Source organism: Felis catus, chromosome B1, assembly GCF_018350175.1.
Source record: "Felis catus isolate Fca126 chromosome B1, F.catus_Fca126_mat1.0, whole genome shotgun sequence".
NCBI classification, from domain to species: Eukaryota; Metazoa; Chordata; class Mammalia; order Carnivora; family Felidae; genus Felis; species Felis catus.
In genome coordinates, this window is record NC_058371.1 from 76,266,929 (window position 1) to 76,339,017 (window position 72,089).

General features: G+C 39.1%; 2 protein-coding genes, 2 non-coding genes and 1 pseudogene across 5 annotated transcripts; 1 reads left to right on the plus strand and 4 right to left on the minus strand.

Moving 5' to 3' along the window:
• Positions 1 to 11,058: 11,058 nt before the first annotated feature.
• On the minus strand, positions 11,059 to 15,441 carry RPS3A (ribosomal protein S3A). 2 transcript variants are annotated; one of them, XM_003984944.4, is made up of 6 exons: positions 15,285 to 15,441; positions 14,365 to 14,468; positions 13,801 to 13,988; positions 12,086 to 12,294; positions 11,400 to 11,509; positions 11,059 to 11,231 (listed from the first exon to the last, which is right to left on the minus strand). In XM_003984944.4, the coding sequence occupies exons 1-6, from the start codon at positions 15,344 to 15,346 to the stop codon at positions 11,110 to 11,112; spliced, it is 795 nt and encodes a 264-aa protein (XP_003984993.1). In that variant the 5' UTR covers positions 15,347 to 15,441; the 3' UTR covers positions 11,059 to 11,109. The 2 variants fall into 2 exon arrangements, with proteins under 2 accessions (XP_003984993.1, XP_044911715.1); XM_045055780.1 differs by lacking the exon at positions 15,285 to 15,441 and adding an exon at positions 14,648 to 14,691.
• Positions 11,716 to 11,789, minus strand: LOC111560343. Its single transcript, XR_002742088.1, has one exon. It is a non-coding gene; the product is annotated as a small nucleolar RNA SNORD73 (small nucleolar RNA).
• Positions 13,041 to 13,117, minus strand: LOC111560342. Its single transcript, XR_002742087.2, has one exon. It is a non-coding gene; the product is annotated as a small nucleolar RNA SNORD73 (small nucleolar RNA).
• A 58-nt stretch (positions 15,442 to 15,499) lies between the features above and the next one.
• Positions 15,500 to 41,025, plus strand: LOC123384912 (annotated as a pseudogene).
• On the minus strand, positions 22,228 to 23,118 carry LOC101080451 (high mobility group nucleosome-binding domain-containing protein 4-like). Its single transcript, XM_045056729.1, has 2 exons — positions 22,949 to 23,118; positions 22,228 to 22,645 (listed from the first exon to the last, which is right to left on the minus strand). Exons 1-2 carry the CDS (start codon positions 23,116 to 23,118, stop codon positions 22,375 to 22,377), a joined length of 441 nt encoding a protein of 146 aa, XP_044912664.1. The 3' UTR covers positions 22,228 to 22,374.
• Positions 41,026 to 72,089: the final 31,064 nt, after the last annotated feature.

Here is a 72,089-nt window from a genome sequence, read left to right on the forward strand (position 1 = left end):
TTTGAGAGAGTGTGCAGAAGCAGGGGTGGGGCAGAAAGAGAAAGAGAGAGAGAATCCCAAGCAGGGTTTGCACTGTCAGCACAGAGCCCGATACAGGGCTCAAGCTCCCAAACCATGAGATCATGACCTGAGCTCAAATCAAGAGTCAGGCATTTCACTAACTGAGCCACCCAGGTGCTCCAGATTTAGTATAACTCTTATGGGCCCTATGATTTGGGGAGTGGTAAATGAGCACTGGCTTTAAGTCACCAGCTGCATAAACCCCTAACAAGAAAGTCAGCCACTCCTTTGAAGTTTTAAAGCCAGGCAGTGAATTCTCATTTCTAGCTGTGAAAATCCCAGATGGCATCTTCTTCCAATATACAGCTGTTTTGTCTACATTGAAAATCTGTTTAGTGTAGCCACCTTCATGAATTACCTTAGCTGGATCTTCTAGATAACTTGCTGTGGCTCTAGACTTTTCTTCTACAGCTTCCTCACCTCTCTCATCCCTCATAGAATTGAGGACAGGTAGGGTCTTGCTCTGGATTAGGCTTTGGTTTAAGAGAATGTTGTAGCCAGTTTGATCTTCTATCCATATCAGCAATGAGGCTGTTTCACTTTCTTATCATTCGTGTGTTCACTGGAGTAGTAGCACTTCTCATCTCCTGTAAGAACTTTACCTTTGAATTCACAATTTAACTATCTTTTGTGCAAGAGGCGTGGCTTTTGGCCCATCTCAGCTTTCAACATGCCTTCCTCATTAAGCTTAATTATTTCTAGCTTTTGACTTAAAGTGAGGGATGTGTGACCCTTCCTTTCACTTGAGCACTTAGAGGCCATTGCACATCATTAACTGGCCTAATTTCAATATTGTGTCTCAGGAAAACAATTACAAGAGTAACATCAAAGACCACTGATCACAGATCAACATTATAAATATAATAATAATGAAAAAATTTGAAATATTAGAAGAATTACCAAAATGTGGCACAGGGACGCAAACTGAGCAAATGCTGTTGGAAAAATGACCGCAATAGGCTTGCTTGATGCAGGGTTGCTACAAACTTTCAGTTCGTAAAAAACTCTGTATCTGCTAAACGCAATGAAGTGCAATAAAATGAGGTATGCCTGGGGTCCCTGGGTGGCTCAGTCGGTTGAACATCTGACTTCAGCTCATGTCATGATTTCATGGTTTGTGAGTTCGAGCCCCACATTGGGCTCGCTGCTGTTAGCCTGTCAGTGCAGAGCCCACTTTGGATCCTCAGTCCTCCCCTCTCTCTCTGCCCCTCCCCTGCCTGCGCTCTTCCAAAATAAATAAATAAATATTTGTTTTAAATGAGGTATGCCTGTACTAAGGAGACAGTGGTGTCTTCTCTTTAGACCTATGAAATGCCAAAGCTATTGAAAAATACATATACAGTGATGAAAAAAAATTACCCTATTCATTTGTATATGCAGAGTCCTCTAGGGGAAGATGAATATTGGTGAGCAGACAGAGACCTGCATCTTTGCTGGTCGGAGGGGCCTAGTTGGGCTATGAGAAGGCCTAGTTGTCCACTGCAATGAGAATTTGGGGAAAAGGTCAGAGAGCAACAGAATGTAGAGCACTGAAGCGTCATGCATCTAGAAGACTAACTACCAGGTGGGATGATTGCCCCTATAAAAGTGTGTCTGGCTGTTCCTGCTAGATGGGGCTGGATGGCTGCTACAACATCTTCTATTTAATGGTCACAAAGAGAGGGTTCTTTGTAAAGAGAACAAGGGCAATGATGAAACCAAAGAAGCTGAGTACCCCTGGAAAGATGAGAATCAGAATTACGCTCACAAATAGGCCCGCTGAGCAGACCCCACATACTGATGTCCCCTACAAAGCCAGCAGCCAAATCACTCAAGCTGGTGTCCAACTGCAGAAAGTAAGATTTTCTTTAGGATTTGGCAGTAAGGAACACTGCCATCAGTCCATGGATGGCAGTAATACTAACCATAACCACTGGAATGTTGAACATAAGATCAGATCTAGCCATGTGGCCGTACCTAGGGCCAAAGTCCTGAATACCAGGGCAGCCAAGAAGCCCATGAGAAAGATAAAAGAAGCATATTTAGGTTTGGTTCCAGACCTAAGTAGATATGAAGGGGTGAGTTCATAGTGTAGAAAGCATATCGCAGAGTGGGACAGACACTAAATGGCAGCAAGTTCATGATGTAGCTGGCTAGATGCATATTTTTCTTTAATTGGAGCATAGTTTACATAAAATGTGTAGATACTAAGTGTACAATTCTGTGAGTTTTGGCAATTCTATACACTCATATCCATCAATAAATGCATAGAACATTTCCAGCACTGTAGAAAGTTTCTTGTCCCCTTTCCCAGTCAGTCATCACATCCTACTCTCCTCCCCTGCAGAGTCCATCACTGTTCTGATCTCTACCACCAAGATTTGTTTTGCTTGTTCTAGGATGTCATAAAAATGAAATAATGTAATATCTGCTCTTCTGGATTCTTTTGCTCAACATGATGATTTTGAGACTCTTCCACGTTGTGTGTAACAGTAGTCTGTTCCCTTTTATTCCTCAGTAGTATTTCATCATAAGAAAACATGATAATTTGTTTATCCATCTTCCTGTTGATTTTTTCCAGCTTTTAGCTATTATGAATAAAACTGGTATGCATATTTCCCCCTAAGCTTTATTGAGATACAGTTGACTAGTACTAACATTCTTAAGTCGTTTTGTACACATAGGATTTTATCTCTCTTGGATAAATATCTAGGAGTAAATTTGTTAAGTAGTGAAGTAGATAAATGTGTAATTTTATTAAAAAGTTGCTTCTTTCCAAAGCATTGTACCACTTTATACACTATTAGCAATGTTTAAGAATTCCAGTTCCTTCACTCCTTACCAGCATTTGGTTTTAACAGTCTGTTGGTATTGTCATTTTCCACCACTATAGTGAGTTATATCTTCTTTTGACACAAAACAGTTACAGTTCTGCAAACAGACTTAGAGCTAATGACACCTGCAGTGATTTCTCAACTTTGACTTCATGAATGGTCTTAGCATATGGAAGCTTACTACCCTTGCTTTCACACTTTCATTGCTTATCACAGCATTATATCCAACAGAGGATTAATCATCGATTAAATTGGTGTGAGTGGATATTTAATACTATTAAGGAATTTTTATTGAAATTTAGAAGTATGTTAATAGGATTGTGATTGTTTTCTTTTTCTTTTTTTTATTTTGAGAGAAAGAGAAAGCACAAGAGTGTGCAAGAGAGAGCCTGAATTGGGGAGGGGCAGAGAGAGAGAGAGAGAGAGAGAGAGAGAGAGAGAAAATCCCAAGCAGGCTCAACACTGACAGCGCAGAGCCCAATGCTGGGCTCAAGCCCATGAACCATGAGATCATGACCTGAGCTGAAATCAAGAGTTGAACACTTAAATGAATGAGTCACCCAGGTGCCCCAGGAAATAAAGCATTCAAATTAACTGATGGCATTTGGGCAAAACTTGCAATGAAGAAAAAAAATTAATTTATAAAATATTTTCTGAATTTGTGTGTATGCACCTGTGTGCCTCTCTGGCTCAGTCCGGGTGTACTAGTGTATATTCTGCTGCTAAACCTGAGGTTGATGTGTACATACTTGTGCTGTAATAAATGCTTGTAAAGTTTCAAAGAATATTCTGTCCAGGTCACTGCTACTTTTAGAGTAGACTCCCCTGCCATTTGCCACCAGTGGGTGGGCCAGGATTTAACACAAATTTCTCTACCCTTTGATGTCCAATATTTTCACTCCAATAGATGTCCTGTTGGTGAATCAGAACCTTTAGTATCTATAGGCCCTGACTGGTTTTTATCATACTCCCAACAGGGGTGTTTGATAAACTCCAATGAAATTCAGGGGCCTGCTCACCAAGTATTTTGGGGGGACTGTGTGGGTGGATCTAGAATGTTTAATCCCTGTAGTAACCAAGGCAGGTCTCTTTGACCTGCCACAAAAGGGGGCCCAACTCCTTGCTGGATGCTTTGAGTATTGGAGACCGTATGTGCTTCAGTAAATGGGCCTTCCTGTTCAAGTAAAAATTGCAGCAGCTTTAAGCATCTTCATTTTGCATGAAGTGAGTTGGGTAGTTGGGGTCACAGAATATGGCAATCCCCAGGACAGGGTCATCTCCTCTGGGCTGCCTCCTATCCTAGGTGATAATCAGGACAAAAGTTCTGGATGAAAGTGGGTATGGTTAGAGAAAAGATGAAATTATAAGTATCTCTGCTGGCACCTGAAGAGAAAACATTTTAGATCCTAGAAGGGAGGGAAAGACAGAAATTAACGTACTCTTTGTTTCATTCTCAGTCTTGGCGCTATTGATGTTCTAGGCTGGATAATTAGTGTTGTGAGGTGCTGCTTTGTGCATTGTGGGCTGTTTGGCAGTATCACTTGCCTCTACCCACTAGATGCCATTAACACCTTCCCCCCAGGTGTGACAAAAATGTCTGTGGACATTGCCAAATGTCCCCCGGAGATGAAATTGACCCCAGTTGAGAACTACTAACCTTGATCCAAAACTGCTACCTAAATCATGTGGCAGTTGCATCCAGCATGTCTGATCTTCTACTGGGTTTGTCATCTGTGTCCATGTTCTATGAAAAGAAGAAAACTCATAAAATGAGATGTGATTGGTTCTCAACTAGTTTTGCTATGCCTGGTGACAGCAGCAGCAGCTCCACACGTGAATGTGTTGTACAGACTCACCCATCAACACAACCTTAATTCAATCTGGCTGATCACATGCTTTTGATGTCTGAATGGCTTTGGGTAATACCAAAAATGGCAACTGGAGCTACAACTGTTTGGTGACACTGTCCATGTGACTTGATCAAACCAATGTGATGATAATCCAAATCAGGTTTAACAACAAATTCTGAGGTGAAGTGACCTGTGCCCCTTTGATTGTATTTCTGGATGGGGGAACAAAAATAAGTCATGAGTTGGCTCTCCCCTGGGGACAGGTGTTGCTTTTTTGCTCATCTACTGCCCATGTAATTATTGACAATGACACCTAAGTTTAAACTCTCTTGCATGGTTCATAATGCATAATGGCCTGGCCTTTGAATACATTATGGCTGCCTCAAATAAGAGCAACTACTACCCCCTTGGACTTATTCACAATTGGCTGAGTATGGAACCCTGGAAAGAATGACTGAGGTAAATACCACAGGTTGGCCTCATGCATTGCTTTGAATCTTGTTGACAATATGTGCTGTGAGATTCTAACCTGGTGACTAGTCAGAGTGGTTGATGGAGGAGCATATTCATGTGAAAATTGAAGTTTGGCTAAGAACATGTCAATTGTTACTCACTGAGGAGTGCATTGTGAGAGGCAGTCTGCCACAGAGTCCAAGTGTCCCTGCATGTTGTTGGGTATGCCAAGAATACAACTCTCTGCCTGCTCCTTACCTGACACATTTCTCAGGTTGGTGTTTGCACCTTGCAACCTTGAGGGATGATGTAATGTCTCCCCCTGGAAAAAGAGCAGACTTGCTTCCACTTAGTTATCCAAGTGCTGAATTTTTAGTGTTCCTCTTCTGTAATGCAACCCACTGTATGATGGATCCTTTGCATTACCTCTGTGGGATTTGAGGAGCATGGGAAACTGTCGCAAATGAACATGAAGCTTCGGCTATTGATATGCTGTGAGTAATAAAGTCCTTTTATTTCTGACTCAGGAGTCTCATATCTTTTGCCAGTATCCATGAAACTGTGGCAGACTAACTTTTTAAAAAGTTTGTAAGTTGGGTAAAATGTCAAACACTGCACAGATCCTGACACTTTCTCCTCCCCAATTATTTTGAAGCAGATCTCAAATATCAAATATAAATATCTCAGCATATATTTCTAAAATGATTCTTTAAAAAGAAAACAAGGGCACCTGGGGGGCTCAGTCAGTTAAGCATCTTAACTGAAGCATCTTCATTTCGGCCCAGGTCATGGTCTCCCGGCTTATGGCTGATTTGAAATGAGATTTTATGTAATGCATCTTCGAAGGTGTCTTGAAGGTGTTATGAAACACGTATAAACCCAGCAGTGGTATGGTGATATGAAACACATATAAACGTGGAAGTCTGCATTGTGCTGCACCTTAGTGTGAAGTGGTGAGTGTGCTGTGTGTGGTCTGTCACTACTCAGCTCTGCCCCTGTAGGGCAAAAGGCAGCGACTGACAATACGTAAAGCTGAATGAGTGTACTGTGTTCCAGTAAAACTTTGTGTATACTGAAATTTGAATTTCATATAATTTTCACATGTGATGAAGCATTTTTTTTATCCATATGAAAATGGAAAAGCCATTCTCACCTTGTAGGCCATCAAAAAACAGACATTGGCCAGATTTAGCCCATGGGCAGTAATTAGCTGACAAAATCACCCAGAAATACATCCCAAGGAGTTTATCACATGAATAGTTAGGGACCATAACGGCTGCCAGGAAATCACAGGCAAGGAAGTCCCCGATAAAGGGCACCAAATCAAGGGGATAGAACAAATGCTAAAAACTTTATGAAAACTACCCCCAAATAGAATTGAAGTTATATATTCACAGAGTGTACTGCATACCTGAGACTATTCAATCAGAACAACTACTACCAAGACACATTTTATAAACTTAATGGATTTAAAAAACGAAAATATTCTTTGGGCTTCTAGCCAAAACCAGGAAGTGACTTACAAGGGAAAGAAACTAGATTATCATCTGATTTTCCTTAGCAATCTTTATGCCAGAGGAAAATGTAGTAGTATATTTAAGATGCTCAAAGAGTCAAGGATGTTATATTATCCACTTTGACCGTTAGGTTGTTTTTTGTTTGTTTTTTTATATTTTTAATGTTTTTATTTTTTAAAGAGAGAGAGACACAGAATCCGAAGGGTATTATATCCCATAAAAGTGACTTTCAGGTATAAAGCACCCTGACAAATTGTACTAAACATGCAAGAACTCAGAAAGTACTGCCATGAGAACTTAGGAAGTGACCAGAGAACAAGTATCAAACAAAGTAACTATACAGCTATCAACCTAAGGACTGGAAGTGGGTATCAATGACATAGTTGTAGCAGTGAGACTACATAAGGCCTAAGAGGGAGAATAGAAGTAATGGCCATGTGCTCAATGTTAACAGCACAACCATAAAAATTCAGTGGGCTGTATGTCAAAATTTTTTTAAAACTTCTCAGTGATTATACTGGTAGTGGTGAGACTACTGTGCATGCAATGTGGGATAAATAATGATGGCATATTCTATTGTACCATTGTGACACTGAGAATCTCCATGCCTTTTCTAGCTTTTAGAGGGCATTCGCTTCCCTTGGCCCATGGTCCTCTTCATCAAAGCTAGTAATATTGGGCAGAATCTTCACATGGCATTATCCCAATCTCTTCTTTCTCATTTTTCCACATTTAAGAACCTGTGTGGGGCACCTGGGTGGCTCATTTGGCTAAGCGTCCTGACTTCAGCTCAGTCATGATCTCGTGGCTGTGAGTCGTTTAACCAACTGAGCCACCCCAGTGCCCCTTCAGTAACCTGTTTTTGAAGACTGCTGTATCCCTGGTTTTAACAGTTTTTGTTTTCCTATGAAAGACCAAAGTAAAATTGTTCCAATTAGAATCAAGTAGAGAAAAGCAAAGTGTGAATACTTAAAATCTATGTATTAAATGTATAAGGTACTTATGGGGCACCTGGGTGGCTCAGTCGGTTGAGCATCTGACTTGATTTCAGCTCAGGTAGTGATCCCAGGGTAGTGGGATCAAGCCCCAAGTCTCCACACTGAGCATGGAGCCTGCTTAGGATTCTCTCTCCCCCTCCCCCTGTCCTCCCCCACAATCTAAAATAGTAATAAAAAATATAAGATACTTAAATGGGAAACAGAATTATCGTTTACAGTTTTTTACTGGATGGATGTTATCCACCTTCAAGTTGGCCTAGAAGATAACTTGATTAAACCCACCATCAAACAGTCCAAACCATTTAAAGTTCAATCACAAGGGTACCTGGGTGGCTCAGCCGGTTAAGCGTCCAACTTCGACTCAGGTCATGATCTCACAGTTCATGAGTTCAAGCCCCACGTTGGGCTCTATGCTGTTCACACAGAGCCAGCTTTGGATCCTCTGTCCCCCTCTCAAAAATCAACATTCTTAGAAAATTCAACCATACATTCTTTTTGGAACCATTTTCAAATGAACCCTTCTAAGAACTATGCCAAGCCCTATTCAGAGATGTAGCAAATTGGAGCTTAACTGTTGACTGTATCATTAAATGATGTCCAACAAGACAAAAAATACCATTTATCTCAATTCCTGGACCCTACCCTCAATATCCACTCTTTTGACCTAACTGTCCACCTTGGAAAGGAAGCCCCTGTCATTTGAGATCCAAATGTTTAACTAATGTAATGTTTTTTACTGAAAGCATTTACTTCTTCACTATGGGATATTAATAGGGAATATCATTCATTCCTTTATTCAACAAGTATTGAACTTCTAGGCACTGGAGGTTTAGCAGTGAACAAGACCCCCCCCCCCCCAAACAAGCAGTCTTCCTGGAATATTCTAGTAGACATAAGTAAAAGGGAAACTATACCTAATTCATCCAGGAATAGTGAGGACAGTCTAGCTAGAAGAGTTAGAGACATTGTAGTAAGAGGTCAGAGGCAAGATCACATGGGCCTTGAGTCATCTAAATTCCACAAGAGGGGGAACCTCAGGAGACTAGGTAGTTAACAATCCAGGTAGTAATGGTGGCTTGCTTAAAAGTGATTGTAATGGAGATGGTAAGAAATGGGGAGATTCTCTATTTTGAATAAACTGAAATGATCAAGGATGACCAGAGGATTTTGGCCTTCAATATAGGAGTGTTTTGGTTACACTGTGATCTGGAATATCTTTTATTTTTTTTTTAATGTTTACTTTTGAGAGAGAGGGAGTGGGGGAAAGGCAGAGAGCAAGGGAGACACAGAATCTGAAGCAGGCTCCAGGCTCTCAGCTGTCAGCACAGAGCCTGATGCTGGGCTTGAACTCACAAACCTCAAGATCATGACCTGAGTTGAAGTCAAGCCTAACTGAGCTGCCCAGGCACCCCTGAAATAACCATTTTAGACATATCCAATGTGAAAGGCCTATTTTACATCCAAAGATATCAAGTAAGCAGTTGATAGACAAAACCTGCAACTCAAAGAAAGGTGTAGGCTAGAAATAAACTGGAAGTCAGTTTGAGATACTGAATACTAGGGGCGCCTGGGTGGCGCAGTCGGTTAAGCGTCCGACTTCAGCCAGGTCACGATCTCGCGGTCCGTGAGTTCGAGCCCCGCGTCAGGCTCTGGGCTGATGGCTCAGAGCCTGGAGCCTGCTTCAGATTCTGTGTCTCCCTCTCTCTGCCCCTCCCCCGTTCGTGCTCTGTCTCTCTCTGTCCCAAAAATAAACGTTGAAAAAAAGAATTTTTTTTTAAAAATAAAATACAGAGATACTGAATACTAGGGAGAGTATGGCTAAATGTCCAAGGACCAAGCCTTAGACCTCCTCTGAAGTCTGATGAACTAGTAAGAGTAGCCACTAACATAGGAAATCTGAGGTAAGATTCTGGAAGAAAATCAACTGTCAAATGTCACTAAAAGCAAATAAAATGTGGGTCATGAATGGACCATTTGGACTAAAAGTCACTGGTAATCTTGACAGCAACAGCTTTTGGGGGTGTCCAATTGCATTATTCACAAGCAAAATTAGAGGGGGACACCTGGGTGGCTGTTGGTTAAGCACCCGGACTTTTGATTCCAGCACAGGTCATGATCTCTTTGGTTCCTGGGATTGAGCCCTGTGTCATGCCCTGCACTGAAAGCCTTGGGATTCTCTCCTTCTCCCCCACTCATACACGCACACTCTCATTTTTTAAAAAATAAAAAAAGTAGTGTTACAAAGAATGTGGTTAAACATCAAACTGCTTATCACTCCCAAAAATATATATGGTTAAGTTCTCTGAGCTTTGCTATAAGGGAGTAGGGTGTTATCTGGAAGGGCAAACTTCAGTATGTATGCTGATGGAAGGGATTGGTTAAGCAAACATTGAGAAACATGAAAACAGCTACAGCTATGAGCTTGATTAGACAAGAAGGCAAAAACCTGTTTATATATACATAGACGGTAGGGTGGAAGTAACGGGAATTTGTGAAATTCTCTTCTCACCCAGTTTAAACATTCTTCAGGATTTTAAGGTCTTGAGCTGATCAAGAATGAAAAGTTGGGAGGTGAAAAGGACTAGAACAGAATGGGTAAATGACTAAATACTGGATAGTGGACAGCATCAAATGCCCACTGATTCACAGGTGATCAATAACCAATTTCTCTAGTCAAATTCAACTTCGTAGTAAAGGTGAACAGTGTGCTATTTTACTATTGGGAAATGAGCACTTGCATAAAAAAAAAAAAAACTAAACAAAATTAACAGGCTCTTCTCATTGCTCAGTGTAGCAGAGTGGTTCTCCAAGTGTGGTCCCCAGCCATCACCTGAAAACTTGTTTAAAATACAAGTTTTCAGGGACACCTGGGTGGCTCAATTGGTAGAGTGCCCAAGTGGACTTTAGCTCGGGTCATGATCCCAGGGTCCTGGGATCAAGCACCACCATCAGGCTCTGGGCTGAGCATAGTGCCTGCTTGGGATTCTCTCTCTGCCCCTCTCCCCTGCTTGCATGTATGCTCTAAAATAAAAAAAAACATTTAGAAAAAGCAAGTTTTCAGGTCTCATCCTACAACTACTGAATAAGAAATTCTGGGGGCAGGGCCCTACCATATTTTAACAAGCCTTTTAGATGGTTCAAGAACCATTTAAAAACACAGGCCATACAGAAAAAAGATTTCATTAACCATCCATAGCACTACCATCCAGATCACTACAGCTTGAAATAGATGACTACCCTTTCACAGCTATTTAGTAACTAAGAGCAATAGATAAAATCCATGAACGCTTCAGAAGAGTTCACATCACTATCAGTTCAAAACATCTGATTCACCAAGTGTATATTACTCAAAAATAATGATCAGAAATTAAACATCACAAATAAGATTTTTTATTTGTCACCATTAAATGTCTGAATTTTAAACAGATTCTTGGACTGGTGGCTCATATCCATCAGCTCGCTCAACTTTAGCACCGGTCTCATCCCCAGTAGCTTTTCCAGAACTGCTACCTTCACCATGAAGCTCCATGAGCTTTCCCACTAAAAGAAAGAAAGAAAATGTTATAGCATACCACTGTCTTAAAACAATAGTCCTCAAAACTATAGAACCACAATGGGGGGGGGGGGGGAGCCATCATCTGGCCTCAAAAAACAAGACACCAATGTACTCTGTTCACACAATTTCTTTCTTTACGTATTTTCACTTACATTCAAACTTGGGCTTCTTCAGCATTTTTACTTTTCTAACGAAGACATCATGAAGTGGATAAATAGACTGACAAGCCTTCTCTATGTCTTTTCCGATGCTGTCTGGAATCCTGCAAAACAGTAATGACAGAAAAGAATAAACCTATACATTATTATACCCACCTCATTTAATCCACTTAAATCCTCTTGTAAGAGTCTATTATTGCCCGTTTACAGGTGGACTTTAAATGATCCAAATTATACAGCTATTTAAATGCAAAGTTAGTATTTGAGCCTTCTGCTTTTTTTGTTCCACCCTCTTAGCCAACTGCATGGGAACATCAGAAAAATGTTTTAACAGTTTTATCAGTGAACATCATCTGGGACCGAAACATTTTGTCATCATCTATTCCCATACATCATTGACTGCAAAGTTTTGTCTATTCAGTTTATTTTCTAATTAAGGCAACGGCATTTCTTTTGCTTCAAGTCTCACCATCTGCCATGAGACTGCTTGATCCATAAGGATGAAGAAACCAAATCACATTTACTTAGCACTTAGATTTCATTTCAAGGGATTTAGCTAGACAGTTTCACAGACAGGATTAAAACACAGGTTTGACTCTACCTAGTCTCATATGCTTTCCTTCATCTGAGGGATAACCAGAGATTCAGGGTTATGTTGTATAATGAAAAGAAACACTTACAATTTATTGACAACTTCTTTCAAGTCATTTGTCTGCACCTCTCGGGTCATGATTTCCATCATCTTTTTCCGAATTTGGCGGACCTGTTGGTGCTGAGCATAAGAGGTCTTCCGAATCTGATTGTTGCGTTTTTTAGTAAAACCGACACAAAAGAGACGAAGCAAATACCCATCGGTAGTTTTGACATCAACGTGAGCTTCAATCATGGTCTAGAGAAAAAAAGATATTGTACCAAGTTCAATTTAAAGCCCTCAATTTCTAATACAAAAAAACTAGAGGATCAAGTACTTATTTTATAATATGAAGTATAACATAAACTACATGCCTAATTTACGGAATTAACTTCCCTGAAGTAAACTTACTAACAGTTACTCCAAATGTTACTATCCTTCGTATCTAATTAAATACTAAGTCCTCCCAACTCTCCTTCTCATCCCCATGTAACACTTCTATCCCCATCTCAACAGCACCCAGCACTCCCATACCTTTTATGTATGCAATGCCAGCCTTTTAACAGCCTACCCTTCCCACCCATCAGCCCTTCCCACCCAGTGGAACAAGATGAGAAGATGAGAAAGATGAGAAAATAGATGAGAAAGATGAGAAAATAGGTTTGAAGACACTCTACAATATGGACATCTACACTTACTCCTCCTTTTTAAAAAAATGTGTTTGAATAGGTTAAATATTAACACTAAATATCTGTATTTTTAAATGTCCTTCCTGTCCCAAACTAGAGCCATGCTGAGGATTAGATATTCAATTTCACAACTAAAATGTAATTAAAAATCCGTTAACTATTCATATCACTCCACAAAGTTAAAAAACGAAAACTACCTTAGGTAGCAACAAAAATTGAATTACCTCCTTGCAATTTGTAAATTAGTTTAATAATACACTTCTAGCAAAAATACCTTAAACTATCTCCAGAAATTCAACCATAAAATCCTTGGGGAATGTCAGAAATAAACCTAACAGTATAATCAGTGTATCAGTATCATTTGGGACCAAAACATTTTGTCATCATTCATTCCCATAAACAAAATGTCCCAAAACTGAATGGTTAGCCAGACACATCTGAACCAACGTAGTTATTTCCTGTAATAACAATACTGACCAGATGGTTTGTGTCAAGCTCTTTGCTTAAGCATGTTTCAGTGGCTTTTATTTCACCTTAACTCCAAGAAGTGATACTCTTACCTACATTTTAGATAAAGAAATCAAGGTTTGGCAAAGCTTTAAGTTGCTTGCCAAAGACAACACAGCTGGGAAATGGAGCAAAGACTCCAACCTCACACCAGAGGCTCTGCCACTCTTATCATGCTACATTACAAGAGAAACAAATGCACCAATGAACCTTTTCACTATAAAATTCACTAGATTTTGAGTTTCAAAGATATGCCAAAGACAGACAAAATTGAAAACCTGCACCTAGACATACCCCAACCAACAATCCACGCAGCAGAAAAACTAACTCTGATAACCCAGTACTAAACCTTGAGAATAAATCTTGAACTCCATTTAAACAAGAAGATGGCTTGCTCACAGCTTTGCTCAAATTCAGGAGTGCCACTTCCAGAGTCAGAACTCAGTAAAGACAAGAAAACATCAAGAATTTAAAATGAAACTTACTTCAATTTCATAGTCATTATAACATCACATCCTTGGCCACGCATACCACAGCACCAAGCACTCTGAGGAATTTTTGTTCTCACCTGCCATTTTTTGACCATGGAGCACATTTTGTCCCGGGTAAGATCCATGCCATGGAAATTAGTCAGGCAGTTTTTGCCCTGAACATCTTCAGTAATTAGCTTGAATTTCCTAAATGCAACTTCATCATTCTGCAAATCAGCCAGGCTTACTTCAAACACACGACCCTTAAGGCCATCAGATGCGATTTCTATAAAACAAAAATTGTCGTATCATTAACGTTAGGAACCACATAAAGTCAAGCCAACGAAGAAATGTTCATGCATAAAATTGAACTGAGAAATCAGAAAATTTATGGTACGTTACAAAAACCCTAACTTTTGTTAACCAAATCCATTTGAACACCAATGACCTGACTATGCTCATTAGAAGCTCAAACTACCCAGGCACGTTTTCTTAATGATTCTAAAAGCACCACCTTTCTTCTACAAGTGTCGCACCAAACACAAGCACCAACAGTGGCCAAAGCTGCAACCAAGAACTGACATTTCCTTAAGTTCTCCCACCACAGGACCACCAGCAGACCTTAAGTAAAGAAAAATACAAAACGAGCATAAAATACTCACTGGTTCCTTGAGTTCTCGTGACTAGTGTTTTTCCAATATTTCTTATATTAAACATTGCTGGTGCCTTTACATCATACCAATCTTTCTTTGAAAATGGATCAACCCTGTAATTTAAAAAACATTTACATTAAGTCTTACCGTAAATCACGTTAATTCTTACTAAGTTTTTATTTTTAAACCGATTCCTCATTCTAAGGATTGTAAAAGGCTAATAACTAGCACGTAAGCAACTGGAGTATGTAAGACTCTAGTTCTCAGTGAGGTGAGGGGCGCACATACAAACCTATCTCTTCCCCACGATGTCTGCTTCATTGTACACACACCGGACACCTTGAAAAAGCTATGCCATAAACATACACACTCCCCACCATCGGTTTTTCCACTACATAAGCAGCACTGCTTCAGAATAACATGCAGGTCTCTTGAAACACTGCCTCTGAATAACATGCACGTCTCCTGAACTTCACTGGTGCATGAAAACTCCTACTGGTAACTCAGAATCTTCAGGGACTCACGAGAGCTCTTAGGAACTCCAAGGTCCCACCTGCCCCAAAGAGAGGAAGGGGCGCGCGGTCCTGGGCAAACGAGAATGACTTCCTCAACTCATATAAGTAGCATCGCTTTCCCGTGGAGTTTACAAAGCCAGGGAGCACGCAATACCGAACACGCCAGTCCCGAGTAGCGACGCCAATTTGGCTCACAGGAGTGCGCACAAGACCACCAAGGCTAAAGGAAAGGAACCTGCCCGCGGCGACACAGAAAACCCAGATCCACAAGGCCACCGTGCGAAGGTTCCCAACCAGGCACGGCGCGCAATCCAACTGGCATCCTCGCCATCCGGCACACGCCGCCATCCAGAACCCGCCCGCCGACACCAGAAGAACGCCAAAAAGCTGGGGGCCAAAACAGAAGCCACTTACACTTTCTTCTTGGCTCCCTTTTTGCCGCCTTTCGTAAGGCGCTTGTTCTTGCCTACCGCCATGGCGCTGCTCAGGGAGCCAAAAGGGCGGAAGTGTAACTCGCGCGAGAACTTAGGCGTACGGGGCTAGGCGTGCCATCTACGTGACCTTCGATATTGCGTTTTTCCGGCCCCTAGAGTATCGCGACAACAGAAAGAGGAACTCCTCAGATTGCAGCTGCGACAGCGTCCTCTAGTGTGTGGAGACCGCACAGCACGAGCGGCGTCGGTTCTGCGCTGGGGAGGCGCGGGCGCTGGCGGCCTGAGGTGCACCGTGGGGTTGCCGGTGGTTTCCGTGGCTCTGGAGCCCGGAAGTAAGTGGAAGGAAACAGCCTCTCCATATTGTTAAAAGCGAACTTACCAGTTCACCTGGTTTTTTTGGAGGGTATGGGACTTGGAATCAGACAGCAGATCCAGTTTCAAATGCTAGTTTCAATATTTAGCCTGGTGACTTGTCTACCTTCAGTTTCCTCGTATTTAAAAGGACATAGTAATGTAGTCTGCCTCACAAGATTGTAAGTAGGATTAAATAAGTATAACTTTGGAGCTATGATAGGAAAAGATAGGATTCAGTAAGCAGAACGGAAGAGGAAGAGGCTAAGGCTTGACGGTCCCCGGGTGGGGAAAAAGACATTTTAAAACATTTCTTCCAGCAATGTACGACCTGGAGCAAACTCCCTCAGGAATAAAGTTCCTCTTGAGAATGTAGCAGACACCACCCACTCCCCCTCAGGTACCCCTCAGGAATTTGACAAAAGACCTGACTAAAACTGCGTAGTAGACCTGAAAACCAAGGTGTGGCCATAGACCACCCCTGGCTTAATGGAAAAGAACCGATCAAAAAGGAATGACTAGGTATTCAGATTTGTCAGGCCAATAAGAGTAGCGAACCTGGGAAGAGACGAGGGGTAAGGAAAGAGGGCCAGGATCAAAACCCTATAGAACAAAGGCCCTTGCCTGTAGTCCCGGGCACTCGCTTTGAAATGCCCGTCTTAAACTTTTGCCTGCTGCTCATTTTATTTTGTGTCCACCCTTCGAGGCGATGAGACCGTGAATCCCAGGTATTGAGGTTAAAAATCCTGCAACGTAGGTGCTAGTAATGTTACGCATGTTGATATGGGGTGCTGGTTGGTGGGGAATGTCATTGGCGAACATCAAGTTACACACGTATACTTTTCTATAGGTTTATTATACATGGATAGGAGGTTACTATGATTGTTTCCCTGAGGAAGTATGGTTCCTCGTGTCCCCAGATATTTTAAGTTTTCAAGAAAAGCTGGAAATTGACAAGATTTTCCATTTTTGCAACTGATGCAAAAAACAAAACACAACACCTTTTTTTTTTTTTTTTTTTAATTGTAGGGGTTTAGCAAAATACATCCGGGTTAGATGTGGCCCGAAAGCTTCCAAGTGTGCAGCCCCCTGGAAGCCTGGCCCATACAAGCTTGGTACTCAGCCAGAGGTATGTTGACATCTCTTAACGTCCCCTCTGACAAAAACTGCTGTGACCTTGAGGTACCTGGACGGCTCAGTCTGTTGAGCATCAGACTCTTGATATCTGCTCAGGTCATGATCTCACAGTCATGGGATGGAACCCCTCATCCATGCTTGGGATTCTCTCTCTCCCTCTTTCTCTGCCCCTCCGCTGCTTGCATTCTCTCTCAAAATAAATAAACATTTTTTAAAAATTCTCTCCCTCTGCCCCTTCTCTACTTTCTCTCTAAAAAAATAGAAGCAGAAAGAATTTATAAAGTTCCCTAGACTAAACAGCTTTCTCCTCCATTCATTCCTTTTCCCTCAGCAGCAAGCAAATACTTGGGCCTTTTCAAAACAGCTCAGCTTCACTTCTTTCAGTAAGAGATTGAATTCCCAAACAAACAGGCTTTCCTTCAGCCCTGCTCCCAGAAGACGTAGCACTACCTAACTTCTCAGAATTCTGGATTAAATGTGCTCCTTTTTCACTGTAAGCAGGGCGCACACAGTGCAGTTACTTGTGCACAGTTACTTCTGTTACTTGTGCCCCCTTCTCCTAGCATATCCTAGGCCCTCAGAATATTTGTTGGATACTCACATCAGTGGTGTTCCCAGTCTTTTGGACTCTGTGGATCAATCCAGATTCTCAAAATAATTTTGGAACCAGAACTGCAATTTTAAATTTTCACCAAGCTGTTAAAGACAAAAGACAACTGCCATTTACTATTAGCATCACTTCATTTTAAATTATTTTGACCTGCAAAATAAAAATAAGATACCATCTAAAAAGTCAATTCTTTTAAATCAGTCAACTTTATGAAAACATGCTTAGAACTTACTTTTCTTGTCTCACTGCAGACTAGTGAAAACTAGTGACCAGTGAAAATCAATGAGTCCTTTTAAATATACTACTAAGTCTAATAAACTCTCTTTATTAATTCTATACTTTCTAGTAAATTTGACTAAGTTTACTTCATAGTTGGCAGTTCACTAGTTTAAAACCTTCCCAGTGGAAAAAGTTATAGACCCTCAGGCTACCTACTCCAGGATAAAAACCAAACTTGTTGGGGCGCCTGGGTGGCGCAGTCGGTTAAGCGTCCGACTTCAGCCAGGTCACGATCTCGCACTCCGTGAGTTTGAGCCCCGCGTCAGGCTCTGGGCTGATGGCTCAGAGCCTGGAGCCTGCTTCCGATTCTGTGTCTCCCTCTCTCTCTGCCCCTCCCCCGTTCATGCTCTGTCTCTCTCTGTCCCCCCCAAAAAATAAATAAACATTGAAAAAAAAATTTAAAAAAAACAAAAAAACCAAACTTGTCTTCTTCCTGGTCTGATTCCTCTTTCTGCCCAAGGGTAAAAAGCCACAGGGGAGGTGTTAATGAAGTCAGTTGCATCTAGTTTCTTCTAGTAACACCAGCACCTAAGGGATTTGTCAGAGGTACGTATTTGAATCCTCAACTATGCTTTGTAATAAAAGCTTTTTTTAAAAAAACGATGTTCCTTGACATTGTTACATTAAATGGTACAATTATCGGTTTTAATTTAATTATGTTGAATAAAAGACAGCACAGGACGTGTGAAATCAGGTTATTGGGTCTAAACCATCTGAGAATTTCAAAATTCAGATAAAATGGAACAGAAAGATGTCAGAAGACATCAAATCTAGTAAAGTGTCAAATTGTTTCATTAATTTTCTTTTCATCTGTGACTGAACTATTAAATTGATCTAATGATTTTTAAATTTTGATTACTGTCTTTTATTTCTAAAAGGTTAATTTAGTTCTTTTTCAATTTACGTCACTTTGTAGCTTCTTATTCTTTGCAGGCATCTTCAACGTAGATTTAAATCCAGTAAGTGTAAGTGTTTTCAGTCACCATATGATAATCCAGTATCTGAAGTCTATCGGTCTGTTTCTATTGTCTTTTTCTGCTGGCTCTCTGCATAGAGTGTAGTTCCCTTGAGTTTCTAGTTGTCTTTGTGTACTGGTCATTGCATTTGAAAACTAATATTTGTGGGAATAATTTGAGGCCTATGATGAAGATACCCTCTTTCAGAAAGGATATGCATATCCTTCTGCCAGAGTCCTCCAGGCATTTAAACCAGCTTTTTTGACTTAAGGCTTCCTGGGCAACCCAGGAGGTAAAAACCCAGCTATAATTCCTTGTAGATGTCCTACTAGATTCAGCTCTTAATGGTTTAGCTCTTTGAGGTCACAGTATGTTGAGGGGAGAGTCTCCTATTAGACTTCACACATTCTGTGGACCCTGGGATTGGATTTATGTCTCTGTTACCCAGGGTGGCTGTCCAAGTAAATGTTTCAGTTTCCTGGAACTGAGAAATATGTTTAGCTTGTTATTTGTTTATCTTGTTTATTTCTCCCCCCCCCCTTCCTGTTTGAACAAGTAATTCCCTATTAAAAAGAATAGCATTTTAATAGAGTTTTGGTTTGCGAGCTTGGGGAATAGTGGGTCATTTATTTAAAATGGTTAGAAATTTCTTCCATAGATGAAGAAATTTGAGGAAATCTTTCTTTGTTATCCTAAATTTTAAAAGTCTCCATTCTGTTCATCTTGATAAAATAAATGCAAATTTGTTTCTTTTTACTGATGACATTATCTTAAATGCTTAAATATTACTAAATCCTAACCAGATTGCAGTGAAACTGGTGCTCTCTCATTCATACTTGTTGGTATTTTACAATTATAAGCCATTTGAAAAGTCATTTGTCAATGTGATTCAAAAGCCCTCCGTGTCCTGGAAATATATCATAAGGAAATAATTCAAAACTGGGAAAAACCTGTATGTGTAAAGATTTTATTCAGTCTTTTTTTTTTTCAACATTTTTATTTATTTTTTTTTTTTTATTTTTTATTTTTGGGACAGAGAGAGACAGAGCATGAACGGGGGAGGGGCAGAGAGAGAGGGAGACACAGAATCAGAAACAGGCTCCAGGCTCTGAGCCATCAGCCCAGAGCCCGACGCGGGGCTCGAACTCGCGGACCACGAGATCGTGACCTGGCTGAAGTCGGACGCTTAACCGACTGCGCCACCCAGGCGCCCCAGATTTTATTCAGTCTTAATCATAAAATTAGATGATTAGAAATAACCTAAATGCTTTAAAATAAGAAAATAGTTATGTAAATTATGATACATCCATTTGCTATATTGTTATGCAGCCATTATAAATCATAAGTATGAACATCGTTTAGACAAGTGGAAAATGCTTATGATCAAGTGGCAATGCAGGATACAAAATTTATATACATCTTGACTATAACTATGTAAAAGGCAAAAGACAGTAAAAAAAAAAAAGACATCAAATACAAAAAAACTTACCAACTTAAAATTTCCCAGGTTATTTGGTGAGCCCATCTATATCAGACTCAGGAAATCAACATAGTTGTACTAAAGTGGCACTACTTTTTTCTTCTGTGTTTGTCAAGTTTCCTATGACATTAAGTATAAAATGAATAATTTAAAAATAGGTATAAAAATAACATGTTGGTGGGGCACCTGTCTGACTCAGTCAGTAGAGTATACAACATTTAATCTCAGGGTCATGAGTTCAAGCCCCACATTGGGTATGGAGCCTATTTTTGAAAAATTAAAAAATAGTAACATTGGTGATGGTTGCACAACTATGAATTTACTAAAAAAATTTAATTGTATATCTTAAACAGGGAATTTTATAGTATGAGAGTTGTATCTGAAAAAGCTGCTGTTAAAAAATTAAAAATATAATTTCTAAAGTGAATATTATTTTTTTAAAGGTTTTATTTTTAAGTGATCTCTATACCAAACATGGGGCTTGAACTCTCAATCCCAAGATCTAGAGTCACATGCTCTACTGATTGAGCCAGTCAGGTGCCCCTAAAGTGAACATTATTTATAAAATATCCCAGTGTTTGCTTTTTTTGAAGTTTTTAATTTGCCAATCCTGTAGTCTTATAAGTTTTTGTTTTCTTTTCTTTTTTTGAGAAAATTATAAAACTTTATTGAGAGGTATTTGAAAAGGCAAAATTAAATAGAGCTATATCATGTCCATGAATTAGAAGACTCAACCTTGTAATTACTCTATAAATTCAATACAAATCCAATAAAAATTCCAACCTTTTTGTTTTGTTTTAGAACTTGTCAATCTAATTCTAAAAGTTGTACAGAAGAGCAAATGGCTAAGAATAGCTAAGGTATTCCTAAGTAAGAAAAATTTGGTGATTTTTTTGGAGCTGGAGGTAGGATTTGCCCTGAGATATCAAGGCCATTTTCTAGGGGTGCCTGGGTGGCTCAGTCGGTTAGGTGTCTGACCTCAGCTCAGGTCATGATCTCACAGTTCATGAGTTCAAGCCCTTGGAATTCTCTCTCTGTTCCTCTCTCTCTGCCCCTCCCTCACTTGCACTTTCTCTCTCTCAAAATAAACAAACAAACTTAAAAAAAAAAAAAGAGAGAGCATTTTCTAAAGTTATACAGGATGGTATAGTATTGCCCCAAGGTTAGACAAATTGGCCAGTGAGTCAGAATAGAAACCATCAACAGATACACACACACACACACACACACACACACACACACACACACACACACACAGACTTCATTTATGAAAGATCTGGTGTTAGAGATAAGTGGGGAAATAATTAACTACCCAGCAAATGGTGCTGGGATAACCACCACTTATCCATATGGGGAAAGTATTATATTAAACTTCTATCTCATATTTTTCACAAACATCAGGGAAGACTAAAGACAAATGTGAAAAGCAAAACTATAAAATGTTTACAATTCAGTAAAGAATATCTCTATGACTTTGGGTAGGAAATGAACTCCCTACCACCAACCTAATTTATATTCAGCTTTATAAGATACTTTTCAAAACCTGTTGCTTCCAGAAGGACATGGTTGACAAGCCATAACATCTGACACCTTTCAAACTCTGCTCCCCCAAAAGTCAACAGTCTTCTGTTGCTGTTTTGAACAGGCACAGTTCTCAGAAGTGGTGGATATTTCCCATGAGGCATGTAATAAGATCTTTTCACAGGTCAACTCTGACATGAAGGAAACGTACTAAAAACTCCAAGATTATCAATGGGATGATCTGCAAACTACAAACAGGAATCTTGGATCTTTTGGGCAACACCATCTTGATGTTATCACCCAAAAGCCTGAGTACCTGACACAGGATTTTAGGGGTTCCAAAGCCATATCATAACTACTTCAGGAAGTCAAGCATATGTGCTGATGGCATCAGGAAAGAAGACATGAAGTTTTGCTTCCCTATGCTGTAAGGCTTCTAAGCCAAAGACATGTGTGAATGTCAGAAAATCTCCCCCCGGGAACCAAGAATAATCTTAAAAAAAAAAAAAAAAGCAAGGATAGAAGATTGCCCATTTCAATCTGGCTTCTGAGACATTGTATTAGTGGTATTTACACTTTTCACAAAAGACAACAACAATGTGTCTTGTATGCTAACAACATCAGTTTGAAAGAAAAAACCAAATTTTACGTTTTCATAAAACCTGACTGAAGAAAAATAGTATTTGAAACAGTAGCACAGAGCACTAGAAGCACAGAGCTATCAAAAACATACACTTCACTTGGTATTCCCAGTGTGTTCTGCTTTCTGTGACTGGACTGTGGAAGCATCTAGGTTCTTTGCAGCATTGCTCCCATCCTTGCCACCATCTGCTTTCCCCTTTCTCCCTTTGGGCAACTTCTCTCCTTTCTTTACAGCAGACTTTTTACGCCTGGGTTCTGGTTTTGGAGGAGCAGGGTTAGCAGACAACTGTGCCGATCTACTCTGTGGCTTATCCTTCACCTTCACCTTGTCACCTTTAGGATCTCCTTTTGCCTTTCTCTTGGTCCTGGTGGCAGCAGTAGTTGGCAGGTGGCTTTGTCAGTCCAGGGAGAGGGGTGGTGGTTGTCTTCCTCATGCTGCTCCTAGAAAGATTTCTTTAAGAGGGATGCCTGGGTGGCTCAGTCAGCTGAGAGTCCAACGCTTGATCTCAGCTCAGGTCTTGATTTCAGGGTTGTGAGTTCAAGCCCTGTGCTGGGCTTCACACTGGGTGTGAAACCTACTTAAAAAAAAAAAAAAAAAGACTTAAAGAAAAAAAAGGAAACTTATCAGGAGACCACCGGCTGACTCTCCAGAGACCCAAGTACCACACCCTCTGAGAGGTGTGGGCTCCCAGCTGCTTTCCATCTCACAGGTGCCTTCAGCTGGGGCAGGGCTGGCGTGGGCTATAGTCTTATAATTAAATATCATTCTCTCTTTGATCCTCCCAGCTCTCTCCCCACTGCTACCAACACAGCTGTCCTTTCTCATGTAGAACTTCATTCTCTTTAATACATCTGTGATACTGAGATGTATAATAAGAAATATATATATTTCATCTTCATCTGGGTTGCTGGTACAGATCTCCCAAAACATTTGGAATTTCCTAGGTGATGAGATTAGTAAAGGTGTGTCTCGTTTTGTTTATAGTGACATTTGGAAGCACCTAAGGATGGGGGCTGGTTTCCAGAAAAACCAACCATGTAATTATAAAGTTGGAGTTTTCCATCCCATCCCCCCGACCTTCCTGTAGGGAGATGGGCTGGAGGTTGAGTTCAATCACCAATGGTCAGTAATTGATCATACCTATGTAATGAAGCCTCTTTAAAAACCTAAGATGGCAGGGTTCAGAGAGCTTCCAGGTTTGTGAAGACATGGAGATGTGGGGAGATAGGTATGTTTGGAGAGAGCATGGAAGTTTTACACCCTTTCCCCATACCCTGCCTATGCATCTCCTCCATCTGGCTGTTCTGAGTTATATCCTTTTATAATAAATCAGTAATCTAAATGTAAGTAAAGTTAACTTATTAACTTAGTAAACCAAGTAAAATGTTTTCTGGAGTTCTGTGAGCCACTCTAGCAAATTAATTGAACGCAAGGAGGGGGCTTTTGGGAGCTCAGAGCCATAGTCAGCCAGAAACAGGTGACAACCTGGACTTGGCAATTAGCATTTGAAGGGGGGCGGCAGTCTTGAAGGACTGGGCACTTCACCTGTAAGATCTGAATCTATCTATGGGTAGACAGTGTCGGAATTGTGTTCAACTGTAGGACATCCAACTGGTGTCTGAGAATTGCTTCTTGGTATGCGAATGATCCCCACAGATATTGCAATGGGTTCCAGGATCATTTAACATCACTTTCTCCCAGTGTGTAAACACTTCCTGATCTCATTTCTTTTCCTCTCAGCTGCAGCTTGTAATTGCTCATCTGAGCAACAAACTTCCTCACCAAACTCTATACTTCCTTGTAGGCTTACCCCTGTCTGACCCTGCCCAGAAAACCCTAAGCCTAGTTCAGTACTCTATCTACCTTCTGTGGTTGTACGCATCCCAGTTTTTTCACTCCTCCCTGTATTGACCTTATTCAGTCCCTCCTTCACTGATTCTGGGTTTGATCATGTGACTTGCTTTGGTCAAGGGACATTAGCAACTATGACTCAAGTAATGACTGAAAAAATGCTGGCACATACAGATCTTGCTGTCTGCTCTTTAGAACAATGAGTTCACTTAGAAGCCTGAGCTAGCTGGCTGGGGAATGAGAGATCTTTTAAAGTAGAAATAAATAGAGCTGAGGTCTCTCCAGAACAACCAGTCTGCCAACTATCAGGTATTTGAATAAGGCAGTTCTAGACCATTTCATCCAACTGAGCTGGCCTAGAACAGAACCACCTGCTGACATTTAGAATCACAAGATATAGGGGCTCCTGGGTAACTCAGTCAGTTAAGCATCTGACTCTTGGTTTTATAACTCAGGCCACGATCTCATGGTTCATGGATTCAAGCCCTGCGTCAGGCTCACACTGACAGTGCAGAGCCTGCTTGGGATGCTCTCTCTCTGCCCCTCTCCTGCTCACGCTCTCTCAAAATAAATTTAAAAACTTTAGAATCATGAGAAATAATACATATTTGTTGTTTTAAGTCATGGAGTGTTGGGAGAATTTGTTTTGCACCAAAAACTGATATGCATTTTCACTAACCTTACATTTACCCTTACCTTCATAGCATGATTAGAAATTATCTAATAGAGATTATCTAATATCTAACAGTTCTAGCCTGCACATTTCAGGCTGGAACTATCAGAAATTAATGGTATCACATCTCACTTGGGTTCTTGGGGTCTCTGTCAGTCGTTTTACCTGTCAGCTACCTTTCCCCTGCCTTTCGGTACCTGACCATTCCCTTCCCTCACCACGCTCCTCCCATCCCCAGTTCAGTCCTATCCCCTATCATTTAAGAAAATGACTTTGTTGCCTGCTTGAGATAATTTGGGGCTTGCAGGCTACAGTGAGGACTCTGGATGTTTTTCTGAATAGGCTAAGAATCCACTGGAGGTTTTGGAGCAGTGGAGGGACACTCTAGCTGTTGTGTGGACAATACAATGTAGTAGAGCAAGAATAGATAAAAAGAGATGGTGGTGGCTTGGTTTAGGGAGATTGAGAAGGAAGTGCAGAGTGTGGAGAGTGGCGGAAACAGGGCCCCATTTATGGAGATTAACATGCAAATAACATCCTCTGGAGTAGTGAAATGCAGTTGTCCTGGGCAAAGGGATACAACTGAAAATTCTGGTTATATTTTGAAGATAAGAACCAACAGAATTTGCTCATGAATTGTTGTGTGGGAAGAAAAAGAGGAACCAAGGATAATCACATTGTATAATAATAATTTTATTAAATTGGTGCTTAACTATCCTACCCCCTCTGAGCAGAAGGCAGACTCTGTCCTAAGTATCTTTCTTTGTATACTAGTCTTGAGTGAATAAATGAATGACTCAACTAATGGATAAATCCTGGTTAATATTTTTAGGTCAGAGAAGATTACCTATTTTCTTTGAAAAGATCGCTTTCTTCTTGCTTTTCTATTTACAAAGTGAAAATAGTGTATAATAATGAAGTCTCATTGTATTGTAGGTAGGATTATTGAAATGTACTCTACACTAGTGCATACACTAGAATGATTACCAGTCAACAAATATTATCAGTTGGCAATGAGATAAGGAGTTTTTGACAGAATGAAATCAGCTGTGTCACTAAACACACTATTCAGCTGGCTTTTCCTTCCATAGTGAAACTTTGTCTCTTAAGGAAGTAGTATGCTGATTTGCATTCTGACATAAGCTCCGTACCTTGTTGCCAACTGGCACCTTTTGTTACATTACAACCAAGGATCCACTGGATTTTCTGAATCTTATCAAATATTTTATTGGACAGGCCAAACATATTAAAGGCTGGTAAATTTCTTTTATGTATGTATGTATGTGTGTATGTTTATTTTTGAGAGAGAGAAACACAGAGTCCAAAGTACCCAAAGCAGGTTCCAGGCTCTGAGCTGTCAGCACAGATCCTGAAGCGGGGCTTGAACCCATAGACCATGAGATCATGACCTGAGCCAAAGTCAGACGCTTAACCGACTGAGCCATCCAGGTGCCCCCCCTGGCAAATTTCTTAATAGTCCCAAAACAATCTGCAGAGTTATATAAAGGGGATGATGTATTTAAAAATGAGAAAATTATCTTTGAAAGGACTTTAAAGATTTTTTTAAAACTTGTTTTTAAGTAATGTCTACACCCAAAGTGGGGCTCAAACTCAAAACCCCAAGATCAAGAGTCATGCTCTGCTGACTGAGCCAGCCAGGTGCCCCAGGACTTTAAGGCATCTAAAGGCAGCAAGGTTTAGTGGAAAGAACTTGGATTTTTTACTCAGACCTGGCTTCAAATCACTGCTCTGTCAGCCAGCCAGCATGTGCCTTTATACTGTCTTTGTTTTGTCACAGCTAAGTGGAAACAATACCTACCTCCCTGGGTTATAATAAAGTTGAAGTGACACAATATGTATTAAAAGCCTAGCACAGGGCTTAGCATGTGGGAGACATTCAGTAACTATTAACTCTCCTTTTCTCTTTTTCTTCAATATAAATATCAGCTGCCCAGTCACACACTCTTGCAATACCTCTCTATCTGTAATCTTGTTAAATTTCAAGTGTGTTCTTGTTGGGGTCATATGCCCTGCTCACATGGTTTATATAGTTTGTTGTGGATGGCAGATACAAGGAAGGAACTTGTTCCAGGAAGCAGAGCAAGAGAGGTGAGTACGAAAGCTGAGATTACACCTGTACACAGTGATACTAATGTCATTATAAAAATACCGTGGTGCAAACTAGATTCCCTATTACCATTGTTAGTACTAAGAAGAGCACACATCCAGAAGACCCCCACTTCTTTTTTTGTTACCCACACAATTATTGTTGCTATTTTGAGTGGGAATTGAAACCACTGTAAGAATACAAGTGGTAGAGCTTTCCTTCTGGTCAACAACATTTCACAAAGTGAAAATCGAGGGCTGGTATCTATTATTGTCACTATTTGGTATCATTCAGACCTGGGTTCGTTTTCACCTTATCCTGTAGTAGTTTGACTTCAGAAAAGTTTTTAATCTTTCTGAATTTGTGTCCTTATTCTATTAGCTGGAAGTTCAATTCACTGCCACCATGTTGCACAACTCCAGAGAGCTCCACTCACATAGATCGCACAGGGAGTTAAGCAACTCTGGTTCAGAAACCATAACAAATACTTAAATAATAGTGGCATAAACAAGGTAGAAATTAATTTTTTAAGTCTATTTCTTTATTTTGAGAATGAGAGAGCGAGCATGTGAGCAGGGCTGGGGCTGAGAGAGAGGCAGAGAGAGAGAATTTCAAGCAGGCTCCACACTGTCAGTGCAGAGCCTGATGCAAGGCTAGAACTCATGTTACCTGGGAGATCATGAGCTGAGCCGAAACGAAGAGCTGGGTGCTTAACCGACTGAGCCACCCAGGCACCACTAGTAGAAATGATTTCTTACTTATGAGAATGTCTCAGTGTATACAGTCCAGGGCTGATGCACAGGCTCCACAGTGTTGCGGACTTAGATTTCAATGCTCTCTCATCAGTCTTATGGCTGTACCAGCCATAATGTGCTACTCTCGTTCATGTGGTCCCAGTCAAAAAATCAACATTTACTCAAGTAAGGAGAGAGAAAAACGAGGAGGACACATTTGTTACCTTGCAGAATACCATCCACAAGCTCCACACCTCCATTCTGCTCATATCACTTTGTTGTTCATAGCTGCAAGAGAGGCTAGGAACTATAAATATTAGCTGTACAGCCATGTGCCCACCAAAAATTTTATTACTTTTCAAGAAGAGAAGAATGGATATTTAGGAACTACTAGTTTCTGTCTAACTTATAAGGGTTTTGTGAAAATTAAATACATACCTCAAGAAAGTCAATACTCAAGAAAAATTTTTCCTTTTTTTTCACATTGCCCTCACCTTCTTTCCCAAAAAGGGAATTTATTTCCAACAGCCATTCATTAGCAATACATTTACAACACATCAATAAGAATTGTATCGGAGTTCCTGACTGTCTCGGTCAATAGAGCTTGCAAGATCAAGATCTTGGGGTCTTGAGTCCAAGCCCCACAGTGGGCATACAGCCTACTTAAAAAAAAATTGCATAGGGGCACCTGGGTGGCTCAGTTGGTTAAGCAGGTGACTCTAGATTTCAGCTCAGGTCATGATCTTGCAGTTGGAGAGTTCCAGCCCCACATCAGGCTTTGTGCTGACAGTGTGGCACCTACTTGGGATTCTATCTCTCCTCTCTCCCTGCCCCTCCCCTGCTTACTTTCTCTCTCAAAAATAAATAAATAAACTAAATAAATAAATATCTTAAAAATTGTACAGACTTCATTTTTTTTCTTAACTGGCTAAACACAAAATTCAGCTATTAAATTGTGGAACACTGTGGGCTACCTGGCTGGCTCAGTTACAAAAACATGCAACTCTTGATCTCGGGGTCATGAGTTCGAGGCCCACATTGGGTGTTGAGAGTACTAAAAATAAATAAATACACCTAAAAAAATAAAGTAATAATAAAATGTGCAACACTGTGATGAATGTGTGAAAGGAGCTGCAGAAATAAAAGACGTTGGAAAAGGGAAGCACCAGAAAGAATCTTGAGTGTGCTGATTTTGATTAGAAGCTTGGTTCATAAGAAATGAGTAGAGTACTGAAAATGTTGATAAGCAAATTCGTGTGAGCAGCTCAGGGGACCCCAACATAGGATACAAATTACTGTTGAGAATCACTTTGATCTGTCACTTAGGGGATAAATCAGTGGTCTGGGGAAGAAAGGATCTTTTTTCTTTTTTTTTTTTTTTAATGTTTATTTATTTTTGAGACAGGGAGAGACAGAGCATGAACAGGGGAGGGTCAGAGAGAGGGAGACACAGAATCCGAAACAGGCTCCAGGCTCTGAGCTGTCAGCACAGAGCCCGACGCGGGGCTCGAACCCATGGACCGCGAGATCATGACCTGAGTGGAAGTCGGCCACTCAACCGACTGAGCCACCCAGGCGCCCCGAAGAAAGGATCTTGATCCCAGAAAGAATTGAGTCTGGGCCTGGGTGGAAATATTTTGACTAACCGGAGATAATAGAGACGTCAAGGGTCAGAAATAGAGTAGGGTACTTTTGACAAAATAGGGAGTAAACAAAGGATGATTTTAAAGAAAATGCACTTGTTTACTCATTTATGTGTCTGTTCACTCATTAGTGGTGGGCACAGTGAAATCGGGGGGAGAAACCTAGGATCTTCCCTCAAAAATTTTAGTATGCCATAGAGAGTGAATAATGTAAGTCTTGTGTGCTTGAACGTTACCTAATCTATATATGCATTCCACACAATGACACTTTCAAATGGTACACTAAAACAGCAATGTGTATATTACCATAAAACCCATATAGTCAAATCAAATTACAAAGACTTCAAAAACATTGTGCATGTTGTTTAAACTTTTAGTCAGAATAAATATTCACATACACACTTCCTACCTTCTACTCCAAAAATCAGTGTTGCACATAGCACAGAATCTCTTCTTAAATAGTATGGAGATCCTCTTAAATAGGATATTTGCAGTCGTATTTATTGCAACAAAATTTTTACTTATAAATCAGATATTTATTTATTCAGTAGTATTATGTAGATACATAGTGACCTCTATATCCTCTCAGTAGGTTATTTTGAGGCCTTCTCAAAAGTTGTGATATTCTAATATTTGCAATTAACTGACATGGCTTCAATCTCAACTTCCCCGCGATCTAGTCATGTAATCACAGAAAAGGCGCTTAATCCCTCTGAGCTGTAAGTCCCTGTAAAATGGAGATAGTAATACCTGCCCTGTCCACCACACAGGATTATTGCCATGCTGTCAGTAAAAGTAAAAAAAGTACAGAGAACAGTGATTTGTTTTAATTGCTGTAATTCTAGGCCTTGAGCATATACCAGTATCCGGGGTGGTATTTAAATTGCTACCTAATTTTTCTGAGCACTTTGAAAGATGAGCTCAGACTAGATTTCTCTTTTTCTGTGGTAAACTACCAAACAACCTCATGTTTTCTATTCCTATTCCTATTTCTGCATTTTTCCTTCTTAACAGTTGCTGAAATGAGAAGTGGTTTAAATAATTTAAGTCCCTGGTAGTTACATATTGAAAATACTGAGAAAACAGTAGATGCTTTTATTATATTAGAACGATGGGAAAGAATATTAACATTAAGAAAGTCCTGATCTAGTAGTAGAGTTACTTACATTACCTTGCTAATCTCTTTTAGCCCTCACAGCACTGTAGGATAAGATTGTTGGAGGAAATAAGACTCAGTGGTTTAGTGACCTGCCCCAAATCACAGCTGTGAGTGTGGAGCTGGGATTCAAACCCAAGTTTGAGCACAGCAATTAACTGTTTTCCTCTAACAAATTCCCAAGTGCTGTTGATTCTGCTGGTCTGGAGTCCATGTTTCAAGAACCATTAGGCCAGACTCTGACATATTTATCACCTACTATCTCTCATGCTAAATTCAGCATTGTGTTGGAAACCCAGGATATACTGGCTAGGAAGTAACTCAGGTTACCCCTCTTGAAACACACAGTAAAAAATAAATTAGAGGAACAAAACCACACAAGGCATAGAAAACAAAATTAAAATGGCAAGTGTAAATCCAATCTAATAACATTACATGTGAATGGAACATTGTCAGACTGGATTTTGAAAAAATCCAACTATATACTGTCAACAGGAGACACATTTTAGATTCCAATATACAAATAGAAAGTAAAAGAATGGAAAGGGTATATCATGCAAACAACAAAATAAAGTTGGAGTGATTGTACTAATGTCAGACAAAATAGACAAAGCCTATTAACAGAGAATCTTTTTAGAGATTAAGAGGGACATTTCATAATGATAAATGGGTTAATCTGTCAAGAAGCTATAACAACTATAGGCATATATACATTTGACAACAGATCATCAAAATACATTAAGCAAAAACTGACAGAAATGAAGGGAGAAATAGTGTACAATAATGATGGGAGACGTCAATACTCCGCTTTCAGAAGTGGATAGAACAATTGGATAGGCCAGCAAGAAAACAGAAGACTTGAACAATGCTATAAACAAACTAGGTCTAATGGACTTCTATAGAGCCCTCCACCCAACAATAGCAGAATACACAATCTTTTCAAGTACACATGGGAAATTCTCCAGGACAGACCATATGCTAAGCCATAAAAACAGACAAATACATATAAGAGGATAGAAATAATACAAAGTTTGTTTTCCAGTAAGAATGGAATGAAATTGGAAATCCATTAACAGAAAGAATTTGGGGAAACTTGCAAGTATGTTGAAGTTAAACAATGCACTCCTAAATACTGAAAGGGTCAAAGGAGAAAGCAAAAGGGAAATTAGAAAATACTTGAGATGAATGAAAATGAAAGCACAAATGAAACTTATGGGGTGCAGCTAAAGCAGTGCTTAGAAGATAATTTACAGCTGAAAATTAAGAATGTTAAAAAAGAAGAAAGATCTTTAACCAGTAACTTGACCTTCCACGTTGAGACACAAGTAAAAGAAGAGCAAACTAAATTGTAAGCAAGCAGATGGAAGGAAATAAAGATTAAAGAGGAAATTAATGAAATAGAGAATAGGAAAATGATAAAAATAAAAACAAAACAAAAACTGGTCCTTTGACAAGACCAAAAAATTGACAAGCCTTTAGCTAGATTGACCAAGGTAAAAATAGAAAGACTTAAATTCCTGGAATCAGAAATGAATAGGGAACAATATTTATATCCCTTACCGATATAAAAAGGATTATGGAGGAATACTATGAGCAATTGTATGCCAATAAGTTAGATAATTTAGATGGAGAAATTTCTATAAAGAAACAAAATACCAAAAGCTGATTTAAGAAACAGAGTCTTAATAGGCACATAAAAATGTTAGTAATAAAAAGATCTACCCATGAAGAAAATTTCAGATGACTTAACTAGCAAATTCTACCAAACATTTCAAGAATTAATTACCAATTCTTCACAAACGCTTACAAAAAAATGGATGAGGGAACATTTCCTAACTCATTCTATTAAGCTATTAGTACCTTGATAACAAAACTAGACAAAAATGTCACACACAAAAAAGCCAAAACTCATTATGTCTTATGAATTTGAGCAAATAAAACCTCAACAAAATACTAGCAAATCAGATTCAATAACATGCAAAGAATTATACACCATGAACAAATGGGATATATTTCAGGAAAGTGAGATTGATTTAATATCCAAAAATCAATAAATGTTATACACCATATCCACACAATTAAAAGGGAAAAAAAACCCACATGGTAATTTAATGGATGCAAAAAAAAATTGACAAAATCCAATACCCTTTCATAATAAAAACAGTTAACAGACTAGGAATAGAAAGAAACTTCCTCAACTTGATAAAAAGCATCTATGGGGGCACCTGGTTGACTCAGTCAGAAGAGCATACGACTCTTGATCTTAGAATCATGAGTTTGAGCCCCACATTGGGTGCAGAGATTACTAAAAAAAAAAAAAAACAACAACAACGAATTAATTTTTTAAAAAGGTGCTTTAAAAAAAAGCAACTATGAAACCCCACAGCAAACAAGACAAGCATGATTACTTTTGCTACTTCCATTCAACATTATATTGAATGTTCTAGCAGGAAATTAGGCAAGAAAAAGAAATAAAAGGCACCCAGATTGGAAAGGAAGAAGTAAAACTATATTCACAGATGATATAATCTTGTATATAGATAATAAAAAATCCACCAAAAAAACTGTTTGAGCTCATAAACTAGTACAGTAAGGCTGAAGGATACAAGAGCAATATATAAAAATCAATTGTATTTTTAGACACTAGCAAAGAATACTCAGAAAATGAAATTAAGAAAATTCTATTTTAAAGGGCACAGGGCTGACTCAGTTGGTAGAGAGTGCAACTCTTGATCTCAGGGTTGTGGTTCAAGCCCTGTGTTGGGTGTAGAGCCCACTTAAAGCAAATTCTATTTACAATAACATCAAAAAGAATAAAATAGTTAGCAATAAATTTAATGAGGGGTACCTGGCTGGCTCAGTCAGTGGAACATGTGACTCTGATGTCAGGGTTATGAGTTCAAGTCCCACATTGGGTGTACTTAAAATTACTTAAAAATAAAATCTTAAAAGAGGAATAAATTTAATAAAAGAAGTACAAAATAAATACATAAACAAAAGTAAACCCATCTGTCTATAGTCAACTGATTTTTGACAAGAATGCCAAGGCCATTCAATGGAGAAAGAAGAATCTTTTCAATAAATGATGTTGGACAACTGGATAGTTACGTGTGAAAGAATGAAGTTGGAGCCTATCTCAGACTGTATATAAAAATTAATTCAAAATGGACCAACAACCTGAATTCAACAGCTCAAATGATGAAACATTTAAAAAAAAATGGGGGGGGGGGGCACCTGGGTGGCTGAGTCTGTTGAGCTTCTGACTTCGGCTCAGGTCATGATCTTGCAGTTGGTGAGTCCGAGCTCCACGTTGGACTCTCTGCTGACAGCTCAGAGCCTGGAGCCTGCTTCAGATTCTGTGTCTCTCTCTCTGCCCCACCCCCTCTTGCACTCTGTTTCTCTCTCTCTCAAAAATAAATATTAAAAAAATGGAGATAAGTCTTATTGACATCCAATTTGTCAATTGGTTCTTAGATATGACACCAGAAGCACAAACAAAAAAAGAAAAAAATAGATAAATTGGGCTTCATCACAATTAAAAACCTTTCTGCTTTAAATGACACCATTAAGTAAAAAGATAATCCACAGAATGGAAGAAAATATTTATGACTCATATATCGAACATAGGATTTGTATATAGAATACATAAAGAATGCTAACAAGTCAATACTAAAAGACAAATAACCCAATTAGAAATAGGCCAAAGATCTGAGTAGACATTCCTCAAAAAAAAACCCAAAAAACAAAAAACAAATGGCCAAAAAATACATGTAAAACTCAATGACATCAGTAATCATTAGGGAAATGTAAATCAAAATCTCTCACCCACTATTATGGCTATAACAAAAAAGTCAGGGAATCACAAATGTTGATGAAGGTGTTAAGAAATCAGAACATTTAGGGGCGCCTGGGTGGCTCAGTTGGTTAGCGTCCGACTTCGGCTCAAGTCATGATCTCGCAGTTCATGACTTTGAGCCCCCTGTCGGGCTCTGTGCTGACAGCTCAGAGCCTGGAGCCTGCTTTGGATTATGTGTCTCTCTCTCTCTCTGCCCCTCCCCCCCTCTTTCTCTTTCTGTCAAAAATAAGTAAATGTAAAAAAAAAAAAATTAAAAAAAAAAAGAAATCAGAACATTTAAACACTGTTAATGGGAATGTAAATGGTGTAGTGACTTTGCAAAACAAATTGGCAGTTTTCCAAAATGTTAGATATAGAATTTCCATATGACCTGGCAATTCCACTCCTGGATATATAATCTAAAGAATTTAAAACAGGTGTTCAAACAAGATCTTGCTCACAAGTACTCATAGCTATTACCCACTATTCACAGTAGCCAAAAGGAGAAAATAACCTGAATAGTCTATCAACAGATAAGTGTGTAAACAAAAGTTGGTATATCCATACAGTGGAATATTTTTCAGCTATGAAAAAGAATGGTACATGCTACGACATAGATGAACCTTGTAAACACTGTTCTAAGTGAAGGAATCCAGACACAAAAGGCTATATACTACAGGATTCCATTTATTGAAATAAGCAGCACTTTCAAATCCTTAAGGACAGAAAACAGATTAGTGGTTCCCCAGGGCAGGAAGAATAAGGGTGGGAAGGGGAAATGGGGACTGTTTACCCCAATAATAATAACAAAAAGACAAAACTTTTATGTACCTACCATCCACTTAAAGAAAAATGTCAAATACGAAGAAGCAGACTGACTTCAACAATAAAAACGCGTTTTTTAATTTTTTAAATTTTTAAATTTTTTTTTTTTTTTTTTTTTTTTTTTAATAAAAGCAATGGGTCACTGGGGTAGCTCAGTCCATTAAGCGTTCAACTTCAGCTCAGGTCATGATCTCATGGTTCGTGGGTTTGAGCCCCGCATCAGGCTCTGTGCTGACAGTTCAGAGCCTGGAGCCTGGTTCGGATTCTGTGTCTCCTCTCTTTGCCCCTGCCCTGCTCGTGCTCTGTCTCTCAGTTTCACAAAAATAAGTAAATGTTATAAAAAACCAAAAAACCACAAAAGCAAGTTAGAGCCTTTTACTTCATCTGGTACACCAAATAACAAAATATACAGTTCAGAGTTCCTTTGGCCAGTTGTTGGAAGTCAAGAAAATTTATTGAGCATCAAAGTGGCCCAATTAGAATTGTGCTTTAGGAAATCCATCTGGCATTACAAGTTTTATTGGTGGGAGGTAAACTGGAGGCACAGACTCCTTGTAATAGAGACTCTTGAGGCCTTAAGTTGGGTGTGGTATGAACAGAAAGAAACATATGGATGCCTATATTTGCCCTTTGTCTTTTTTTATATCCACTACACTTACAATCAAATTTCTGTTGTAGCAGGAGTTAGCAGACCAGAAGACACACAGCAGTATCCTTCTGGATACAGGCATATCTAGAGATTCCCCAAGGAGAACATCAGACCAGGAAATAGGCAGTCTGAAATGATTTTGTTGTTAAGCAAGGAGTTGACAATGTTTGCTTTCTTAGTCTGTCTGCAACAGACCTAAGATAAGCAACAGCTATTATTTACTGATCATTTGCTGAGTGAATTATACGTATATTAGGACTAGCTCACTTAATTCTTTTTTTTAATTAAATTTTTAAAAATGTTTATTTTTGAGAGAGAGAGAGAGAGAGCGCGTGTGCGCGTGAGAGGGGGAGGGGCAGAGAGAGAGGGAGACACAGAATCTGAAGCAGGCACCAGGCTCTGAGCTATCAGCACAGAGCCCGAATCAGGACTTGAACTCACGGACCAGGAGATCATGACCTGAGCCGAAGCTGGATGCTTAACCTACTGAACCACCCAGGTGCCCCTTAATTCTTTTTTAACAATCCCGGAAAGCGAGTACTACTTAGTCCATCTTATGGATGAATAAACTAGGGTTCAGAGAGAATAAGAAGCTTGTCCTTTAAGGTAAGAATTGGACTTCATACTTAACTCTAAAGTCTGTGTCTTAAGAAGGAAAAAGGTGGGGGTGCCTGGGTGGCTCAGTCAGTTAAGCATCTGACTGTTGATTTCAGCTCAGGTCATGATCTCACGGTTCATAGGATTGGGCCCTGCTTCAGGCTCTGCACTGACAACAGAGAGCCTACTTGGTATTCTCTGTCTCCTTCTCTCTGCCCCTCCCCTGTGCTCTCTCTGTCTCTCTCAAAACAAATAAACATTAAAAAAAAAAAGGGGGGGGGGGCGCCTGGGTGGCGCAGTCGGTTAAGCGTCCGACTTCAGCCAGGTCATGATCTCGCGGTCCGTGGGTTCGAGCCCCGCGTCAGGCTCTGGGCTGATGGCTCAGAGCCTGGAGCCTGTTTCTGATTCTGTGTCTCCTTCTCTCTCTGCCCCTCCCCCGTTCATGCTCTGTCTCTCTCTGTCCCAAAAATAAATAAACGTTGAAAAAAAAAATAAAAAATAAATAAAAAAAGGAAAAGGGGGGAAAAAGCTAAAATTGAGAAGCATGCTGTTTTTGCTGCTCTAATTATGCCTCTTCTGTCTGAATTTATCATATTTCAGAAGGGCCAGGGTGGGGCCCCTGGGTGGCTCAGTTGGTTAAGCATCTGACTTTGACTCAGGTCATGATCTTGAGGTTTGTGAGTTCGAGCCCCATGACGGGTTCTGTGCAGACAGCTCAGAGCATGGAGCCTGCTTTGGATTCTGTGTCTCCCTTTCTCTCTGCCCTTCCCTGCTCATGCTCTCTCTCTCTCAAAAATAATAAATAAACACTAAAAAAAAAAAAAAAAAAAAAAAAGGGCCAGGGTAAATTCATTTGCTTTCTGGAAAATGAAACATATTTATTTTAATCAGTTCTTTGGGTATTCACAAAAAGAGTTTATATATATCTCTTCTAAGAATGTAAAGATATTGCCTTATAGTCTGAGAAGGATAAAGCCACAGAGCAAGTTCATACTCCTGAGGTTGGGGGTGAAAGCCTCAACCAAAAATTTGGACTTTCACTGAGCTGAGTATCAGAGGAGGTGGGAAATGAACAGGAAACCAGAAACTACAAGGTCTGGAAGGGGAACTGGAGGTCTTGACTGGGAGTCCTCTGTTGTTTCCTTGAGAATTCATTTCAAGGCCCTCCCAGAAGGAAATGAAAAGATGACCTCTGTAAAACCTGAAGATAAATGAGCGTTATCTTACTAGATGATTGTCTAGGCTCATGTTACTCTTTGTGTTCATTTCCCTCTGTTGTCTCTCAGCCTTTGGTAAAATCTTATTTAAATGTTTCAACCAGATACAGCTAGGCCACAGGAAGTTCAGGAAAGAGTTCTATCTTAGACAAGAGGCTAAAAGGGAGTAGGTCTTCTTGAGGCCAGCTTGGTGGTGGCAGCATTATGAGCTCCCAAAGGGAAGGTGAAACTCGGACATCAAAGTTGGGGGTTAAGCAGCCCAGCCACTTCTCACCATTGTCTATGGAATAGTCTCCTTCCCTCTGCTGTCTGTTAAGGAGGAGCAGAGGCATCATTTGTGTTAGGGAATCAGAACATTCTTTATCCATTTACCTTACAACAATGTTTTTCAAACTGCAGGTCAGACCCCGTTAGTAGGTCATAAAATCAACTTATTGGGTGTCAATCGGCACTTTTTTTTTTTTTTTAATTTGAGAGAGAGAGACAGAGAGCAAGCGAGGGAGAGGGGCAGAGGGAGAGAGACTCTTAAGCAGGCTCCATGTTCATCACAGAACCAGACTCACAGCTTGATCTCACAACTCTGGGATCATGAGCCGAGTCAAAATCAAGAGTCAGATGTTCAACCCACTGAGCCACTCAGGTGCCCCAATCAGCACTTTATTTTTAAATGAAACGGAATAAGAACTATGAGGTACTTAGAAAGTTTAACTATTGTTCCTGAGTTTTTGCTTCAGTTTTAAAAAATTGTGTGTCTGTGTGTCTGTGTGTGTCTATGTGTGTCTGTGTAAATGTATATCTTACTGTGGGTTATGATCAGAAAAGTTTGAAAACCTCTTCAACAAGTGTATGTCTAATGAAATCAATTATTCGAGGCGAAAAATGGGGTCCTTACATTTCATTGTATTTTTCTTTCACTTTAGAATTTTCCCTTTAACATGTGTGAAAAATAACCTCTCTTCAAAAAATTCTTTTCAGTGCTTTCATTCAAGAATTATACACTGTTTAATAGTACATAGCTCTGTCACACCTTTGTTCGGCAGGAATGAAGATACAAACTAGTTTAGGTGCCTGGAAATCATGATCTTTGGTGGGAATTGAGCTTCTTTAATCTCTTTACTCCTTTTTTAATGTTTGAATTTATTTTATTATTTATTTTAATGTTTAATTAATTTATTTATTTTTAATGTTATTTATTAAATATATTTTTTGTTTTATTTATTTATTTATTTTATTTGTTTTATTTTTTTATTTTTGAGAAAGGGGAGGGCAGAGAGAGAGGGGGACAGAGGATCAGAAGCAGACTCTGTGCTGACAGCAGCGAACCTGATACGGGGCTGGAACTCATGAACTGTGAGATCACGACCTGAGCAGAAGTCAGATGTTCAACCGACTGAGCCATCCAGGCACCCACCTCTTTCTTCTTTCATCGAGTGAAAGGTTTAGGCCTTCTCCTGTCACACAGTTTGACACAATTCTCCCAGGCCTGCTGATGGACAGAAACAGTGTGACTCTTCACCTAAAAGCCTACCATTTATAATCTCAGAGATAATTAACTACTTCTCATCACCCCTCACTGCTTAGTTCTTGTAGTCTTTACAGTGATGCTAGATAAGCTCAAGTGACACTGTATAATTTTATTATCTGCCTTTCTAGAATTAAGACAAGGTCACAATCCCCCTCACCCACCCCCTGCTGTCTTGAGGTCAATAGTATGAAATTATAGCATTAATTCTGAACCTCAATCATCCTTAATTAAATGTGACTAAACCTGCTTAATACGCGTATGCCATAGTTAATATGAATTCATTTATCTCCTAGACAGTTTTCATCATTTTATCTGTTGGTTTACAAGCCAACTAATCAGATGTCCATTTCCTTACAGGTTATCAAAGAAAAACAGTAGTACGTCAGTTATGGCTTCACGGTTTGAGGGAAGAAAAAGAACTCTTTACCAAAACAGATGAGCAAAAAGATTAATTGGTATCTCTTTAGTGATATCATTTAATAATTATAACTTATAGTAACTTATGGACAATTTAAGGAGAAACTAAGGAAATTCCAACAAAAGCAATATCTTAAATCTTACTGAGTATAAATAATTACTCTGAAATTTAATCCACCCCAGATGGCTAGTCTAAACCAGTCATAGTTATTCTATTGCCTTGCCAGTAATTGGTTCCAAATTTTCATGTGACCAATTGTACCAGGATTCATAGAAATACTTCCTCACTCCTGCTCTTTCCCTGCTGCTGGGTTGTGCGGGGGGTGTGGGGGGGTGCTCCAGTGTAGTCAAGATTTGGCTTCACCCATAAGTCAACACCAGCCATGGCTGAGGAAGGCTTTGCTGTTGGAGGCGTAATGAAGGTTAATACTGTTTTACGGCCTTCATCCACGATGCCCTAGCATGTGGAATTCGCAAATCTGCCAAAGCCTTAGACAAGTGCCAAGCCCATCTTTGTGTGCTTGCATCCAACTGTGGTGGCCCTATGTATGTCAAGTTGGTGGAGGCCCCGTTGTACTGAACACCAGATCAACCAAATTAAGGTTGATGACAACAAGAAACTAGGAAAGCTAGGTATGCTTCTGTAACACTGACAGAGAGGGAAAACCCCATTAAGTGGTTGGTTGCAGTTGTATGGTGGTTAAGGACTATGGCAAAGAGTCTCAGGCCAAGGATGTCATCAAGGAATACTTCAAATGCAAGAAATGAACGAATAAAAAAGTTGATTCTTTTTCCAAATAAATAAATAAATAAATAAATAAAAATACTTCCTCACTCCTGAGAGTGGTATTCTTTCTCTGGATGTTGGCATACCTGGGTTATGATGCCAAGAATTTCTGATACCATCTTTTTATTGCCTGAGGATGAAGCTGTTACCTAAGGGATGAAGCTCTTGACAAAGAGCTACAAAGTAAACAGATAGCAAAGTAAAGAGATGAAAAAACACTGGATCCTTAATGACATTGTTAGGAACTGCATCTATCAACCCCGCCCTACCTCTGAACTCCCTTGTTACATGACATAATAAGTTTCCTTATTGTTTGGGTATTATTCACAGTATGAGTGGGTTTTATTCATTATTAATAGCCAAAACGTTCTAACTGTTCTACTAAATGTTAGCACCACTTGGCAACACTGCGTTTCCCCAGATGCTGGTAAAATGATTTTTTCAATTTATCCTGTATTTTCCAGTGTAGTTAGAGAACACGCTGGAGAACATTCATGGCTCCAAAATTTTTTAAACTCTCCCAGATACCTAGTCCTCAATGGCCTGTCAGGATTCGTTTCTGTCAAAAGCTGCTATTCTCTTCCTTTCATCCAGGTACTCCACTGACCTCCACTGCACACTCACTCAGGTCAGGTTTGAGAATCCTTAACAGGAAACGCATAGGGGCACCTGGGTGGCTCAGTTGGGTTAGGCGTTTGACTTCAGCTCAGGTCATGATCTCACCATTCGTGAGTTAGAGCCCCACTCTGGGCTCTGTGCTGACAGCTTGAAGCCTGGAGCCTGCTTTGAATTCTGTGTCTCCCTCTCTCTCTGCCCCTCCCCAGATCACACTCAGTCTCTCCCTTTCAAAAATAAATAAATATTAAAAAAAAAAACAAAACAGGAAGCACATAAAGTTCTTTCCTTAATAGGAAGCGTATAAAGCATATAAAATGTGTTAAGATCCTGCTTTGTGCTGTTGCCTGTAACTGTTACCTGAACTCTGCTTAAGTCCTGAACTCTTTTGACTAGACTGCTTGGAATACATTTCTGCCTTCATTTGGCCCTTCTCCCTCGTGTTAACTGACGCAAGTTAAAGAGACTTCCTCCAAACTCACCTGTAAGAGCCCCCTTGTTACTTAAGCTTCATCTGCCTACCTGAATTCCTATTCTGTTCCTTCTCTGACTTTTGGTGTCCTTGTGTTTATTTAGAGAAAGGTAAATTTTATATATAAGAAGAAAATGAATAGTCCAAAGTATATTGAAGAAGTATTTGAACAGGAGTGACCACAACAGTGATTCATAGTTTCTTTATGCCCATTTTCTTTTTTGAGGGAAGGAGAATTTATAAGCTGTTAACTTTGTATGCTCCACATGAACTGTTGTAAAAGTTGCAGATGCATATTGAATTTAGTGGTTTCCTTTTTTTTTTTTAACTACCAAAGATTCCAAAGAGAGAAGAGAAATTAGCCAGAAAGGGTTACTTCCAGAGCAACTTTTATTAAAATATCATTAGCAACAGTTCAGTATATAAAGTTAATGACTTCTTTAATATATCCTCTTGTCATTTATAGACACCAGTCCGTTAACCTGAGTGAGTAATCACCTCTGTTTTCCTTTCAGTTCAGCTTAGTTTTAGGGCTAAGCACAGACTTTTCTCTGGCTTGTGTTTATAAAATGATTTCTTGCAATCTGCTTTATGTGCATTTACACATATGAAAAGAGATCTAAATATATTACAGAGCCTTTACTTTTATATATTAACTATGTGAAATTTACTTTCCTAGCCATCAAAATATTTCTTGTTTTAATTATCAGTTAGGTTCTCGTGTTCTTCTTGTAATACACTCTTGAATTACTTTCCTACCTGCTATAAAATTCTTTGAAACTATTCATTATGTGTTAGGAAAACATTTTGGAGATCCAGGTCTCCAAAGGCTTTTTTATAAAAAGCAATTTATCATCAACATTAAAAAGTTTTTTTTTCTAAGGATAGTATTAAGAAAGTAAAAAAACAACTCAAAGAATGGGAGAAAATATTTGTAGCTCATATATTTGATAAGGGACTTGTATGCAGAATATATAAAGAACCCGTATACTCAGTAATAAAAAGGCAAATAACCCAATTAAAAATAGTCAACAATGTTTTAGCAGACTCTATTCTTTCTTTTTGTTTTATTAATGTTTATTTATTTTTGAAAGAAAGAGAGAGAGAGAGAGAGAGCGTGGGAGGGGGGGCAGAGAGAGAGGGAGACACGGAACTCGAAGCAGCCTCCAGGCTCCGAGCTGTCAGCACAAAGGCTGACTCAGGGCTCGAACTCATGAATGGTGAGATCATGACTAGAACTGAAGTTGGACACTTAACCAACTGAGTCACCCAGGTGCCCCTAGGAGGTAATTTTTTTTTAAAAATGCATTAGAGACAAAAGAAATAAAATGTCTGATATAATTCTTGCCCTTAGATTCAAGGGACAGAGTGCAAAACCAATTGCTTTGTGAAACAAATGGAATCTTTTCGGTTTTGTGGTGGGTTTTTTTTAGTGGTTTTTTTTTTTTTTTGGTGTTTATTTAATTTTTGAGTGAGAGAGAGAGCCTGCACACAAGCAGGGGAGGGGCAGAGAAAGAAGGGGACAGAGGACCTGAGGACAGCTCCATGCAGGGCTTGAACCCACAAATGGCGAGATTGTGACCTGAGACAAAGTTGGATGTTCAGCTGTCTGAGCCACCCAGGTTCTCCTCTTATTGTGTTTTAATTGACTAGAAGCTCAACATGAACCATTGTCATAAAACCATTATTCAATCTTAGGCTGCATTTATAGAAAGGTGATATTCACAACAAGTAGGCAGTTAGTCCCCAATGCCTCCTGTCCTCTAATGTTCAATGTCTATGTGTAATCCTGTAAACTGGACCTGCTGACTCAATTGTAACAAATAGAATATGGCAGAAGTGATGGGATACTCCTTCTGAAATTATATTCTAAAGAGACTGGTCTTTCGTGCATGCTCTGTCGCTCTCCCTCCTTCCCTCCTTTCTTCCTTCCCTCCTGGGGATCACTTGCTCTAGAGTGAGCAAGCTGTCTGATGTATCATGAGTGAGCAGTCTTATGGAGAGACTCATGTGGTGTGATGAGGAATTGAGGCCCTCAATTCAATGGCCCATGAGAAAGTTCAGCCTTCTAAAAACCACATGAGTGAGTTTAAAAGAGATCTTTCAGCCCCACTTGAGTCTTGAGATGACTACAGCCCTAGTTGATGACCTAACTGCAACCTAATGAGAAACTTTGAATCAGAATCACTCAGCCAAACCCTTTCCAAATTCTTGACCCACAGAATTATGAGTTAATAAATGTTTATTGCTGTTTTAAAGTTGTCCAATTTGGGGGTAATTTGTTACACAGGAAAAATTAATGGAAGGAAAATGGAGGACTAGAACATGGAACTCAGTACCCAGACCACATCTAGAACATTTACTTTCTTCAGTTCTGAGTACTGTCTTTAAGCATGTTGACAATCTGGAATGTATTGGGGACGTGTAATAAGGGCTGTGAAGGAGCTAGAAACCATGTCACAAAAGGAATCCTTGAGTGAACTCAGGACATTAGGATAGGAAAAAAATAAATGTAGGGGAGGAATGTGATAGCTACTTTCAAGCATCATAAAATTCTATGAAAGAGTTGCTAGAATCCTGGAACTTAAGAGCTATATGAGGTATCCAATGCTGCAGCCCCTCATTTTATAAATCAAAAAGGTGAGACTCAAAGTGGTTATGATTCTGACAATGTCACATGGCTAGTTACTGGTTAACTTGATAATATAACTCTGGATGCCTGAATGAAAAGCACTTGTGCCTTTTGTAGTTTCAGGAATTTATGGATAAAACCTATAGGAAAGCCAACTTTAATTACTTGTGAAGAAAACCTTTCTAGCACCTGGAGCTCTTTTAAGACTGCAGTGACAAGGTGGGGTGCCTAGGTAGCTCAGTTGGTTAAGTGTCCGACTCTTGATTTCAGCTCAGGTCATGATCTCATGGTTGGTGAGATTGAGCCCCAAGTTGGGTTCTGCACTGACAATGCAGAACCTGCTTGGGACTCTTTCTCTCTCTCTGCCTCTCCCCTTCACGCACTCACACGTGTGTGCACACTTGTTCTCTCTTAAAATAAATAAATATTTTAAAAAAGAATGCAGTGACAGCTATGTGATGCAGTGGGCTCCCTTATATTGACAGTGTTTAAAACAAATGACCTGGGTATCTGCTTAATTAGATATTAAGTTGAATCAGATTACTTCCAAGCTCCAAACCAAGTCTAATATGGTTTCCATATTAATTTTAAGGTTTAAAAGAATATAAACAGACCAATGTTTACCATGACAGTAAAAACAGAATTTTAGGATCTTGAAAACAAAACTCCCTTTATAGAAATAAACAGTACATTTCCATTAAAGAACACCAGAATAGGGGTGCCTGCATGGCTCAATCGGTTAAGTGTCCGACTTTGGCTCAGGTCATGATCTCACAGTTTCTGAGTTTGAACCCTGCATCAAACTCTGTGCTGACAGCACAGAGCCTGCTTCATATCTCCTGTCTTCCTCTTTCTCTGCCTCTCCCCTGCTCATGCACGCTCTCTCTCTCTCTCTCAAAAATAAACATTAAAAAAAAAAACAGCACCTGAATAATGAAAAGTACAGCATAGCAAATATAGTCAATAGCCAATAATAATATAACTTTGTATGGTGACAGATGGTAACTAAACTTATTGTGGTGTGCATTTCATAATAATATATAGTTCTCAAATCACTATGTTGTATACCTGAAACTAATATGATATTGTATGTCAACTGTATTTCAATTAGGAAAAAAAAAAAAAGAATACCAGAATAAAATGCAGGCACAGAAACTATTGCCAAATTAAGAGTAAAGAATGAGAACAAAGAACGTTGCCTTTCAAGAAACACAAAGAGAAGAAAAAAAGCATACATTTTTAGATGTGGATTATTTGTAGAAATGGAAAGGGACACTACAGTGAGATATACCCTATGAACTAGAGTGTAGAACATACTCTTATCCTATTTACATCATAACGAACAGGTTTAGGAGTTACTAGTGTTGGACAGTGGGTAATCAGCGTGGAACTTCTATGTATAACTCTGGGTAATCAGCGTGGAACTTCTATGTATAACTCCCTCTAAAGATAATTAAAAATCAGGAGATGGGTAGGCTAAGAGATAATTCCTACAATTAATGTGCTGTATAGACAGAACCAGTGAATATCACCAGCACTTTTAACACCCACAATAAGACAACAAGGAGTTGAGCAGCTCAACTAGAGCAAAGATTGTAAGTTACACTTAACAATTATGTAAGAAGTGCTTTTTAAAACAACAATCATGAGTGTTTTTTCATTTATCAGTTCCTTGGAAATAAAAAAATAATTACAGTCTGATTCAAGTTGCTTTTTAGTTATAAATATCTCTCACCCATAAAATGCTTTGATAAATAGTGATATATTATTTAGAGATATATTCAGAACATTTATCAACCCAGAGGCTCATATTCATGACAGAATGTGGTCTTCTCCATCTCAGTAATGGCAACTGAATTCTGGTAGTTTGCTTTAGAATTATCCTCAAGTTCCCTCTTGCTGTCATATTCCTCATCTAAAAACTTATCAGCTCTATCTTCAAAATATATTCAGGGGGCACCTGGGTGGCTCAGTCAGTTGGCCATCTGACTCTTGATTTCGGCTCAGGTCATGATCCCAGGGTCATGGGATCAAGTCTGGTGTCAGGCTATGTGCTGAGAATGGAGCCTGCTTGAGAGTCAATCTCTCTCTCTCTCTCTCTCTCTCTCTCTCTCTCTCTCTCTCTCTCTCCCCCCCCGCCCCTCTCCCCTGCTTGTGCTCCCTCTCTCTCTAAAATAAAAAATAAACAAGTAAATAAAACAAACCAAAATCCAAAACAGGGACATCAAAATATCATTGTATTTCAACAAATAGTCTCAAAGTCAAAGGTAAACATTTACTTAAGATTGCCACAATTGATTTTAAAAGTAAATCTGAGGGGTACCTGGGTGTCTCATTTGGTAAAGTGTCCAACTCTTGGTTTCAGCTCAGATCATGATCTCACAGTTTCATGAGTTCGAACCCCAAATTTGGCTCTGCACTGGCATTGAGTGGAGCCTGCTTGGGATTCTCTCTCTCACTCTCTCTCTGTCCCTCCCCAACTTGCACTGTCTCAGTCTCTCTCAAAATAAGTAAATAAATAAACTGAAAAATAAATAAATAAAAAATAAAAAGTAAATCTGAATATATACTTCAGTGTTTTAAAAAGGGTAAATAGTAGGAACACCTAGGTGGCTGAGTTGGTTAAGTGTCTGACTTTGGCTCAGGTCATCATCTTGCAATTCGTGAGTTTGAAGTGCAGAACCTGCTTGGGATCCTCTGTTGCCTTCTCCCTCTGCCCCTCCTTCCCTCACATGTTCTCTCTCAAAAACAAACATTAAAAAAGTAGTGTAAATAGTATTTGAGATTGTTAAATTAGTGACATTAGATCTTCTGATTTTTATTATGCTTTTAATAAATGACTTAAGTAAATAATGTTATTAATATATTTGGTGTTTATTTGAATAGTTTATAGAATTATGAATTCTATATTCATATAGAGCAAATATTTCTACTTTTTAATATTTATAATGTAACCAAGCATATTGCCTATATGTCAGGGGAAAAGAAAACCTACATAATGCAAAATCATGTTTCATTATGCTTATTTGAGAGGAAATTGCTTTTTGTTTTTTATAAAGCAGCAGTATTATATCATTTGATTTCCTTTGGAATGGAATGTTCTATGAGTATAGGACAGATTAGGGTTTTTGTTTTTTGTTCGGTCTAAATGTTTGTATTTGAATCAGATAGTTGCACTAGGAGAGATGAAGTTTTATAAACAACTTGAATTTGATTAACATCTGAAATCAAAGTTGGTAATACAATAGAAGCATCTTTTAATAAAATGCAGAAATAGGTTCAATAAAATGTATATTTAATTTTTTTGGTTTTTAGATGTTTTGGGTTTTTTTGTTGTTATTGTTTATTTTTGAGGGAGAGAGCAGGGGAGGGGCAGAGGGGGGAGGACAGAGGATCCAGAGGGCTCTGCACTGCTGATCATGGCCTGAGACAAAGTTGGATGACTAATTGACTGAGTCACCCAGGTGCCCCAAAAGAGTGACATCAGCTATTTGGAGATGCCAGGGATTGAATCCGGGACCTCACACATGCGAAGCATGTGCTCTACCACTGAGCTGTATCCTCCCAGCCATTTTTTAGATTTTTTTTTTTATTGTGAAATGTATCCTTTAAATGGAACAATGTATAAGCCACATATGCATGGTTTTAAATAATCATGATAAATCCATGTACTTGGGTGAAGAAATAGCATTACTGCTACCAGTGCTCTGTGTGCCCCTCCACATAACATCTTCCTCTTTCTCCCCAGAGGCAGCTTGATTTTGCGTCCACCATTCATTTGCTTTTCCCCACCATCTGTGTGTGTGTGTGTGTGTGTGTGTTTATATATATATATATATATATATATATATATATATATATATATATAATCAGTAAAGAATATATTACTTAGTTTTGAAAACTCGAGTAGCAATCACAAAACTAGTTGCATAAGGAAAAAGCAATATTATCATCATTTGTTGAAGGCAGTCAGGAGAAAACATACTGAATGGAGTCTCTGGGTCATAGTGTGGTTTCAGCTCCTCTGAGAGTTTACAAGAGACTTCCTCTTTCTGCTGTGACTCCTGGGAAACAGAGAGCTTATTAGAATCCACCTATCCAACATGCATGTAGTGTGAAGAAGATCCTGGTCACAGAGTTGAAGCTTGATCAGAGAGTACTGCTCTGTAGTTTCTACTTTTAACTCCTATGGGCTACCTCTAGGTCTTAGCACTAAGTCAAGCCTAAATCCTTTTGAAATGATGGTCCTTAGATGAAGAAGAGAGCAGAAACTTCATCAACACATGATCAAGACCAGCCAAACCCAGGGAAGAAGGTGAGTCAGGCTCACCCAGGTACTCTATCATACCCTAAAAGAGGGTATAATGGCAGAGGATTTTGATGGTGACAGTGTTGATCATGTCTGATTCTGTAGTCATACTTCCCCATCTAGACTGGTTACCTCCATGTGTGGGGCACCGTTGTTAATTGAGATTCCCTTTCCCGTGTTTTGGATTTTTACTCCCTGTATTTCATGTCTTCCTCTCTCTTGGTTTATTCTCTCATATTGATGAAGCACATCCTCTAGTAGCTTCTTAGGAAAAGATACATGAGAAATAAATAGGGACTTTGAATGTCGGAAAATATTTTTGTTCAATCCTCATTCTTGATTGATAATTTCTGAGGACAGGATTCTAGGTTGGAGATTGTTTTGTTTAGAATTTTGCATGTATTTCTCTTGCTTCTTGAAAGACTATTGTCTTGCTTCCACAGCTGCTGTGGAAAAGTCCAAAGCTGTTATGTCTCTTTATCCTTTGTGTATAACCAATCTGTTTACTTTTGCTCCTGAAAGCTAGTAGAATCCTTTCTCTGTCTAGGTGTCCTGAAATTTCAGAATGGGTGACTTGGTATGAATCTATCTTTGTCTGTTTTCTTTGGCACTTGGTGGGTTTTTTAAATCTGGAAACCAAGACTATAAACTCTGGTAATTTTTCTTGAATTATTTTCATTATTTCCTTTGCTCAACTTTTTCTTTTTCTTCAGTTTTCTTATCTTTTTTTTCTACTATTTCCCATCTCTGTTTTTTCTCTTTTACTTTCAGAAGTGCTTTCTTCAACTTTATCTTCTAACCCACCTTTTAGGGTTGTGTTTTTTGTTTTTGTTTTTCAATCAAACTTTTAATTCCCAATGACTCGTTTTTGTTCTCTAAGAATTCCTATTCTTGTTTCATGGATGCTATATATTTTTTTCAATAACTCTAAAATTAATGACATTTTTTCCCTTTGAAAGTTTGCTTCCCCCGATTGCCTTTTTTTTTTTTTCCTGTTTGTATTTGTACACCATATCTTTCACATTAGAAAATTTCCTTAGGGTGCCTGGTTAGCTCAGTTGGTTAAGCGTCTACTCTTGATTTTGGCTCAGGTCATGATCTCATGGTTCGTGAGTTTGAGCCCCACATCAGGCTCCATGCTGACAGCAAGGAGCCTGCTTGAGATTCTCTCTCTGCCTTTCCCCTGTTCATGCTCTCTCTCTCTCAAAATTAAATAAACTTGAAAAGAAGAGAAGAGAAAAGAAAAGAAAAGAAAAAAGAAAAGAAAAGAAAAGAAAAGAAAAGAAAAGAAAAGAAAAGAAAAGAAAAGAAAAAATTCCCTCAATTACTGGTAATCCTTTACTGCATGACCCCATGATTAAGCATAAGGGACTAAAAAACTCATTGAATGTGCTCAATATGGGGCTTAGTGTCTACACTTCACTGTAGGGTGACTTGGGTGGGCAAATTTAACTCTTGGGTTAGATTCACCAGGAAAAAGATGTCCAGTCTCCCACCAGGTAGATAAGTGCCTGGTTGCTAGCATTCTGGACACTAAGTAAGTGCCCAGGGAATGGGGTTGTTCTCTGCAACTAGTATTCAGTATACATATTTGGTAAGTCTACCTGTTGCGATACAAGATCTATCCCCTCAACTTCACCAGGGACTTTCATAGTCTGGAAACATTAAGTTTTACTTTTCAGAGAATAAATGTCTGATCAATCCCAGGCTTGGAAAGGAGCAGTTGCTCCCTAGTGAAAAGGAGAGATCAAACTGCTTTTACTGTAGTATTCCTAACTGTAAGTTTCAGTTGCCACCACTTCCCATGTCTTTTGAGGATCCTGTAGAATAAATTGAATTGGTTTTCTTTTTTTTTTAATGTCTGTATTAAAAAAAATTTTTTTTTTAATCTTTATTTCTTTTTGAGAGAGACACAGAGTGTGAGCAGGGGAGGAGCAGAGAGAGAGAGGGAGACACAGAATCAGAAGCAGACTCCAGGCCCTGAGCTGTCAGCACAGAGCCCGACACGGGGCTTGAACTCAGGAACCGTGAGATCATGACCTGAGCTGAAGTCGGACGCTGAACCGACTGAGCCACCCAGGCACCCCTAATGTTTATTTAGTTTTGAGAGAGAGAGCACATGTGCACGAGTTGGGGAGGGGCAGAGAGAGGGGAGGGGGGCAGGCAATCCAAAGCTGGGCTCAAACTCACAAACCAGGGCTCCAACTCACAAGCCACAAGATCATGACCCGGGTTAAAGTTGGAGCAAATGAGGGGCGCCTGGGTGGCGCAGTCGGTTACACGTCTGACTTCAGCCAGGTCACGATCTCGTGGTCCGTGAGTTCGAGCCCCGCATCAGGCTCTGGGGTGATGGCTCAGAGCCTGGAGCCTGTTTCCGATTCTGTGTCTCCCTCTCTCTCTGCCCCTCCCTCGTTCATGCTCTGTCTCTCTCTGTCCCAAAAATAAATAAAAACGCTGAAAAAAAAAATTTTAAAAAGTTGGAACAAATGAGCCACCCAGGCGCCAGTAGTTGGTTTTCAATTTCCCTATTGATGTCTTGGGAGTCAGGATGCTTGCGTCTAAGTCAGTTACTGTTGGTCTTCTATGTTTTCAGCTTCCAAAATTTGATGCTGCTGTTTTCCCTTTACTTCCTTAGTTTCAGTGGTATTTGGGAAAGAGACTGAAATGCATGCCTCCATTTCAACTGCCATTCTAACTCAGAAATATAGCAAGTGTTTTTTCTCTCTCTCTCTCTCTTTTAGTTTATTTATTTTTAAATAATCTTTACAACCAACATGGGGCTCGAACTCACAACCCCGAGATCAAGAGTTGCATGCTTCTCTGACTGAGCCAGCCAGGTACCCCAGGAAATGTTTTCCTAATTCATTTAATCTCATTTAGTTATAAGATTATACTATAGTTTAGGTTTGCACTAAATCTTTGCCTCTTTTGTTGCTAGAGGTGGGAAGTTTAGGGATTTGTCTTTTAGAATCATTACTTAGCAAGACATATGTGAGGTTTGACTGACACTGTTTGCTAAATTTTTAAAATTTTAACTTTATTTATTTTGAGAGAGAGTGTGTGTGCACGCATGTGAGCGGGGGAGGGGCAGAGAGAGATGCAGAGAGAACCCCAAGCAGACTCTGAGCTGTCAGCACAGAGTGCCACATGGGGCTAGAACCCACAAACCAAACCGTGAGATCATGACCTGGGCCAAAATCAAATGTCCGACGTTTAACTGACCGAGCCACCCAAGTGCCCCTGTTTGCTAAATTTCTTTACATCTTTCTCAACCGAATGTCACTATTCCTTGGGATAAGAACTAGCTGTAAAGAAAGATGGTGAAGCATTCGTTCCTGGCTCTATAGGGTTACTACTTTGGTATACTAAGAGGTGAGCTTTTGTCTAGCAGTTTTGTTTTTTTTTTCCCCATAAAAACTTACCTATTATACGTATGACTTCTTTAAGGCCCTGGTGTCCTCTAGATGACGTGAGCAGTAATGAATTCACAGATAAAATTAACAGAGTGACTTACAGTTAAAATTGTTTGTGTGCTAAGAAAACCTTTAATGACTAATCCCAATGTTGGCTTTTTAGGTGTGGTAGAATACTGATGGGGAGATTATTTTGATCCTATTATATCACATCACTTCTATGTAGGCTCAGGCTATATTAGGATTCAATGAAATATTCCTAATTGTTAATGTATCCCCAAATTTCACAAATAAGAGCTGAAATTGTTTTTCCTTTATTATAATTTATCCCTATTTTTATATAAATTTCTGAACAAAAATGCTAATTTACTTTTATTGCATAACATGTAAAGAAATAGTATCAAATGCTTTTGTCATCTCTGACCACATGAAAATTCATTATTTTATAAAAAGTGAAAGTGATGAATTTTACAAAGCTGGGCTTTTGTGGTATGTGAGAAAGAGTAACTGAAATTCTTACTGAAACCTTGCATTAGAGTCAAAGACAAATGTCTCTGCAAGGTGGCTTCTAAATATACACGGGGCACATAGTTATTAGTGACTATCTGAGCAAGTTCAGTTCAAATGAAGCTAAGGAAAGAAAAGGGCAAGGAACTGAAAGCAGAAATTTGTACATTTCACATTTGGATTTTATGTGTCTATTTCTGGATCAGTCAGGAAGGGAAGCATTTTGAGATAAGATACTTTTTATGCTTAATACATTCTACACATGGAAAAAAAGATACACCCTTCTTTCTTTGATCTAATACTACCATAAAATTTCAATCCTCTGTAAAACAAATCTGAAGCCTAAAGTGAACGCTACAGTTTAACGTAGCAAATGTTTTCATTAAGACTTTCTCCTGATTATATTTATTTTTGCCTCCATTTTTTTCATTCTGTAAGATAAAGTATTAGTCCAAAAAAACTTAAGAAATTATATATTATTATTTTTACTTTATTTGAGTCTAGGGAAAAACTCAATTATATAAAAGTACACTTAACCTGTGTGTGCCAGTTGTATGTGTACTGATCAATGGCCAAAACAAAACATAGATATCTCTCCCCATATTTCATAAGTAAAAATTTTCTGTAATAATCAAGGAGACTGATGTTCAAGTTATTCCAAAGAATAGAAGAGTTGAAAGCTGGAAAAAGTTATTAGAATTACCTATAAAATTGGTCTTATTTAGACTTTTGTGCAATATTCTGCTGTTCAAAGACATTTATAGAATTACCTCAATAAAAGAAAATGTGTGCCTGTGTGTCAAACACAAATTAAAGTAGAGTTAGACAAGCAGTCAATTAATAAATACTTCTAGTTTTTATCAGCCAGGCACTTTTCTAGGAGCTGGGAATTAGGTGGGATCAAAATGGAGGCCAGTTTCTAGGAAATTCCTTTTCAGTGAGGGAAGGCAAAATTCTTAGGATTCTTGCTCTTATTAGTGAGGAAACTCAGTACTGAATACCTACTAATACCAGGCCCAGTATGTGCCCTGGAGGTGTCAAGATTCGCCACACAGTCGTTGCCTTTAGGTTGCTCACTTGTTTATGGTTGAGTTAGAAACAAAACAGTAGTCTAAATAGTTATAACTGAAGGCATTGAAAAAATCTCCACATCCACTTATTCTACTCTAATTTATGATTTCATCACATTATTCGTCTGTAAAATGGGGGAAATATGGCTTCATTTGTAGCTTTGTTGTGTGTATTAAATTACATCACGTAGCAGTGAGGACCCTGGGCAGCCAATCTCCTGACTGGCTCAGTGACTCTATCTCAGCAGCAGCAATCCTATTTCATGCCTCAGCAGACTGACAAATTACTACATGTCCTGGAGTTTCAGGGCCACTTGTGATATTTAAAACTTCAAATGTTAAATTGTGGGATGCCAGGTCCATGCGGTAAATACTATGTTTGTAGTAAAAACAGGTTGTCATGAAGGTCTATAAACAAGACACCTGAGTCGGGGAGAGGGGTGGCTGCAAGGAATCCTGAGGTGAGATCTAAAGGAGTTAGTCTGATGGTAGAGGAAGGAACTGGCATTTAAAGCAGAAGAGATTGGCGTTCCTGGGTGGCTCAGTTGATTGACAACCGACTTCAGCTCAGGTTCAGTTCAGTTCAGGTTCAGCTCGAGGTTTGGGAGTTAGAGCCAAGCATTGGGCTTGCTGCTGTCAGTGCGGAGCCTGCTTTGGAGATCCTCTGTCCCCCTTTCCCTGCCCTTCTTCTGCTCAGACTCTCTCTCAAAAATAAATAAACTTAAAAAAAAAAAAAAAGCAGAAGACATTTGGGAAGTAGGTGGAGGCCAGAGAAGAGAAGCTGGTGCTTTAGAGGAGTCACAGGTATTTCAGTGTAACTAGGTCCTGAGCCGGGATTTTAACCCCTTTTTGTGCCACAGCCGACTTTGCTCATCTGGTAAAGCCAATGAACCCTTCCCAGAGTAAAGTTATTAAATGTAAAAAGTTGGAAACTATTATATTTCTGCACAGTTATCAGAATATTTAAAATATGAGTGCAACACATGTATTTATTAATCCATTAAAAATAAGGTCCAACAGTGAGTAAAATAACCAGTAGTAATTTCACAGTAGCAATGAGAATGAACAATGTTTCGAGATATCTCCAACAACCGGAATGTGTTATAAAAATATCTGATTTCTACTGGTCATAAAATCACAAACATTGTTAATAGTACTGTGGTTTATAGTTTATATTCATAACTAGAGGAATTTCTAAATTTCAATTAGAAATCAGTAAAAATAAAGGTTTTTTTGGAGTTCCTCCGTTTCCTGGGGTATCGTCCATCTACACATGACGTCACATGTTAATACACTTCTGTTTGTTTTTCTCTTGTTTAAAAAAAAAAAAAGATTTTTGGGGGCTTCCGGGCAGTGCAGTCAGTTGGGCATCTGACCTAGGCTCTTGTGGTTCGTGGGTTTGAGTCCTGCATCAGGCTTTGTGCTGACAGCTTGGAGCCTGGAGCCTGCTTAGGATTCTGTGTCTCCCTCTCTCTCTCTCTCTCTCTGCCCCTCCCCCACTTGCACTCTGTCTCTCTCAAAAATATATAGACATTAAAAAAAATTTTTTTTTTTCTCATTCACGTTCAATTTGCAACAGGCTCCAATTTATGAACCGTTTGTTTTTAGGCTGTTTAACTTCTCTTTTTTTTTCTTTATATTAAAAAATTTTTTAATGTTTATTTATTATTTTTGAGAGAGACAGAGAATGAAAGAGAGAGAGAAAGCAGGGGAAGGTCAGAGAGAGAGGGAGACACAGAATCTGAAGCAGGCTCCAAGCTCTAAGCTGTGAGCACAGAGCCCAATGCAGGGCTTGAACCCATGAGTCATGAGATCATGACCTGAGCTGAAGTTGGAGGCTCAACTGACTGAGCCACCCAGGCACCCCTTCAGTCTAAATTCTTTATTGTGACTCACAAATCCCTCCAGTATGGCTCTCTTTCCACCTCCTTACTCTTGATTCCTTTCCTAGTCAATCAATTTGTCAAACACAATTTTCTCTTGCCTTCCCACTTACTGTTTTTCTCTGACAGGAATCTTCTTCCTTGACTCTGCCCCTTCTCTGCTTGCTAAGCTCCTTAGTCTTAGTCATCCCTTCCTGCAGAAATCTGATTTCTCCTTAAGGTTCCTGGTCTCACAGGGTTTACATCACACTGGGGTAGGCAGATAATTGTAACACAGTGTGAGAACTGCTTTGTTTTCTCTTTTACCTCCAGGGCTTACGAAGTGCCAAGTGCCGGGACTAGTACCTGCTAAGTGCGTAAGTGTTACACAACTCTGGAGGGTGCCATTCACACTGTATTCTAAGTGAATGGTCCTCCCCCCCCCCCTCAGTTGTGTAACCAGCCCAACCTGATAGTATTTTATTGATGAATAAACAAATGAATGAATGAGTGGCCTTGCCTGGGTGAGGAAAAGTGCTGCAGAGACTGAAATTTAGGCAGGAATCATTCTTGGATTATGTGTACTGTTGTTGTTGTTTTTTTAATTAGCCATCCTAAATTTTCTTTTTTTCATTTTTATTTGTAGACTAGAAGAGATGGACATTTCAAGGTGCTAAAAGAGCCACTTGTTCTGATCATAAGAGTATTATAAGCTCATTTGTAGGAAACTTGAAAAATGTGGCAAAATATACAAAAATAAAATATCCCATGACTGGATGTAACTATCTTGAAGAATTTTATATTAATGGAGCAAATATTTTCTTTTTTTTTTCTTTTTCTTTTTTAACATTTATTTATTTTTGAGACAGAGAGAGACAGAGCATGAATGGGGGGAGGGCCAGAGAAAGAGGGAGACACTGAATCCGAAACAGGCTCCAGGCTCTGAGCTGTCAGCACAGAGCCCGACGCAGGGCTCAAACTCACGGACCGCGAGATCGTGAGTTGAGCCGAAGTCGGATGCTTAACCGACTGAGCCATCCAGGCGCCCCTAAATATTTTCTGAACATAAAATATGAGTAAGGCACTGGGTTTTACATTCTGTGGAATATAAAGATGTATTGGACACCAATTCCATGATTCAGGCACTTACAGATTATTGGGGAGATCAGAAACATCTAGAAACTTAATACAAGCTACTAAGGATATGTGACTAAAGAGAGCTGCGGTTAATTAGAGTAAATTTTTTAAAGGTAAATTAGGTCATGTTATGTTCCTGCTTAAAATCTTTAATGGATTTTCTGGGTGACTGGGTGGCTCAGTCGTTAAGCATCTGACTTCCAGTCAGGTCATGATCTCAAGGTTCCTGAGCTCAAATCCTGCATTAGGTGAACTTGTGCCCTGCTTTGGGTGAGCTCTGCTTCTTTCTCTCTCTCTGCCCCTTGGTCACTTGTGCCCTCTCTCTCTCAAAAAAAATTTTTTTAATGGATTCTCAAATTTATTTTAATTTTAATTAAATAAATTGTTATTGGGATAGAATTCACATACCATAAATTCCCTTTTCAAATAACACAATTCACAAAGTTGTGCATACATCTCTCATTGGATTTTATTTTATTATTATTTTTAAAATTTTTTAGTTAAATTTCAGTTAACATACAGTGTACTATTAACTTCAGTGTAAAATATAGTGACTCAACACTTCCAGACAACACCTGCATCACAGCAGGTGCACTCTTAATCTCCGTCACCTATTTCACCCGTCCCCTCCATCTACCCCACTTCTGGGAACCATCAGTTTGTTCTCTATCTCATTGGATTTTAAATAAAATCCAGACTCCTAACAATGGCCTATAGCTTTGTATAATCTGGCTCCTGTCTGCATCTTTCCAATTATTTCATGACACATTTGCCTTTGCAATTACTATTTCCTTGCCCTAGAGTCCTGGAATACTTTTTCTACATACATTTGACATGGCTGGCTGATCTTGAGGGCCTCAGCTAAGATGATACCTCCCTCTGCAGAGAAGTTTTACTTGAAAACAGTATCCAAAATAGCCTTCCGTTCTACCCAGATACTTTCTGTCATATAACAGTACTCATTTTCTCCACTGGATTTACAATCTCTCAGTGTTTTTTTTTTTTTTTAATTTTTTTAATGTTTATTTATTTTTGAGATAGAGACAGAGAATGAGTGGGGGAGGGGCAGAGAGTGACGGAGACATAGAATCTGAAGTAGGCTCCAGGCTCCGTCGGAGCTGTCGGGCGCAGAGCCCCACGCGGGGCTCGAACTCACTGGCCGGTGAGATCATGACCTGAGCCGAAGTTGGATACTCAACTGACTGAGCCACCTAGGCGCCCCTCTCAGTGGTTTTACTCTTGGTTTCACCAAAAGTAGGAAACTTGTAGGAAACTTTTTCAAGTTTACTTTTGGTTTTACTTTTTGGTGGTTACTTTTTTGTTAGTGGTATATTGCCTGGTTTTCCTACTGGAATATAAATTTCATAGGAATCACTTGGTAAGATGGGGTTTATCAGATTGCTTCATTGTAAAAATAACTTTCCCTTGATATTTAATCTTATATTTCAAGAATATGTATTTCGTTCTTAAACAATCGTTCACCCTTTGGTTTTAGCATCCTTTGATAATTATTTTGCAGTATTTGTTGCAAAATGGAGATTTTTCTAAGGATAATCATCTTTTCTGACCTCTTCACAGTTATATCTTCAGTGCTTGGCACAATGCTTAGAATAAGGTAGGCACTGAGGAAATATTGGTGAATAAGTGAAAATCTACCTTGTCTATGATAAATAAATCACAAATCTTGTCAAAATGGCAGCAACATGGTAAATTATTTTGGTGTTAAGGCTAGAACTTCAAAGGGCTTTTGAGTGAACTGTCTGTCCATTCATTGGATCAGGGGTCAGCAAACTATGGCCATCAGGCCAAGTCTGGTCTGTCTTCTGTTTTTGTATGGTCCACAAGCTAAATATGGATTTTTATATTTCTAGATCATTGAGAAAAAATAAAAGAAGAATAATGTATCATGACATGTGAAACTTATATGAAATTCAAATTTCTGTGTTCATAAACAAGTTTTATTGGAATACAGCCCCCCTCATTGGTTTAGGAATGTGTGTGGCTGCTTTCCTGCTATAATGGCAGAATTGAGTAGATGCGACAGAGACCATGTTGTCCACAAAGTCTAAAATACTTACTGGCTGTTTATAAAAAAATGTTTGCTGACTCCTGCATTAGATCTTAAATTCCTTGAAGGCACAGTATTTTGCACATAAAAGGCATTCAATAAGTGTTTGTCAGCTTAAGCTGAAACTCTGAAGTCTCTTGATTTAATTTTTCTGACTTAAAATTCTTTGTCTGGATCTACACAACTACTATCCATTTGAATAGGTAGTATCTTAATATGAAAAGTGGTTTTAGTAGTTGTCAAAGTTTACTTATCCCTTACAAATTAATAAGGAAATCATATATTTACCTAACTGTAATACTAGGCTGAATGTGTTGAGTGACATAAGAAAGTTACAATTTACAGATGCCTAAGTGTCTGAAGTATCTGACTCTTGATTTCAGGTCAGGTCAAGATCCCAGGGTTGTTGGATTGAGCCCTGTGTTGGGCTCTGTGCTGAGTATGGAGCCTGCTTAAGATTCTCTCTCCCCCTGCCCCTCCCCTGCTGTCTCTCTTTCTCTCTCTCAAAAAAGAAGCAAGCAAACAAACAAACAAACAAACAGAAAGTTACAACTTACATTTTACTAGCTTCAGGGCAAAACAGAACACATTAAGTAGGAGCAATTCGGAAAAAAACCTGAGGGTTTCAATTCGGAAAAAAACCTGAGGGTTTCAGAGTAGTTGACACCGGACTCTTAGATCATATGGGAAGACCAAGAACAAAATCCTGGAGATGGGAAATCACCATGTGTGACGAAACTGTGATATGGTGGGTGTACCTGGAGCGTAAAACTGTGGAGGATGCTTATGTGTCGTGCTGGACTGGAGCTCAACCCTGAGGGAATACATTTCCCAGAAACAGAAATGCATTTCTTCCGGCCATTTGTCACCACTCGCTCACTTTCAAGCCTATAGTAATCTGACTTTTCCTTATCTCTTAACTGAGACAGTTCTATCGAAGGTCATCCCTAACCATCAGAAAAAATACAATGAACTTTGATTATCCTCCTCCTTCTCTACCTATTTGTGGCATTCAACAATTTAATCTTCTTTCTTTATTAAAATCTTTTCCTATGCAATTCATTGTGATACTATCAATATCCCTTGCTCTGGTCCCTTTTCCACTGACAGATAAAAAAAATGGGCTCTAATCAGGATATGCCTTCAATGGGAAACAGTGAAGTCCTACACAAGTTCTACATTCAACTTCTTTCATTTCAACACAAACTTTTATGGACAACATGCCAGATATTGTAAGGGGGGAAAGACCCCTGGAATGTCCAATCTCATGGAGGAAAGAGATTGATAAAGAAGGAATTAAAATTCAAAGCAGAAAAAGGTAATTGTTGATAAGCATAAGTAGATTCTGTGCATGTAAAAAGGAGGAGCAATTAAAAGTGATCTTGAAGAAAAAATTATTCATATCTTTATATGTATGAGGGCATTTATTGCCAATGCTCCATTGGTTAAGAAAAAAAAAAACTAAGTTGGGGTGCCTGGGTGGCTCAGTCAGTTAAGCACACGACTCCTGATTTCGGCTCAGGTCATGATCTCAAGGTTAGTGAGACTGAGCCTGCATGGGTCTCTGCACTGAGAGCAGGGAGCCTGCTTGGGATTCTCTTTCTTTCCCTCTGTATATGTGCTCTCTCTCTCTCTCTCTCTCAAAATAAATAACTAAACTTAAAAAAAAAAGAAAAAACTAAGTTATAAATTTTGTGTGATTCTTTTTAAAAAATATTTATTTATTTTAAGAGAGAGAGAGAACATGAGTGGGGCAGGGTGAGAGAGAGAATCCCAAGCAGGCCCCATGCTCAGCTTGGAGCCCCAGGCAGGGCTCAATCCCAGGACAATGAGATCATAGTCATCATGGTCACCTAGGTGCCCCCAAAGTCTGGTGATTCTTAAAGAAAAATTGTTTTTCCTCCTGCATTATTGATTCATTATATTACAAATATCAAAACTTCCTGTTTAAAGTGATTACTATATCTAATGGTAATCCTTTTCTCACTTGATCCTCAGAATAATGTTATTTGGTAGGTATTATTAGCCCCGTTTCACAGATAAAGAAAGTGAGACTCAGAAGTTAAAAATATAGGAAACTGGCCTCAAATAGAATTAAATTCTTTTCCTCGTTATTTGCAATGAATTTTTTTTTTTTAACGTTTATTTATTTTTGAGACAGAGAGAGACAGAGCATGAACGGGGGAGGGTCAGAGAGAGAGAGGGAGACACAGAATCTGAAACAGGCTCCGGGGTCTGAGCTGTCAGCACAGAGCCCGACACGGGGCTCGAACTCATGGACCTCGAGATCATGACCTGAGCCGAAGTTGGCTGCCTAACTGACTGAGCCACCCAGGTGCCCCTACAATGAATTCTTTAAGGAACTACATGCAGAATGTTTATTTATGTACATTCCTTTTGGCTTTTACAAAATTGAGAGGTTCAATAGATTCAATACCTTTTATTTAACCCAGGACACTCATTTTCTTCATTGTCAAAATGACCCAGCAATCAGGTGCTTGGGCAACTCTTTCAATTCAGGTGGGTATAATCCAGTCTATGGTGTTGGTCAGAACAATGAAGCTCTCTAAAGCTGGGTCTATATGGCAGTCCTAAAATGGTTAAAAAGTGAAGTCTATTAGTAGCCTTTGTGTTTACAGCCCTCGATTCAATTTCAGTGTTGGCAAATCCAAAGACTGGCGTTATTTTGTATGTTCCATTTCCCCCCCCTAAAACTAGGGTAATCAGTCATCTTTAGGCAGTAAAACCAGTTTGATGGGTACCCTCCCTATTTCCCCATCAGAAACTGGCTTCAGACCTTAGTGCTCACTGGCTGATTAGAGTTAGAGCAACAGGTGCAACAGTGTGTGTGTGTTGGGGGGGGGGGGGGGGCGGCTACAAACTCCACAGAAGAGATTTAGTAAATAGAAATGAAGCCTGTATAAACATAGTTCCTGTATTTTCTCTAGTTTCCATGACATACTAGGAACACAGCAGAAAAAGATCTACAATAGACAACCCACAAGCCACAAAACAGAGATGGTTTGAGGGGTGGAAGTGGAGTGGAAATTTTGTCTGGCTGCCCCCACTTTCGTTTAAACAATCATCTGTCCAAAACTTGATTCAAGTAGCCCACATGTTAGGAACCCTGAGGAATTTTCTATAACAAAAGAGTGACCAAGATAATAAAGTAATAAAGTAACAACTCAGTTCACGACAAAGGAAGTCAAAATAATTCTTTATTGACACGTAAGCAAAGTGATTTGGTAAATTTGGAAACCTGGTGCAGTTGGGGGAGTGCTAGAGGAGAGTCTGGGATAGTGGAATTGTTGCAATAGGCAGGATGGAATTCAATACCTCTATTCTCCTTCTTAGATACCACATGAACTTTGCTTAGCCTTCTCTCCTTACACTACCTACAAAAAAGTGGCAGAGAAGAAGTAGGCAACCCTGGGAACTGAGCAGGCAGAGCAGGAGTGTGTATCAGTTTGTTGTGCCAGTCCTAGGTATTTTTTGGTATGTTTTAACAGATTAGTACTTTTTATGTGATCTGAGGAATTGATTCCAAGATTCTGATTCTGGAAAAAAAATCATTTAAATTGTTTTGCTTCAAGATTCCTAATGGTCTGAATGAGCAAAGAAGAACCCATTGTCAAGAGTTACTTCTTTTAGGGGTGCCTCGGTGGCTCGGTTGGGTGTCTGACTTTGGCTCAGGTCATGATCCCACGGTTTGTGGGTCTGAGCCCCGTGTCAGGCTCTGCGCTGGCAGGTCAGAGCATGGAGCCTGCTTCGGATTCTGTGTCTCCCTCTTTCTCTGCCCCTCCCCAACTTGTGCTCTGTCTCTCTCTCTCTCTCTCTCTCTCAAAAATAAATAAATAAATAAATATTAAAGAAAAAAAAAACCCTTACCTCTTTTGGTCCAAGATACTAAGGGAATTTGTGACCAAATCAGAGGTGATATGGATATCCCAAATGCTAACCAGACTAGCTGGTAAATAGTATGGTAAATAGCTAAATTGATCAGAAAAAAAAAAAAAAAGCTCAATTGATCAGGAAAGTTTTAAGCTTTTTTTTCAAAAAATTAAAAATACAGTAATTTAACAACATATTCTATAATTATTGTAATAATTTACATTTATTAAACATTAATTGCTTTGGGGGTAATATGCTAAGTACTTTAACTGTAATCCTTAAAATGGGTAATATAATTATAGTCATTTTATAAGTGAGGAAACTGAAACTTAACTAATTTGTTCAGTAATTTCTCAAGAACACACAGCCAGTAAGCCATGGATGTAGCATTTAAACTAGCTGTGTTAGGTGTCAAAGCGTATACTCCTCTAGATTTTATATTTTTATGATGTTTATAATAGCCAAACATTGGGAGCAACTTGAATTTAAACAATAGAAGATTGGTTAAATTATGGTCTAGTCAATAATATAATAATATAGTTATTAAGGTGATGCTTAAAAGAGTATTTGGTGACATGGAAAATGTTAATAATATATTTCTAAGTGAAAAAAAGCAGGTTACAAGTAGTATATTTAACATGATCTTGATTTTGTAATACACATTAAAATTTTTTTAATGTGTATTAAAAATTTTTTTTAAATGTTTATTTATTTTTGGAAGAGAGAGACAGAGTGCGAGTGGAGGAGGACAGAGAAGGAGACACAGAATCTGAAGCAGGCTCCAGTCTCTGAGCTGTCAGTCAGCACAGAGCCAGATGTGGGGCTCAAACTCAGAACAGTGAGATCAGACCTGAGCTGAAGTTGGATTGAGCCACCCAGGTGCCTCTAATGTTTATTTTTAAGAGAGAGAAAGAGAGTGCAAGCAGGGGAGGGGCAGAGAGAGAGAGGAGGACAGAGGATCTGATGTAGGCTGTGCATTGACAGTAGAGATCTCTACTGTCACAGACCGCAGGCTGAAGTCAGACACTCCATGGGCTGAGCCACCCAGGAGTCCCTGTAATACACATTTATGTGGTTGGAATGCTTACCTACACCAAATGTTAGAGAAGGTATCTCTGGGTGTTGCAATCGTGGTTGTTTCTTCTTCTTCTTCTTCTTCTTCTTCTTCTTCTTCTTCTTCTTCTTCTTCTTTTTAAATTTTTGAACTTGTCTACATTTTCCAAACTTTCTACAATTAACATGCATTACTTTTTGAATTCTGTAAGACCCTTCAATGTTATTTAAGGTAGAAGAGAGAAATTAGTAAGAGGAGTAACAAATACCACCATCCATTTTATGACAGATAACGGAAATTCTGTGGGGAAAGAAGGGTGGGGAGAACTGAACATATATGAATGTGGCTGTGGCATAAGTGCATGTTCTTTCATAGGTGAAGCCGCCAGTGCAGATATGTGTCTTAATTTTCCATTAGCTGATATCATACTAACCAGGGTCATGAGTAAGCACAATTCTATCCTAATCATTTTCCTCCTTTTTTAATTGCTTTCCTTCCCTGACGTCAGTGACTACCTGCTCCTACTTTCCATCTACCTCCCTGGCCTTCCCTTTTTCAATCTCCTTTGCTAGTTCCTTTTCCTCTCCTCACCTCCCCTTCATTTCAAAGATCCTGAGGCCTGGCCTTGGGTCACCTCTTCACTACTGGCTTCAGAGGAAAAATATAAATATACATTTCAATGCCTTCAGGAGCCTGGTCATTAACAAGTGAGTGAAGTAAGTCCTTGATGTCACTGCCAACTCTTCCCATAGCTCAACTCCAGTTATTTCCACCTCAGTTAATAGCATATCCATCAATTGCTCAAGTCAAAAAACTAAATGACATGTTCCACTGCTTCCTTTCCATATTTTTACCCTCTCACATACAATATAACAACACATCCTGTTGATTCAATTTTTGAAATACAAGTTGAGTCCTTTTCTTTCCTTTCTCAGCCTCCACTTTGCTTAGGCTGTTTTTCATCCTAAATTATCTCTTTGCTTTTATCTTTGCTTGGCCACCGTCCATTCTTCACACACAGCCAGTCGTACTAATCTCTGGATTTGAAATTGAAAATTCAGAAGATGTAGCTCTGGTCTCCTTTCATTTTTTTTCTATTGAAAAGTGAAGATTTACCTAGCTTGTCTGAATTATCTCAATTCAAAATTAATTTAAGAGTACAGAAAAAATGCGTTCACTTTGGTTTCCTACCAAATTTTGGGGAACCTAAAAAAATTATTTGTTCATTTGTCCTGTTTACTTTGTACACAACCACCTCGGTTAACAATGGTTGAGGGGGGACTGGAAAAAAGGAAAATTATATATTCTATTCTTTTTTTTTTTAATGTTTATTTTTGAGACAGAGAGAGACAGAGCATGAACGGGGGAGGGCCAGAGAGAGAGGGGGACACAGAATCCGAAGCAGGCTCCAGACTCTGAGCTGTCAGCACAGAGCCCGAAACGGGGCTTGAACTCACAGACCGCGAGATCATGACCTGAGCCGAAGTTGGACGCTTAACCGACTGAGCCACCCAGGCACCACTATATATTCTATTCTTAATTCTCATCCATGTGTAAAGAACAAACCAGAAATGTTGAAATAAAAATGTATTGTAGTCTGGGGTGGTTTACCAAACTTGTTTCCACTTAAGTTAGTCTTACCTCATTTTTCCAGGCCTTCAATTCATTCAATAGCTCTTCCTCCTCCTCCCCTCCTCCTCCCCCTCCTCCTCCTCCTCCTCCTCCTCCTCCTTCTTCTTCTTCTTCTTTTTGCCTTCTAAGCTTCTACAGCTATGACTCATGGAACCAGAACTAGATCAGTGTACTGCTATGTGTTACTTTCTGTATTAGATTTTTCTCAACTGGCTAAAATTGATATAAGCAAAACATTTTGTTCTTCTAAAGCTTAAACACTAAGTTAAGCTGTCTAACAAACTTCCATTAGGAGAAGTTGGATTTAGCAAAGGAATAAAGACTTTCTCATTTTTTACACAACATAAAATAGTTTCCTCTAGCTATTTCTTCTATAGTTGCTGATTATGGAACTTCTAGTAATCTTATTTTAGATCCTGGAAATTGCAGTACATTTTAATAAATGGTAATTTTTTTTGTTTACTAACCACATTTTGCTTTAGAAATAAACTATTTTGGTGGTGCCTGGCTGGCTCAGTCAGTGGAGTGTGTGACTTTTGATCTTGGGGTTGTGAGTTCGAGCCCCACTTTGGGTATAGAGATTGCTTAAAAATAAAATCTTAAAAAAAATTATTTTGAAGGTGACACTAGTTCTGTGTTGCTTTTAGCATGAAATCTAGCAACTGTTAGTTTCTCTTTTTTACACAAAGCTCTCAATTCTTCTCCCTTCTGATTTATAAGACCATTGCTTTATTTATTTATTTATTTATTTATTTATTTATTTATTTATTTATTTATTTATTTATTTTGGAGACAGAGACAGAGCATGAACGGGGGAGGGTCAGAGAGAGGGGGAGACACAGAATCCGAAACAGGCTCCACGCTCTGAGCTGTCAGCGCAGAGCCCGACGGGGGGCTCGAACTCACGGACCGCGAGATCATGACCTGAGCCAACGTCAGCCGCTTAACCGACTGAGCCACCCAGGCACCCAAGACCATTGCTTTTAAAATAGAAATAATAATCTAAATAAGTGATGCTAAAATCTTTATGCAAGTTATTTTTAATTAACATCAAACTTATTACACACATCCTCAAAGAAGTATTATGAAATAAAAAATAAGTTCAGTGGTTATAAAATTTGGCTCCACATTGGAATTACCTGAGAAGCTGTAAAAAATGCTGATGTCTGGGTCCTAATCACAATTCTGATTTATTTGGCCTGAGCATTGGGAGTTATAAAAGGCTCCAGGTGATTCTAAAACATGGCCAAGGTTAAGAGCCATGGAATTAGGCAATTACAGCTCCTAGAAGTCAATATTATTCCTCCCAGTGCCCCCCTTTTTAAAAAAAGATTTTTATCCTTTTTAAATATTCTCTATACCCAATGTGGGGCTTGAACTCACGAGGCAGAGATAAAGAGTCACATGTTCCACCGACTGAGCCAGCCAGACTTCTCCCCCACCACTCTATTGTTTTAAAACAATAGAGATTTATAATCTTACTGTTCAGAGGTCAGAAGTCCAAAATGGGTTTCACTGGGATGAAATCAAGATATTTGCAGGGCTGCATTCCTTCTGGAGACTACGGGTGAGAATCTGTTTCCCTACCTTTTCCAGCTTCTAGAAGCTACCTGAATTCCTTGGCCCATGGCCCCTTCTTCTATCTTCAAAGACATCATTGTAGGGTCTTCAGATCTCTCACTGACTCTAACCTTTCTGTCTCCGCCTTTCACTTATAAGGACCCTTGTGATTATAATGGGCCCACCTACATAATCCAGGGTTATATAGATCCTCATGATCCTTAACTTAATCATCTGTAAAGTCCTTTTTCCATGTGAGGTACAAATTCACACGTTCCAGAGGTTAGGACTCAGACATCTTTGAAAGGCTTTTCTACTGCCCACCACAAGCCTGTAGTCTGTAGTTGTTTTCCCTTCGAACGTTACACACTCTGCTTGGTGATCTTTCTCATTCTGGTGGATGATGCCACATTTTTTTTTTTTTTTAATTTTTTACTTTTAACTGTTTATTCATTGAGAGAGAGAGAGAATGAGTGGGGAGGGGCAGAGAGAGAGGAGAGAAAGAATTCCAAGCAGGCTCCACACTGTCAGCACAGAGCCTGCCATGGGGCTCGAACCCACGAACCGTGAGATTACTGATGATACCACATTTCTATCTACAACTACAGCTGCAAATATTCACTGGCCATCTCCCCTTGATGTCCCACAGTCCCTGGAACCTGTGCTGTTTTTCTCCTTAAGGTCTTTGCACTCTTTGCTATCTTGGTTTAAACACCTTTTCTCCTTTTTTTTTTTTTTTTAAGTCACGTTATCTTCTTTGTCCTTTTTTTTTTTTTTAAATTAATTTATTTATTTTGAGAAAGTATGCACAAGTGGGGGAAGAGGGGGAGAGAGAATCCCAAGCAGGCCCCTCATGCTTAGCTCAGAGCCCAACTCAGGGCTCGAAATCACAAACTATGAGATCATGACCTGAGCCAGAGTCCGATGCTTAACCAGCTGAGCCACCCAAGCACCCCTCTTCATTGTCCTTGAAAATTCAAAGCATGTGTACTTTTCTCCAGGAAGCTTTTTTTTTTAATCGAGATATAATTGACATATAACATTGTGTAAGTTTTAGATGTACAGCCTGTTGATACATTTATATATTGCAATATAATTATCATCCTAGCTTCATCTAACACCTCTATCACAACCTGTAATTACCATTTCTCTTTTTTTTTTGTGCTGAACACAGTTAAGATCTAATCTCTTAGCAGTTTTGAAGTTTATATTACAGTATTATTGACTGTAACCACTATGTTGTGCAGTAGATCTCTATAATTTATTTACCTACTAGATGCAAGTTTGAACCCTTAAACAACATCTCCCCCATCTCCAGCCCCTGTTAACCACTGTCTTATTCTCTGTTTTTATGAGTACAGTTTTTTTAGATGCCACATATAGGTGATATCATACACTATTTTTCTTTGACTTATCTCACTTAGCATAATGTTCTCCAGGTGTATCCTTGTTGTTGCAAATGGCAGGATTCTTATGGCTGAATAATATTCCATTACATATGTATATCACATCTTCTTTATCCATTCATCCACTGATGGGAACTTAGGTTGTTTTGTAGCTTGGCCATTGTGAATAATGCTGCAATAAAAATGAAAGTATGGATCTCTTTGATACCCTGCTTTCATTTCCTTTGGATATATACCGATATGTGGAATTATTGGATCATATGGCAGTTCTATTTTTAATTTTTAAAGGAACCTCCATATGGCTTTCTATAAGTGACTGCACCAGGTTGCATTCCCACCAAGAGTGTATGAAGTTTCCATTTTCTCTACATCCTCAGTAACACTTGCTATCTTTGCTTAATGAGAGCCATGCTAACAGGTGTGAGGTGATATATTATGGTTTTGATTTGCCTTTCTTTCATGATTAGTGATGTTGAGCATCTTTTCATTGTACCTATGGACCATTTTTTTTGGATTTTATCTTAAGTAATCTCTACAACTAACGTGGGACTTGAACTCACAACCCTGAGATTAAGAGTTGCATGTTCCACTGACTGAGCTAGGCAGGCACCCCCCTGTTGGCCATTTTGATATCTTCTTTGGAAAAATTTCTATTTAGTTTGTTCGTTTTTAAATCTGATTGTTTGTTGTTGTTGTTGTTGTTATTGAGCTATATGAGTTCTTTATATATTTTGGATATTAACCTCTTATTCAACATATGGTTTGCAAATATTTTCTCCCATTCTTCAGCTTTGCTTTTTCATTTTGTTGTTGTTGTTTCATTTTGTTGTTGTTGTTGTATGGGGAAGGAAGCTTTTTAGTTTGATGTCACCCCACTTGTTGATTTTTACTTTTGCTGCTATACCCAAAAAAAAACATCACAAAGATCAATGTCAAGGAGATTCTTTTATGTTTTCTTGTAGGCATTTTACAGTATCAGGTCATATGTTTAAGACTTTAATCCAGGGGTGCCTGGGTGGCTCAGTTGGTTAAGCGTTTGGCTTTGGCTCAGGTCATGATCTTGTGTTTTGTGAGTTCAAGCCTTGTGACAGCACAGAGCCCACTTGAGATCCTGTCTTCCTCTTTCTCTGCCTCTTCCCCACTCACACACTCTCTCTCAAAACTAAACATTACAAGATGATTTTAATTCATTTTGAGTTAATTTTTTAAGTGTATTTATTTACTTACTATTACATTTTTTTTTTTTTTAATTTTAGAGAGAGAGAGAGTGAACAGGGGAGAGGGGCAGAGGGGAAAAGAGAGAGAATCCCAAGCAGGATCTGGGCTCAGTACAGAAACTGACACGGGGCTCAGTCCCATGACCCTAGAATCATGACCTAAGCTGAAATCAAGAGTAGGGTGCTCAACTGACTGAGCCACCCAGGCGCCCCAGTTTATTTACCTATTTTTGAGAGAGAAAGCAAGTGAGTGAGTGTTTGTGTGCAAGCGGGGGATGGGCAGAGAAAGAGAGAATCTCAAGCAGGTCTTATGCTAAGCACAGAGGCAGACGCTTATCTCCAACTCATGAACATGAGATCACGACCTGAGCTGAAATCAGTAGTCAGATGCTTAACCTACTGAGCCACCCAGGTGCCCTGAGTTAATTTTTGTGAGTGATGTGAGATAAGGATTCAATTTTATTTTTCAGGTACTTACCAATGGCAATATATTTTCCTAGGAGTGTGTGCCACACGCAAGAAATTCCAAAGTAATCTTCCAAATATGCTTCAAGTATTTGCTTAACAGCTAAATCATATATATAAACTTCCATAGCTCCTCATCAAAGATAGTATGATAACTATGGAGACATCTTAACTTTATCTTCAGTTTCTCAATATTTTGAGGGAAATGCCTAACACAATGTACAATCTTTCAATGATTATGTTAATCATCTCATTATTCCACACAATTTTGCACCTTTATAAATTCAAATTATTATAAGATAATATAAACACAGCATTCCACTAATGCTGTACAATGGATGATTCCACCCAAATAAATATGAAATGAGGTTGGGTTGCTGCTAGTGATTTTTTTAAGAGGCTAGTGAAGTCCTATTACTTTATAGCTTGAAATCTTCTGGAGGCAACAGGTTCCCTTCAGGGTAGAGCCCAGTCCTTAGCCTGGTTTACTTTGGTCCACTCCACCTCTCTAGCTTCATCCCTAGTTAACTTCTTATCAACAACCTACTTGCTTTTCCCAGACTTACCATTTTTTGGTAACAGTTATAATTTAGGCATGGGGGTCTTGGTTATGATAACCTAATTTTAATTCATAATAAAACCAAGAATGTAGGGGCACCTGGGTGGCTCAGTCGTTTAGGCATATGACTTCAGCTCAGGTCATGATCTCGAGGTCCGTGGGTTTGAGCCTGCTTTGGATTCTGTGTCTCCCTCTTTCTCTGCTCCTCCCCGACTCATGCTCTGTCTTTGTCTCTCTAAAATGAATAAACATTAAAAAAAATTAAAAAAACAAACACACAAAGAATGTATCATAATCTATTCATTTGCCCTTCTGCAGCCTATTGTGTAAACACAGAGTCAATTCCATTTCTCCTTTAGTGCAGGGACAATAAACACTTTAATGACATTTTAGACAATCACAATACCATCTGTTATGGGATAAGAGTTACCCACACTTTGATTCTTCATATATAAAGCATACCTAGAAAGTGGGTGTGATCAAAGTGTAGGCGGTATTTTTCAATATATATTTACAGAGTAACCGTACTAGTGCTCTATATAGCTCTGTCCAGAAGAAAAATCTAATTATTTAAGGGTGACAGTTGGACTCAGTTATATTCTCAGTTCAAAATGTCCAACCTTTCTGGAGACTTTTCTTTAAATTTTTTTTTTTTTTACATTTATTTATTTTTTGAGAGACAGAGAGAGACAGAGCACAAGTGGGGGAGGCGCAGAGGGAGAAGGAGACACAGAATCTGAAGTAGGCTCCAGGCTCCAAGTTGTCAGCACAGAGCCTGACATAGGGCTTGAACCCACAAACCGTGAGATCATTACCTGAGCTGAAGTCGGATGCCCAACCAACTGAGCCACGCAGGTGCCCCTTTTTGGAGACTTCTCATATTGTGGATTAATCTTCCTTCACTTTTTCATCTGGCTTGCTCCTATTTATTTTTTATTTTTATTTAAAAAATATTTATTTATTTTTAAATGTTTATTTATTTTGAGAGAGAGAGAAAGATAGTGAGAGGACGTGAGTTGGGGAGAGGGGCAGGGGGAGAGAGAATCCCAACCAGGCTCTGTGCTGATGGGAATCCTGACATGGGTCTCAATCTCAGGAACTGCAAGATCATGACCTGAGCTGAAATCAAGAGTTGGACACCTATCCGACTGAGTCACCTAGGTGCCCCCCCCCCTTTTATTCTTTAATACTCAGCTCTGGTATCACCTTTTTCTTGGTATCACCTTTTTAGTTTTTTTTTTTTTTTTTTTTCGGTTTTCATAGGTTTAACATACTGCATTATAATGTCTGTCCCAATGACTAGACTATGAGTCCCCAAGGCAGGGACTAGATTTTTCTTTTTTAACCTAAATGTTTAATGCAGTGTTTAATATGTAGGATCACTCAATACATGTTTTTTTTGGAATGATTTTAATTAATGAGTAAATTTCTTCTTGCTTGAAATATCTTTTGATTTTAATTGGTACCACATAATCAGTGATGCATGATTCAAAAAGGTAAAGAGTCTCCTGACTTAATATGTCATGAAAATATTCTGTGTCTATTAATGATCTCCAATGCCATTAAAAAAAAATTATTTTGGGTGGAGGGGCAGGGAGAGAGGGAGGGGGAGGATCCCAAGCAGGCCCCACACTGTCAACACAGAGCCCAAACAGAGGCTTGATCCCATGAACCTCAAGGTCATGACCTGAGGTGAAATCAAGAGCCAGACCCTAACCAAGTGTGCCACCCAGGTGCCCCTCCAATGCCATTTTTAATGGCTACAAAGAATTCCACTGCATGGAAGAACCATAATTTATCTAACCAACTGCTCTTTTTGTGTTAGATATGTAGGTTCTTTCTAACTTTTTGAAATTATAAATACTACTAAAATGAACATGATTTTAACACTGCTTCTGGTCTACCTGGTTATGTTTAGGTTAG

Bases quoted from the DNA above. Each gene is read 5' to 3' on its own strand.
- RPS3A (XM_003984944.4), bottom strand. From the start codon at position 15,346: ATGGCGGTAGGCAAGAACAAGCGCCTTACGAAAGGCGGCAAAAAGGGA. The intron at 12,295-13,800 runs GTGAGAACAAAA...TTTTTTCTCTAG, and splicing joins CCATGGTCAAAAAATGGCAG to ACCATGATTGAAGCTCACGT. The intron at 11,232-11,399 runs GTAAGTGAAAAT...TCTTTCTTTTAG, and splicing joins GAAGAAGCCCAAGTTTGAAT to TGGGAAAGCTCATGGAGCTT.
- LOC101080451 (XM_045056729.1), bottom strand. From the start codon at position 23,118: ATGAAGTTCTACATGAGAAAGGACAGCTGTGTTGGTAGCAGTGGGGAG. The intron at 22,646-22,948 runs GTGTGGTACTTG...TGCTGCCACCAG, and splicing joins GAGCCCACACCTCTCAGAGG to GACCAAGAGAAAGGCAAAAG.